General features: G+C 30.5%; 9 protein-coding genes across 10 annotated transcripts in view; 2 read left to right on the forward strand and 7 right to left on the reverse strand.

Annotated features, from left to right (window-relative positions):
• Positions 1-156, reverse strand: part of LOC114382637 (wound-induced protein 1-like) — a 963-nt gene extending 807 nt beyond the window's left edge. Inside the window, exon 1 of the mRNA XM_028342192.1 lies at positions 1-156. This exon is cut by the window's left edge and continues 807 nt beyond it. The gene's annotated coding sequence lies outside the window, so the exon portion shown is untranslated.
• Positions 157-6536: 6380 nt separating this feature from the next.
• LOC114381230 lies at positions 6537-9040 on the reverse strand. The gene is made up of 2 exons (XM_028340434.1): positions 8880-9040; positions 6537-8546 (listed from the first exon to the last, which is right to left on the reverse strand). The coding sequence occupies exon 2, from the start codon at positions 8467-8469 to the stop codon at positions 6772-6774; it is 1698 nt and encodes a 565-aa protein (XP_028196235.1). The 5' UTR covers positions 8470-8546; positions 8880-9040; the 3' UTR covers positions 6537-6771.
• Positions 9041-10406: 1366 nt separating this feature from the next.
• Positions 10407-15137, reverse strand: LOC114382576 (alpha-soluble NSF attachment protein 2-like). Its single transcript, XM_028342096.1, has 9 exons — positions 14778-15137; positions 14267-14316; positions 14085-14157; positions 13471-13550; positions 13153-13304; positions 12493-12652; positions 12361-12408; positions 12062-12142; positions 10407-10710 (listed from the first exon to the last, which is right to left on the reverse strand). Exons 1-9 carry the CDS (start codon positions 14920-14922, stop codon positions 10630-10632), a joined length of 870 nt encoding a protein of 289 aa, XP_028197897.1. The 5' UTR covers positions 14923-15137; the 3' UTR covers positions 10407-10629.
• A 7224-nt stretch (positions 15138-22361) lies between these two features.
• LOC114382785 (amino acid transporter AVT6C-like) lies at positions 22362-24848 on the forward strand. The gene is made up of 5 exons (XM_028342399.1): positions 22362-22845; positions 23177-23329; positions 23445-23648; positions 23727-24192; positions 24298-24848. Exons 1-5 carry the CDS (start codon positions 22485-22487, stop codon positions 24422-24424), a joined length of 1311 nt encoding a protein of 436 aa, XP_028198200.1. The 5' UTR covers positions 22362-22484; the 3' UTR covers positions 24425-24848.
• A 1875-nt stretch (positions 24849-26723) lies between these two features.
• Positions 26724-29718, reverse strand: LOC114381350. The gene is made up of 6 exons (XM_028340591.1): positions 29580-29718; positions 29318-29384; positions 28857-28964; positions 28659-28757; positions 27862-27987; positions 26724-27262 (listed from the first exon to the last, which is right to left on the reverse strand). The coding sequence occupies exons 1-6, from the start codon at positions 29607-29609 to the stop codon at positions 27114-27116; spliced, it is 579 nt and encodes a 192-aa protein (XP_028196392.1). The 5' UTR covers positions 29610-29718; the 3' UTR covers positions 26724-27113.
• Positions 29719-36159: 6441 nt separating this feature from the next.
• On the forward strand, positions 36160-37916 carry LOC114380747. Of its 2 annotated transcripts, none has more exons than XM_028339783.1 (4): positions 36160-36402; positions 36895-37020; positions 37158-37348; positions 37730-37821. In XM_028339783.1, exons 1-3 carry the CDS (start codon positions 36325-36327, stop codon positions 37344-37346), a joined length of 393 nt encoding a protein of 130 aa, XP_028195584.1. In that variant the 5' UTR covers positions 36160-36324; the 3' UTR covers positions 37347-37348; positions 37730-37821. The 2 variants fall into 2 exon arrangements, with proteins under 2 accessions (XP_028195584.1, XP_028195583.1); XM_028339782.1 differs by having other exon boundaries at positions 36162-36402; positions 37158-37328; positions 37730-37916.
• Positions 37917-41070: 3154 nt separating this feature from the next.
• On the reverse strand, positions 41071-43371 carry LOC114381388 (BTB/POZ domain-containing protein At3g56230-like). The gene is made up of 3 exons (XM_028340629.1): positions 43058-43371; positions 42365-42541; positions 41071-41626 (listed from the first exon to the last, which is right to left on the reverse strand). Exons 1-3 carry the CDS (start codon positions 43244-43246, stop codon positions 41183-41185), a joined length of 810 nt encoding a protein of 269 aa, XP_028196430.1. The 5' UTR covers positions 43247-43371; the 3' UTR covers positions 41071-41182.
• Positions 43372-46711: 3340 nt separating this feature from the next.
• On the reverse strand, positions 46712-47608 carry LOC114382015. Its single transcript, XM_028341246.1, has 3 exons — positions 47454-47608; positions 47277-47370; positions 46712-47122 (listed from the first exon to the last, which is right to left on the reverse strand). The coding sequence occupies exons 1-3, from the start codon at positions 47500-47502 to the stop codon at positions 46963-46965; spliced, it is 303 nt and encodes a 100-aa protein (XP_028197047.1). The 5' UTR covers positions 47503-47608; the 3' UTR covers positions 46712-46962.
• A 9236-nt stretch (positions 47609-56844) lies between these two features.
• Positions 56845-60494, reverse strand: LOC114381770 (NADH-ubiquinone oxidoreductase chain 3). Its single transcript, XM_028340987.1, is given in 3 exon segments — positions 56845-57185; positions 57187-57250; positions 60490-60494. Coding segments are annotated over 3 exon segments (330 nt in total). The 3' UTR covers positions 56845-56924.
• Positions 60495-64667: the final 4173 nt, after the last annotated feature.

Raw genomic sequence — 64667 nt, forward strand, 5'->3', positions numbered from 1 at the left:
CCACTTGCCTGAGAGTTAGCCAGTTCGAGAAAAGAGATTCCGCGTTGCGGTTTAACTAATCAAATACAAATTAAGCGATTCGAGGAAATTCGAGCAAGTAACCAAACCAAACAATGTCTTATTTTTGTTGTTTGAGTTGAGTCTTGAAATGGGAAGGAAGAGGGGTTTATATAGGAAGTCCGCATGGGGAAGCTTGTGATCGAGTGCGGACGGTACTAGTTGGAACATTTTTTTATTTGATGACGTGTTGGTTTTTCATTGGAAGTTGGAATACGAGTGGATTAAGATGGAAATAGTACGCGGGTTTTATTTAAATGCTGCAACGTCATTAGGGATGAAACTGAAGCGACGGTCAAGCCTACTTTATTGACTTAATTTGAGCATTTAGTTCAGTGATGTGTGTGAAGGGCTTTCACCAAAAACACACAAAAACTGTGGGACTCAGACTCCAAAACAAGAAACTTAATTGATTTCAATTAAATTATATATTATTCATCACTATTACTATTATGATATCATTGACCTATTTTTAGTTGTATCATTAATAAATATTCTTTAATAAAAGTATATTTTTATACCTTCAAACTTCAAACCTTGTTGCTATCTTTTCTTTTTAAAAAAAGTGATAAGTGAAAGCATGTATGTTATAAATGCGTTTGCTTGTCTTTGTTTTTTTGGTTACTTTGTTACGTTAACGGGTTTAGCTTACCTTTGTTTGGTGCCTTCTTAACACAGTAGGTACGTTACTTGTTTTGAAAATTTAGACTTTTCAGTTTTCACTCGCGAAAAAACCCAAAACAATATACTTTTGTCTTAATGCTAATTACATATTATCAAATTTAAGTGTATACGGAGTATTAAAAAATGGGTAAAGAATATTAGAAAATTGCGTCAACTAATATGTAATGAATAATAGGATTTAATGATTTAATAAATTTCACTTAAGTTTTGCTTGATATTGAAAAATGAGTTATAAAATTACGTCAATTATAGCCTATTTTGGTTAACATTAAAAAATTTATTATCAATTTTTTTGGCAAGTGTATACTGTAAAATAATAATGAAAAAATAGGTTATACTTTGATAATGTAAATAATTTTACAATGTTATTCAATTAAGAAAATGTTAAGATGCCGTTCATAAATTAGTAACTAATATTATATGTTTTTAAAGTGACATATAAATATAAAAAAAAAAAGTTAACTACAAATTTAGTTGTATCTTGTACGCAATTAGATGTATTGCAGGAAACAAGGATAAAGGAAATTTAAATTAAAAAAAAATTAATATGTTTCCATTCTTTCGTTAAAAACAAATCATTGCAGGAAACAAGGCAAAAAGAAATTTAAACTAAAAAGGGTAATCCGTTTCCATTCTTTAGTGAAAAAAGCAAAAATGATTTTCTGAACTTTTCTGCATCTCAACGAACAACGCCAACATGAAGCGCAAAGTTAGCAACTGTTTTGGTTTTCTTGGTCGGAAAGCACTTCTGTGTATTCTTTTTGGATTCAACTGACGGCACCGATTAAGATTCCAAACAAAAGCCATCATTATAATAATAATTATTATAAATTTAAGAAGAAGAAAAAACATGCTTAATTTTTTCAACTTATAATTCTTTTTTTTTTGTTGACTAACTTATATTTCAAATGGTACCATATAAGAGAGGAAATTTCGCTTATAAATTTTCAGCATACCATTTTGTCAAAAAGAAAAAAATGAATGGTAATGACTTCTGAGTGAATACACATAAGAGTGGACATAGATCTAGGTCTACTAGATGACTCATGAATCCAAACTAAATCGAAGAGAAAAATATGAGTTAATTTTAATCATCAATTTGGTTCAAATTTAAAAATTACAAATTCAATGAATAAAAATTTCTGAGGTTTATAAGGATCAAAGGCAGTTTTCAAAACTTAAAATTACTTATACTAATATTTATGCCATTTATATATTATTCATTTGACAAAATTCTCATATTAACAGTTTCATTTAATGAGTATGTATTGATATTATAAAATTATTTTATAGTGTGATATCATTTAATTATAAATTAACATTTATATGATTTTAAAGTAATTATTATAAAAATTAATGAATTTATCATATATGATAATGATGGTTGTGATTGAATAATAATATAAATTGTTTTAGCCTTGCTAATAAGTTAATAACCATTTTTCTCAAATTTAAATACGAATGGCATAGTAACAATAGCAACTGTTCCAATATGGGAGTGCAATCAATCCAAATCACATAAGACATAAGCATGGTCCATGATGTCCACTGTACTATTTTATCAGTGTATGTATTGTATTGGATTGTGTTGGATGGCAATTGCCATTTGCCAATGCCCCAAATAATCACTCCCCCAGAAGCAACTCTCCACTACTCTACTGTCCCATACCATAAACATGCTATTCATTTATGGAGAAGCTCCTCAATCAGTCATGGCATGCATTGCTAGACACAATGCATCAATGTATGTAGCTATCTAATATTTTGGTGTCGTTGTCAGCGTGTCACTATCTATTTCGTCTTATGTTTCACTTCAAAGGTGGCAAGTTTGCAAAGAAAAGAAGATCTCAAACTCTAATTTCACATAAATATCATTTTCTTTGATTTTTATATTATTTTTAGGTTTGGGGAGTAAGTGTATTATATTGCTTGCTGAGTCAGGGTATTAAAAACACTAAAGAGTGATCTGTGGGTAGGGCACCATTTATAGAGTGTCGATGATTTTAATGTTAAAACATTTTTTTTTAGTTTCTTACATTTATTTTTTCTAAAGGTAGTTCTATTTAAAATATGATCGGATATTAAATTTGGACAAATATCAAAGTAGAAATTAAAATTTTAGTTCATCAAGCTGTGAAGAATAAACTCTTTTATGTTAAACCCAACTTCATATGCTTTTCTTTTTGGTACTAAGGAGGGCATAGGCCCAACTTCATTGGTAATGCTAAGGCAAATTGTCCTAATAGGATTTCTTTTACAAATTAATTCTGCAAATAGGACTATTTTAAAACAAATTCTAACGTGGGGCTATTTTATTATGTAAAATCCATGCAAAATGCCTGCAACAATGGCGAAATCGCCTCGTGCAAACACGTGGCAGTGGACCCGCCACTATAGTTGGCGAGAAAGGCAAACTCGCCCGTGCTGATATGCTTTTTTGTACCGAAAATTGAAACGGGTATAACTTTTGATAGGAATGTCTGTTTGAGACTTATAATGTGTCAAAATACTCGAAATTGAATGAAGAATCCCCTGACAAATATAGCATATCGTCATACGTCACTGTTGCACTCTAAATTGCCACTAGGACGGGCGGTACCACTGCTGCATGGCTATCTCGCTATCAGCAGTGGCGGGTTTGCCTTTCTCGCCCGTTATAGTGGCGGGTCCACTGCCACGTGTTTGCACGAGGCGGTTTCGTCATTGTTGCTGCCGTTTTGCATGAATTTTACGTACTAAAACAACCTTATGTTAAAATTTGTTTTAAAACAGTCTCATTTGCAAAATTAATTTGTAAAAGAAACCTATTAATGCTAATCAACAATGAATCATATATTTTTTCTCTCCTTTGTTTGTGGTAGTGTTTAGCAAGGAAAGTTGGATTGTGTGCCGTGACGCGTCGACCATTTATGTTGTGTTGGGTATCTCTACTTTACAGCAATGTCTTGCAAGTGTTTTGTTTGTTTTTTTGTTATTTTTTAAAGTAACCTTCACTTTAGTATAATTATTAATGGCTTAATTATTTATTGATTGCATAAAATCTTCACTCTGTTTCTTGATGTGTAACTTATTATAAAATATTATTCATTTTAACTTTTTGTAACAATAAAAAATGTAATGAGAAAAACTAAAATAGATGATATTATATGACAATCTATCAAATTAATTAGAAATTAAAATAAAAGACATTATTTTTAAGAATCAAAGTTCGAGGTTTATTTGTCCTTTTTTACCTGTAATTTGTTCAATAAAGACAATGAATATCTCGAGAAGCTTTTGTAAGTCTAAGAAGAAGACAAAAAGCACTCCAGTTCATACTTCATAGTTCATACATCCTCCAGTGTTCAGTGTCAATGCCCATGAAATTCAGTGATACTAATGTTGATATATGCATAGAAATATATTGAGATTCATAAAAGATGATAAGACAGGGTTAAGTCTATAGTATTTTGATATTATGTTTGTAAACAGTTTTTATAATTTACTTTTTTTCTTTTATCTTGTTGACATATCACTTTTTTGTTTCACATCTAACTTCTTGTTTTCTCTTTTCTTCTTCAACAAATTTTTAAAATATCTTTTACAACTAATTGCATTTATTTCTTTTTACCACAACACTAATTAATTTTATATTTTTCTATTCTCTTCCATCTCTATTATTTATAAGAAAATTGCATAATTTTTTCCATCTCTATTATTTAAAAGAAAATTGTATAAAATTAATATATAGTATAATTTATCTTCTTACATCCCCTACTCTATCCAATGTTGCAATCTCTGAACTCTGAAGAAATGAGGGACAGCTAACAAACGGGACAATATTGGTTTGAAGTGACCTGAGAAGGCAATTGGAAATACTTTTTATAATCTATCGTTGGAAGATTCAAACAAGACCAAGGTGCAAGGTTTTCTTTGTTGCATTCCACGTACGTAGCTAAAAAGAGAACGTGCAATTGTATCATTGGTCCGTGATTATAGGTGTAACTTGAAGTATGACTAGCCATTCTTTTACCTTACTAGTTCCTTTAGTTATTAGTTAATTTATTTTCTAAAGAATTGAGAATTTTTAGTTAAAATTTGGGAATGTTTTTCCTTTATTTCCGCTTTTTATTTTATTTTCCCTAATTAAATTTAGTCATCTTTAATTATGAAATATGAATTTGTAAAATTATTTTTTGCAATAATCTACATATTTGTTATTTAATTTATGTCATGTTATATTTTATGTTAACATATCTATACCTTCAATTTTTAAAGATTATCTATCGTATTCCATACCCGAATCGTTGCAGCACAGGCTTCGACCTTTCTCATGCGAGTCCAATGGATAGATTTCATGAGAAAAGCAGCGGTTCAGTTAACTACATATGAATCAGTTTTTTGTGCATCATTATAGAGAAAGTAATGTAAAAGGAATTGCATATAACTTTTTGTATAATGGAGATATTTGACCAAGCAATTAGGCGTCCATGCCAAACCTCAAAAGCAAGCCTATTAAATAGTATATTAGATTAAAATTTTAAAAGATTATTTTAATATAAATTTTTTTTATCGAATTTTAAAAGATTTTGTAAGAATATAATGACTTCTAAAATTTTTGTTAAAAGACTTTTATGATTATGATCTTCTAATTTGAATTTTAATGAATTTATAGAATATGAATTCATAAGATTTGAAATGATATTATAGATTTTTAAAATTTTAATGGTTCCTTGAATTTTTAAAAAATATTTAAAATTATTGATAAGGATTTAATTTTTTTTTCACCTAACACTTAAAATCCATCTTGTACAAAGAATCCTAAACATGTTGCATAACAAATAAATTTTTCTTAACATATTTACAAGTATAATAGGCTCATTTTTCTTCAATCATCATATTAATTATATAAAAACTATATACAACAATGTGGTAGCATGGATTCTTATAATCATTCTCATAATAATGATCTCACCAAACAAAAAACATGTCCATAATTGTTTCAAATCCAATTTATATATTTATCCATTTTTACATAAGTCAACTTTGTACGTTTATTAAAATGATATATTTTTCATATTTATATATATTCATATTCATTCATTTGTATAAACATGTAATCAAGATACCCAAAATTCAAAGAATTGAAAAGATATCTCATATCATACATTTCAAGACATGTTGTCCTTTGGTCGAAAGTATAAAAAAATTATGAATGTCTACCGTGTAATGAAAAAAGAAATACATGTCACTTGACAGAAAAAGAAAAAAAAAAAATCATAAAATCTCATGAGTTTGAATAATATTGTTTAATGTGTATTTTCTAGTAAACAATCTTATAAAATCCATTAAAATTCATCCTAAAAAAGAATTCATAAAAAATTGTATACTTTTTAATACTAAAAAACTTTTTTTTAAGTTGTAAAAAATCTTAATTGAATACCACTAAATTTTCTTGAATTCCTTAAAAATCCTAATAATCTTGATTGAATACCACAAGACTTATTTCTATTATTTAAAAATTTTGATTGAATACCTCAATTTTTTTTTTAAAAGTCTTTTATAATCCTTTAAAATCTCAACTGAATACACCCCCAAACCTCAAAAGATGCAGATAAACTTGCAAAAAATGCATATAACTACACATTGGGTATAATTGTTTTCTTATACTTTTCTTATTAAACATAAAATCTTGATTTTTATTACTTTTATATAGAAAAGTTTATCTACACAATGCAAAAATTAGCTTCATTTCTGTATTACAGTTACTTAATTTTTGAAGTAACCTCAATGTAGAAACTAAAGTTCCCTGAAAGTGGAGCAAGTTGTATCTTTGGATTGAACAAGAAGGAAAATCCATATATTGTATAATCATTCACTGATGCCTATCTGCCAATGTCATAAGATCAGCATGGAAACTATATTAACCAACAAATTATTTGCTAAAGGCAAGATGGAGAACAAATTAACCTGGTTGCCAATTCACAACCATTAATACTCACTTAGTCTCAGTATAGATGGAACACACATTAAAATTGTAAAACTCAACAATCATTCTCTTTGTATCAATGAAGGAGCCGGCGGGTTCATTGTTCCATCTTTACCTCTTTCACAATTCTCTTGGTTCAAATTAGATAGCATCCTATCTGAAGTGTAATATCCCTTTAAGACATTGCTTGAATTTGGAGGACTAGATGTTTTCATCACATAAGGGGAAGAGTTGCTAGTACTACCAAGAGGAGAACTTGTGCCAGATTTGGTTGATACTACATCTTCACGAGCCAAAGGTGAAATTGATGGTTTTTCATCTCTAGTATCAGTTTCTTTCCTTGAGAATTTATCTTCTACAAGATCATAGTTATTCCCCGTCCTTGCTTCTTGAGCAAGAGTGCACCAGCAACAGCATAGCCAAAGTATGCAATCAGAAACTGAATGTTTGCCAAAACAGAAGTCATAGGCAGGTAAATTGAACCTCTTTCTCATTTGGATCCTCCAAAATCCACCATACAGTAAACCAAGAAAACAAAGAATGATTCCAACAGCTGCTAGAGCCTGCCTAACATTGTCATCATCTATGTTAACAGAAGCCAAAAAAAAAATCCAGAAGGGTGCCATACAAAACAGCATAAAAGTGGCAATATGAACATACATGTTTCCAAAGCCAAGTCTCTCCATATTCCACCCAAACACACAAAAAGTGCAGAAAAGTGAGAGATATGCCAAGGAAATATCGTTCCAAATGTCAAGTATTCCTCCACTCCACTTAGGTCTATTTTCAACAAACCTTTGTTGATCATCTTTGGATGCAAATGAATAATTCTTCTCAAATGGTTTCTCTCTCAGCTGCTCTTGCCCTTGAGAAGCCGTAACTTGAACCTGTGCTTCTTCATCCATCTCACAATCATAGTCCTTCCCAAGTGGGCTAAGAATGGTGTACAAACCAGCAATTGCAGGAGCAGCAATTGCAAAAGATATACATATTCCAACACCAATGGCAGGCCTCTCAGACCTTTTATACCCTAAGTTTAGACCACAAAGTGCATATTGAGCAAAACAGTTAACATGAAGGAGAATCACAACTACCATCATATGTGTCCACTCGTGAGGCTTGTAAGTGCCATTCTTGCAATATACCTTTCTAAGGCTAGAGATGTCAGTTGGTCTCCATCTGATCAGAAGAACAAGGTGGTAGAATCTCTTAGGGTGTTGGTACAAACACATGAGTGTAAACAATGCATTGAGTATTTGGTTGTTTATTTCAAACCATGTATTTCTCTGAGACTTTCTAGGTAGTAGACCATTCAACATACCTGTCATGACAAGGAACAGAATTGCTCCCGAAACCGCGACACAAACAATCCACACAAAAAGGGCCATGTTCATTGGACTTCTAATCCATTCAATGAACATTTTCTTGACTGAACCCCAGTCAAGTTTCTGAGCAAACATGCCACTGAAACGTGATCTTAAGCTCTTTGGACGAGGAGAAGGCACAGATAGTGAAACCTGGTCTCTCTCAGTAGCAAGCCTTCTGAATTTGGCAGATGCAGAATCAAATTTAAGAAAGTTTATCCTATTAGGAACAGAAGAACCTAACGTGCCCTGAAGCCTTCTCTGAGGATCTTCACTGTTCACAAATGTTTTATGAGTAGTTGAAATATCTATAGATGTAAACTCATTCACTTTATTCCCATTAGATTCCTCAATTTCATCTTTGGAATTCCCAATCCCATTATCAACCGAAACCATTCTGATAAAAAAAATCTGAGCTTTGTCGATCAAATCAGAACCGTAGTATCATCAATGGTATAGGTACAGAACAAATACTGCGAAAAAGACATAAAGAAACTATGCTAAGGTTACAAATCAGTGGCAAATTTTCTATGCATTCATATAAGCACCGGGGAAGGTATCAATGCAAATAAAAAATATAGACAGAGAATTGATTACTTTTGTTATGGTGATGATGATTGTGTTCATATACCTAATAAACAATTTTGAAATCAGAAATGAAAACAGAAAATCTATTTTCTAATAATTCAACAAAATTCAATTCTCAGAACAGTGAGAGAATGTAGCAAAAAGAAAAGAAATCTGAGAATAATAGCATTAAATTGTTGAAGGCATAATAATAAGGTGGTGGTGAAAATTAGACATACCAATTAATTAGCTGAGTCACGACGCGGAAGTGTGAATGCAAGTGATTTATTTCCTCACAGATAGTTATGTGTGTTTGATTGATAATATTCAGAAACAAGAAATCGTATGGAATCAAAAGTCTAAGCACTGATACAAAGGAAAAAGTTAAACAAAAAAAGCAGTTTCAGAAAGAAAAGAAAAAAAGTTAAACAAACAAGAGTGACATGCAAACATACAGTTGGCGAAACAAGAATGACTCCACGTACTCGCAGGTAACAACCCAGTCAAACAATGAGCGGTGAATTAGAATTAAGATTGTCTCTTTAACAGTTTACCGTCCAATATGACTGCTGGTTACAGGCCGCCACCGGCAAGAAAAAGTAAAGGCCAAGGAAGCACTCAATGTATGGAAAATTCATATTTGGGAAGAAAAAAAGGACAAAATTTTTGCCAACTATTTGTCTCATAATTGCAAATTTAATTCACCATTTTTTCAATCTTATTTTTTCAATCCAAATTCTAATTAAATATTGATTTGATAACATTCAATTACATTTTTATTGGACGTTCATCATTGGACGTTCATCATAAAAGATCAAATTTGTAATTTTGTTAAGAAAAAAAGAACTAACCTCGGTTTGGTTCAAATATTTTATATTTTTATTTTTAAAGAAATAAAAAATACAAAAATTAAGGTCAAAACTAAAAATAAAACATCAATCTTTTTAGCCTTTTCTAGAAAAGTAAAAAACTCAATGTAAATGTATCATTTTAGAATATATTTTTTTCGATACATGTTTTCTATATCTTAAAAAATAAAAAAAAAATATTTACAAAAATTAAAAATAAAAGTAAAAAATAAACACTCAAACCAACCAAGTGCCACTAAAAAAATCAAAAGTAAAAGTAAAAAATGTGGAGCATCTCTCTTTATTTCCATGCACGCGTATCGTGTCACGCGCTTCTTCGTATAATTAGCTTATTATGATTTACCAAATCATACTTTTATTAAGAAAAAAATCAATAAAGAAGCATACTAATTAGACTAATGATGATATTTTATTAATATTTATTTTAAGTTTAATTTGGTCCTAAAGTTAATTAGACTAATGATAATACTTTATTAAAAATAGAAATTTTCTCATCAGATGTTGACACCTGTCCCAGTCCAACCTTCTTTTTAGTAATAGATAATAATAAAATAGAAGCCGGAACAAAAAGTAGAACAGTCACAAATCACGATGCCATTTGTCGGGAAATGGAAAAAAAGAAAAGAAAGGAAGCTATAGACATAGACTTTAATTTTTACAAATAAAGTTGGGCTTTTCTTGTTCAAAGCTATAATTTGCGATTTAACCTTCCATAGTTTTACACACACTATCATTCATTTACAATTGGCTTTACCAGGCGAAACGAAAATCATACTGAAAAAATGCTACCACCTTATTTTCAACTCTAAAATATCAATTGGTAAATTATGCAATCGTATGTTTTCTAATGAATTATTCGTATAAGTAACAGGAATTAATATTGGTAACAGGTTCGCATAAACCAGGTGTAAAACAAGATATAATTCAATTCATAGTGTAGATAAGATCAGACTCCGGCAACCTCATTAAAAACTCATTTCTTGAATTCAGTCAGACCAATTCAATACCAAAGCAAGTACACTCTGTAAGTGGATGTGTAAGATGAACAACTAGACAGACACACATAACAGTGTAAATCATCAAACAATAGGTCCAACCGCCAGAATATTAAAGGTATAATTTAAGTAAGATCATCCTCCTCAAGTTCTTTGGCTTTCAGCTTTTCCTTCACCCTCAAAAGAAGTGTGGTCTTCCAAGAATCCTGCACAAGCACACATGCAATGTTGATGAGCTACAGACAGTGGTACCACTTATGTAATGCAAAAGAAAAGAAAACAAAAAAATCAGCAAGAGGGCCAGACATTTAAAAAGAGCTTGTTTTAATAAATTGGACTCTCAAACTAATTGAGATAAGTTAGAAAGTACTTATAGGTAAGCTATTGCCTCCCCCTAAATTAATGACGTTCCTAAACTCATCCATACCAGTTAAATACGTATGTATAGGGCATACAGGGAAACACAATATCTAGAATTCCATGTCTCAAAATAAGTGTCTGCATTTGAATTTTGAAGAAAAGTCCCAAATTAAGTGTCATGTTAGCTTTTCAATGCAATATTAATTGTTTTTTCTGCTAATACCCCTAGTAATGTCACTTTAGTTTTTCAATGTAATATTAATGCTAAGGTTAGTTTTGTAAAATTACTATTTTTTTCATCTATTTATTAGTTTTTCTTGGTCTTGTTAAACAATCTAGGACAACACTTATTTTGGGACAGAGAGAGTATTTTGGAAGCAACGATTGATTAGAAATTTAAAATTACATATTTAGATGAAAAAAAAAAAATACATATTTATCGTTGTAGGAAAAGAATCAGGTACAAGAGTGAAGAAAACACATGACCAACAAGAATAGATGCTCAAGAACACTAAAAAAACACTGGAAGGATAACAAGGCTGTGTATCATCAAGATTCAATGTGTATATGTGAAACAGAGACAAAAGAAACAAATTATAATTTTGCTTTGGTTTACTTTCACATATTCAACAGGCAATTGAAACCACCGGCTAAAATGTCTGTCCAACCCTCTAAGCAATTCATGATTTGTAGAATTTGATTAATCACAACTACTTCAGAAGAACTGCTGTAAACCATCTCTTTTAACCGTTAAGTTGAACAGTTTAGTATGGCCAAAAACAACAAATGTTAATCCTACCAAATTTGGTGACATGTGTACTTATTATTTTAGCATTCCAAACAGGACTGCTTAAATTCAAATGCATAATACAGTGATTTTGTGGGGGTGGTCCATCCCCGTTCTGTTAGGTTGTAGCTGCCTTTAAGGCACCTTTGTAAGCAAAAATAAAATAAAATACATTTTACAGTGATTGAGTGACAATACGGAAATTATACTCTAGGTAATAAAATAGAACTTAAATTTCAGGGGGAAACTTCAATCTGGCAAATATTTCCATTTAATTGCTGTACAAATTGAGAATTAAGTTATGAAAGGTTATGTTTATTCTTGTATAAAATGTGGATAAAAAATACAGTGGAAGTATTTTTGTTAAATACCACTAGAAGTTATCCTACTTAACAACTTTTGGAGCTTACCAGAGGGGTCATGCTATCAAATTCCTTGACAACATCAGTAAACTTCGCAACATCTTCTTCATCAATTGCAGCAGCAATGTCCTATCCACCAGGATTAAAAAAAATGTCAGTTTCATCTGGCAAATGTACTAGTGAATCAGCAAACAAAATAGTAATAGTGCTATCACAATGCTATGCTAATACCAAAATACAATAAAACATTATGACCCAGGAGACAGCTACAAAGAAGTTCAAATATTCTAATCCAATTTACTTGGAAATAAAAAAATAATAACGAAATACCAAAACTAGTGACCTACCGCCAAAAATCTATATTCACGTGTTCCTGAAAATGTTGGATCCAGTTCCTGCAAAATAAAAACATATCTAAATAATTGAGCAACAAATAAGCTGTCCAGTCACAAGAAGTTGACTATTGAAAAAACTTAGACCTGATATCGTTCTAATGCATTGGTTACAGCAATAACATCCCCTTTACAGAGTTGGCAGATGCCAGCATTAAGCAGGTGTCCTTTAACTCCATACTTCAGCAAATTATTGTTGAGGGATTGGCGAGCTATCTCTTCGTAAATCTCAATCGACTTCTGATATCTAAAGAAGAGTTATCATAACAAAGAAACAGTTAAAGTTCAATTTAACAAAAAAAAAAAAAACTCTGATAAAGTTCCCTCCATTTAAAAAATAAAGTTTGGATTTCTTTAGCAGTTCCTGCTCCAACTAGAACAAATTGTACACAATAACATATCCAACCCATACCAAATGCAGCAATGGACCGACTTTTGTTCGCACCATGTAAACAAGTTATCATATTATGGATTGTGGAAAGAAATATGCTAGATTTCTATTAAAATCATAGACCATACATCCATACCAATAAAAACTCAGTGTCAAACAACCTACACTGACCTAAGCTAATGTTAACCTGAGGAGAGTGGGTTGGAGAAAGGGTACTGAACAAAATAAAGGCCAGAAAGAAAGTTCCCAGAAGAAATGACTAACCAATTAAAGAATAAATCCAAGTTGAAGAAATATTAATCAATTTCATCAGCATAATAAAAGAGACGCAATATTCAGAAAGTACAAAATCTTACTGTTCTAGCTGAGCAGCAAACTGGGCAACTTTTTGTTTGCATTGGTTTGCAGAAGTTGTCACTTCTTCATTTTGAAAAAAATCAGCTGATTTTTCATAGTAAACAAGAGCCTGCTCAATATTCTGTTCACCCTCATACAATTCAGCAATTTCCTGTGTGTATAATAGTGAACCCGGTTAAAATTAGGGATTCAAATAACTTCATATACTTCAATGCACTTAATCACAGGATCAATATCTCGAAGCTGAATATGGGCAAGAGAATAAATTAAAAATCATACCCCGGAGTAGAGATACCAATGTCATAGATATAATGTACCTTTAAATATCTAGCAGCCATAGATAGTCTTCCAATGTCACAGAAAAGATTTACGGCTTGGTCTAAGCAAGATACAGACTCTGTATTCAAAGAAAGAAAAGGTAACTTCAATTGTCTTGTTAGTTCTTACTAATGCAAGCGGGACATACTAACACAAGCAAGACTGCAAAATAATTTGTTTCTGCTTACTGCTTAGGGATATGATCATGAATTCCAATCTAATAATAGTCAGCAAATAAAAAATCAAAATAAGGCTATGACATAGACATTCATAAAAAGAAAACAATCAGATGGAACTCAAATGTAAGCAACTTATGCATTCACAAATCAACTTCAATTTCTGACTTAAACCAACCTAGATAAAAGAATGAACCCCAACTCAGAGCTTATCTATGTGAAGCCCAGTATTTGATTTACACATATGTAAAGATTAAACAACGAGATTTGCTTTATATCATTTGTTCGTGCAAAAATGTTGCAATAGTTTCATAAGATTTGCATTAAAGTCGATATAGAGAAACATTAAGGAATTGACCTTGCTGAATGGAAGCCAGAGCAGAAATCGTAAATGAGAAAGAATTGTAGAGGTGGTAACAGCTGAGACACAAGCATACCGTTTATATTAGTTTTTTTATAGCTATGTGCAGCATCAACATGGGCCTGTGCAGCTTCATGCTTGCTTTCCAACTAGAAAAAGAACACAACAATGTCATTGCAGGCTCATTAGACAACTAAAGGATGCAAAAGAGATTCAGCAGGAAATAGCCCACTCCAAAACCCCAAGTCTGAATATTACCTTCAAATGACAACTTGCCAATTTCAGGTATGTCGCTCCAGCTTTGTCCCCTAAAATGCCACGCAGATCAAATCAAGAACAACATACAGAACTATTCCAACATAAATTTCAAAGTTCGTCACACTCAACAAAATAAAGTGATTAGTCGTCAAATTGAAAGTGAGAGCAGTCACAACACAGAGAGTAGTTCGGTTAATCCACCGCTTTTCCACAGTTCTAATTTCTATGCAACAAATTAATCAAAATAATAAAAAAAATCAGGCAAGAATACTTTTCCAGTAAAATCAGCCTAAAATTATTTTCTTCTAAAATCAGATTAACATTATAATTCAATTTAATCGGAAATCGGACACCTCAAATCAACACTCAACACACTCGTCGATTGAAGTAATAACAATAAAACAACAGCAATAACAATGATTATGACAGTGAATCAACATTTTGCGGAGACACGAAATGGAATTTAAAAAAGCAATAATAATAAGAAAAGTAGAGAGGAAAGAGGAAAAACATGATTTGGCGAGCTTGAAGCAATTGGCGGCTTTATCGAAGAGATCGGCGGCATCTTCGTACTTGGAGCCAAACAAGCCCCAACCGCTGAGCTTCTTCTCAGCTTTCTTCTCGAATTCCTCTCCTTTGGATAACTGATCGGCCATTTCCCTCCGATCGAAACCAAGCAAGTGAAGATGGATGGATTGATCGAATGCAGTGCGTTGCAGGAACAACAAGAAGAGGATTCGTAAACGAAGCGAAGGACCAAAAGCTGTGTTGACGACCAAAGTCCAAATCCAAATCAAAACCGCAAATGAAGAAAAAAGAAAGCAGCGTAAGCCGTAAGGGGTTTTCAGAAATGCGTGAGAAGAAGAATTGTTAATTTTCGATTTTTTTCGATAATTATTTCCTCATTCAGTCATGGGCCGGTTAACGCTTTCTGCCGTACCTCCATATCAGTTTGGGCCTCGCCACTTTGGGTTCCTTTGGGATATTTTCAAGTGATACTTGCAACATGTGCATTAATTTTCGACTAAAAATAATTTTATATTAAAATCTTGTTAAAAGTTTTCTAATAACTAGCATATTATTAATTTGATAGCATTTATATATTTGTATTAATAATTATATATCTAAAAATAATTTCATCAATGTTCTGTAAATAGTTTTCGTTATGTCAATATTACTTTTCACAAACATTTTTTTAATTTATAAACGTATTTACATACAGAAAATTGTACAAACTTTAAGAGTGTTAAAAGTGTGTTTGGATAGAGAATTTTAATTGAGGAAAGTAATTTATTAGAGAATTTGAATTTATGTAATTTAGAATTCATTGGATATTTTTTTATGAAGAATTTAAAATTTTAGAATTTTAAAACAGAATTTTAAACAACTAAAAATCTGGAATTTCAATTTCCTTGATGAGAAATTAAAATTCTTTTCTTACAGTCTTCTCCGAACTCCTAAAATATCAATCGAGTGTGAGAGGAACACGTATAACTAGCACATCAACCATATTTTTTTAATTCATTTTTCCATTGTCATAATTTTAATTTTTTTTATCCAAACACAAAATTTTGAAAATAAAAGAATTTCAATTGAAGTATTTAAAATTCTTAGAATTTAAAATTTCTTAAAATTTTAAATTTCTCCATCAAAACACATTCTAAGAGAATTTTCTTAAGGTATATTTTACATTCTCATAAAAGAAAAACTAAGATTTTTCTTCTTCTTCTTCCAGAAAACTTTATTACTCTATAAACTGATAGCCGATAAAAAAAAACTCTTATAAACTGATAAACCTGTTGTGTAGGAATTTAATGTTATTTTTTAGTAGAAGAAAGATTAGTTTAATCTAATATAAAACTAAACATTTTTATAATTCAAATGTTAAACTATTATTATTATTATTATGACAGCTATTTTTTTTACAGCTATAATAATTATTATTAACTTACAATTTGTGTCATAACATTTTAAAAATTCAAAACGATTAGAGAAGTCTTAGGGTTTTCTGGTGAGTGCATCCCTTAGGTTCTAGGTGAGATTTCTAGTGAGTTTTGAGCCTTTTGGTTTCAGAAGTAACCCCTTCTAACACCCTTACCTGTTTATTTGCACTTGGAATCCCATGGAACACCCTGATGTGTACGTGGACGGTTTGCGCATTCATGAAGAAGCTGATATGGAATTCAACATCCCTGAACCTACTGAAAATGAACACAAAACCTATCACTTTCTCTTGTGGGTCGTTTTCTAACAAACAACAATCACTAGTCCTCCAAGCATTTGGCAAAAGCGGGAAAAGAAATCCTCATAGGGAACTTCCTTGAATACGATGAAAAAACAACTCCAATTTCCTCAGGTCCTTTATACGTGTTCGAGTTGTAAGAAAGCCATTAAAGGAATCAAAGAGGATTAAGCGAGCTGGAGGACAAGCTACACATGTTCACTTCAAGTTTGAGGGCCTTGGACCTTTCTGTTACTTGTGTGGCCTTATGGATCACGTTGACAAGTTCTACGGAAAATTATTGTCACTTACAGCAGACGATGCATCAGAAATTGGGGTCTAGAACTCAAAGCAGAGCTGAGGAAACCAATTGGTAGAGGCGGCTCGCGGTGGCTTCGCGACGGAGCTGATAAGAAAGAATGGAGCGCACCTGGTGGGCCTAGCGTGACCAATGCTGTCATTAATTGCAATCAATCAAGTGGTGCAATTAATGACACTAATGGCGATGAAATACGTTCACTCTTCATATATGGTGGAATATTTAAAAACTCATCAACGTCCAGAAATAATCAATCACAGCCAACCAATGCACGTTAATGCAGATTCTCCTGAAGCAAAGAATGTGGAAAACTAACACACGCAATGAATGTGGATAATGGCAGCAATCATGGCCTCATTATAATAGAAAAAAAAAAGAAGAGACGTATGTGTTTGAGTCAGCAGTTTAGTATTTTTTTATTCTTCTTAACTTAATTAACATCTATATGATTCTTATTTTTTTACTTTAACTTAATTTTAGTGTTAGATAAATGATGGAGCTTAATTAATAATTGTAATTTATTTTTGAATTTTTATGCTTATTTGACATATAAGGTCTAAAACTTCAAATGGAGCGTGTGAGTAGTCCCTCAAAAACTAAGAAAAAGACATTTAATTTTGTTATAGATAAATTAAACTTGGGTTAATTCTTCCATTTCGAGGGTCAAATTAGATTTGAAAGTCAGAATATCTGCATTTGAATAATTGAGTTGCGAGTTTCAGTTTTGCTTTGTGTAATTAGTTTAATATAATTGAGTTGCGAGTTTGAGTTTTGCTTTGTGAAATTAGTTTAATTAGGTAGATTACATGAGCCTAATGAAGGCTCATCCTTTCCTTATGAGTAGTAACTATATATATTGATGGAAGTTAGGTAGTTAGTTACATTTTGTACAAAAATAGTTTTAGCAACTTGTTGTGCAAGTTTTGGAATCAGATTTTTTTTTCCTCTTTTTCTCTCAACTGTTTCCATTATTCTTTTTCTCTTTCCACTTCTGTTCTTCATTTTTCTTGTACAAATTTCATGATTTCTCTAGAATAATTTTTGTGAATGTTCATCTTTTTCTTTAATTCTATTTTTGATTTTCATAATTATGATTATGCTTAAGGTTGAAAACGGATTAGGTTATGGATTCATTTCCTTTCGAAATTTAATTACAGATTGTTTGGATGATTTTTCAACCTAATTTGCGATCTCAAATAATTTAGGTATTGATTCGATTGAACTACAGCATTTTGACTAGACTCACTCTGAACATCATTTGTAATAAATGTGATAATTCAATTTGTATTGGTTTGGTGAATTGGATTGATGTCATTAAACTTGATTCGTATTTTGCTTTTGTTTTTTTATGTTTCTTCATCTCTGTTTTTGTGTTTTCGCATTCCTTTACATTCGCCTATAAATTATTTGTTGAAATTTTTCCTGCTATTTATAAGTGAATTGAAATAGGAACCAAAATAAATTGTATCTGTGAGTCGACCTAGATTAATCCTTTACTGCAGAATTCCTTAGTTTTATTTGTTTTGGATCGATTCGACAATCGTTATCAATGCTCTTCAACCTCACCAATCATCATTGATAATACCCTTAACACAAGCATCCCCTAACCACAAATGCATATAATTGTAATGACATTATTACTAGTTATCAATAATATTTCCACTTGTGTTTTCCCTTAAGATAATGCCTCCCTTATTGAGCCTTTTTCTTTTTAGGAATTTAAAACTGTTTTGTTCCAAATGAATTTTGATAAATCTCCTCAACCAGATGGACTAAACCCAACATCTTTTTTAAAAATATTCTAGCACTTGTTTGTCCCAGAAGTTTACCACTATGGATTGTCCGGCTTGTGAATGGCACCTTCCCAGCCCAACTCAATAAAACCTCCATCGCCTTGATCCATAAAGTCAATAACCCAACATCCATGAGTGATTTCCGACCCATCTCACTTTGCAGTATTCCCTACAAAATTCTCTCAGAAGTCCTTTCCAACCGCTTGAAACCAATATTTCCAAAATCATAGCAACAGAGCAATTTGCTTTGTTGAAGATCGTTCCATTCTTGACAATTTTCTCCTAGCATCAAAGATCATTCACCATATGAGGAGCAAATCTAAAGGGAAAATTGCTTTGAAAGTGGACATCAACAAAGCTTTTGATAAAGTTAATTGGAACTATTTCATTTGTCTGATGAGGAAAATGGGTTTTCATGAAAAATAGCTTGCATGGACTCATCTATGTATTCAATCCGTTCAATACTTGGTGTTAGTAAATGGTGATTCTGTTGGACGAATATCATGAAGTCTATTTTGGATACTTATGGGAAAGCCTCTGGCCAAATCATCAACTTTCAAAAGTCATGAAATTTTTTTCAACTCCAATACTCCATGCCCTCATAGACAAAGCATCTCCACCCACCTTGGGGAAAGTATTGGCATAGGCAAATATTTGGGTCTCCCATCCATCATTGGAAAGAAGAAGAAGAAGATTTTTGGATTTATAAAGGATAAAATTTGGAAGCGCATCAGTCACTTGTCCTTGAAGTATTTGTCAAAAGCGGGAAAAGAAATCCTCATCAAATTGGTAGGTGAATTCATTTCAACCTATTGTATGAGTATCTTCCTTCTCCCTGTAACTCTTGAAGATGAGCTCCAAAAAATGATGAACAACTTTTGATGGGTTCAAAAACTCAATCAAGAAAAGACATCAATTGGTTAAGTTGGGACAAACTATGTATGAAAAAGGAGCATGGAAGTATGGACTTTAGACACCTTCACTGATTTAATCTTGCTAGGGAAGCAAGGTTGGAATCTACAAACCAACCAAGATATTATGATTTATAAAGTTTTCAAAGCTAAATAATTTCCTAAAGAGGAATTTTCGAATGCCAAATTGGGCAATAATTTAAGTCATGTATGGGTAGTATCTTTGCTTCATGGGTTATTGCAAGAGAAGGTTTAAAAGTGGATGAGACAGGATAATGGTCAATCCATCAATTTCTGGGAAGACCATTGGCTAAAATCTGTAGAAAATGCTCTTATTTCCACTACCGCCCCAGTTGGCCTTGAGAATCTTCAAGTCAGTGATATCATAGACCATGATACACAAACCAGGAGGATGGACATTATTGACAATATTCTAAGCTAAGATGATATCAAAGCTGCCAAGGCAACTCCACTGCTAAATCCTCATGCACGTGATAATCTTATTTGGAAATTCACCCCAATGGTAAGTACACTGTACGCTCAGCTTATCAATGTATTATGGATTCTATTCTTGATAGTGATCACCTCAAAGCCTATGGAGATTGGAGGGAAGTATGGAATCTTAATATTCCTCCCAAGATAAAACGTTTCCTCTGGAGAGGGTGTCTTCCCACTAGGCAAAGGCTGATTCGAAAAGGTGTAAATTGTCCACACCATTGTTGCTACTGTCCTAACAGTCTGGAGAATGAATGGCACGTTTTTATCACAATTCTGGAAAGTGCAGATTTATGGAACTTGGTTGAGGCGCAATCTCAATTGGCTAAGGGATTTAACGAGCTTATCTTCAACCTCCTGCGAGATCAACAACCACATCAGAAGAGCCTAATAGCAATTACTATATGGACCATATGGAAGTGCAGGAATGAACTCATCTGGGAGCATATATATACAGTCACAGCCCAAGGTATCCATCTCTTAAGCCATGCAGTTCCCATCACAGTGGCTCTCGGTCAGGACTTCCCAATCCACCACCACCCATTCTGCAGCATCTCCATCACACTCGTGCAATCTCCACGCCGCCATATTCTCAGATCAATTCTCATTCGGTGTCGGGCTATGCATGCGCGATTCAAACGGAAGCTTTCAAAAAGCTAAAACAACGTTCTTCAATGGTATATAAACTCCTGCTGAAGTTGAAGCATTTGCTTTGCAAAAGAGTATTGAATGGGTCCAATCACTAAACATAGACAACGTTATCTTTGAGACTGATTGCAAAATGATAACTGATCATTTTGGACTCTGCTGGAAATGGCCATTCATATTTCCATTTAATTTTGGATAATTGTAAACAACTTTTATCCAATTTAGACAACTCTAATGTGAGTTTTTGTAAGAGTTAAGTTAATCTTATGACTTATAAGCTAACTAGGGCGTCAAGATAACTTTATTTCATATATATATATAAACATTGTCCGAAATAAATGTTTTTTGTTTAGATTTGTATCAAACATAAATACTCACATTTCAAACTCAAAAAAATAAATAAAAATACTCACATTTCTTTATTTAATTTTCTCAAAAGTAACTTTACATTACAAACGTAAAACTCACGTGTTGATGACAGGGTGTTTACATTGTACAACGTGGGAAAGAAAACTCAGGCACGTGTTTATGCCTGTTTGCTCAAAGGAAAGTAGTAGTATCCTGACTGGGAATTTTGAAAAGCTTTTCCACTAGAGTTATTAGTATTTGAACATCACGATTTCTATTTCTTTTATTTTTTTGTTGATGGACCATAACTATCATCCATATGTAATTTCTGACTTAACATATCTTCTATTCTTGATTTAAATATTTTGCCTAAAAATTTATTTTCACTCTTTTACATCTATTATAATTTTTATTTAAAATATTTATAATTAATTTGACTAATGAAAATAAAAATATATATTTTAGAAAGAAGTCACATAAATTGTATTAGTAATTAGAGGGACAGTAAATACACCCATCTTGTAGTTGTAGATTGAAAAGGTGCATTTTTGTAATTCAATAGCATATTATTATTATTAGTGCAAAAAGATATATTATGCCACAACTTGAAAATCATATATATATATATATATATATATATATATATATATATAATTTGATGTAATTTATTTTAAAAAATATAATTATTTTTGAAAGTTAAAATAAATATCATAGTAATTTATAATAATTAAAATAAAAATAATCAAAAAATATCACACTAAATAAAATTATTCTCTTTATAATAGATATAGATCATTATTGGTATAGATTATTTAAAGAGCAAACTCACCTTTTCCGTTAAAAAAGAAGAAGCAAACTTACCTTTCTAATCTTGACTTGAATTAAACGCCTTATTTTTAACTGTTGACTGAAAAAGTGTACTTTAGCACTATTTCAATCATTCCATTCTAAATAATAATAATAAATTGCTAGTATTTAATATTTTTCAGTAGGAAATAACTTTGATATGGAAATACTAAATAAAAATAAAATCCAGACCATTCAATAAATTTCAGTCCTTGACAGAAAAATATTGTAAAAAATGTGTAAAAACACTTTAAAAAAACAAAACTATAAAATCTTACTTATTATTACTTAATGAGATTTAGTTAACTATTTTATTACATCATATACATATGAAGTATCGGTAGATTTTATCAGATTAATAATTTTTATTAAGAAATTTAACTAACTATTTTTAATAAAATTTTCTCATTCAACTAGATTTTTCTTTATTCTTCTACAAAACTTAAATATAAAATGTTACTTTTATAACTTCAATTTTTTGCTTTCTTAGTTACATCATTTATAAAGAAAAAGGGACGTGAAATTTTCATGAAAGACAACAAAACAAAACAAAACCAAACCATTCAAAGATAGTAGGCAGGCAGGTACCGCACACCGCCACCGCACTTTCTCCGATCCCCGCTGTTTCACCGCCGGCATGTCACCGGTCGCCGGAGTCAGTGCCCCCCTCCTGGGGGAATCCAAAGCAGCGACGCCGCCGGCTTCCGTCCCCGGCGCGGTGTTCAACGTGGCGACAAGCATAGTCGGCGCCGGAATCATGTCGATTCCGGCGATCATGAAGGTTCTCGGCGTGGTGCCAGCATTCGCGATGATTCTCGTGGTGGCCGTTCTCGCGGAACTGTCGGTGGACTTCCTGATGCGGTTCACGCACTCCGGCGAAACGATGACGTACGCCGGCGTTATGAGGGAAGCGTTCGGATCGGCCGGAGCGTTGGCCGCGCAAGTTTGCGTCATCATCACCAACGTCGGGGGCTTAATTCTCTACCTTATCATCATCGGTAACGTAACGGAACTTCTTTTCCCTTCTTTTTTTTCTTCTTAGTTTCCTTTCTACTGGAATCATAAAGAAAAAAGAGAGAGAGAGAGAGAGAAAGTGTAGATTTCTTTTAAAAGTTTTTGATTCGGTATGCTTGTTCTGAATTTTCCGGGGTTTTCAGTCAGATTCATTTTGATTGGTGAACATGTTTTTTTCTTCTCTTTTTTACAAGGTGAATTTGTTGCTAATAATAAGTTATTATTTTTTATTTTTTACTATAAATAGAAGATGAAAGAAAAAATAGATGTATTTTAATAATTAATTTATTAGTTATTACCTTTGCTGAACAACAGGGGATGTGCTATCTGGAAAGCAAAATGGAGGTGAAGTGCATTTGGGCATTTTGCAACAGTGGTTTGGAATTCACTGGTGGAATTCCCGGGAATTTGCTTTGCTTTTCACCTTGGTCTTCGTTATGCTTCCATTGGTATTGTACAAACGTGTAGGTCAGTGTTAACACTTAAATATTTTGTTGTATAACATACTTTCTTGTGTATTTGGAAGTGAAGAGGTTCAGTAAGTAACGTGTGTTCTTCCTTTGGGTGTTTTTGGAATTGGTAGAGTCCTTGAAGTACAGTTCTGCAGTGTCAACTCTTCTTGCAGTGGCATTTGTTGGCATATGTTGTGGTTTGGCTATCACAGCTCTGGTGCAAGGAAAAACACAAACTCCTAGATTGTTTCCTCGGTTAGACTACCAAACGTCATTCTTTGATCTGTTCACTGCAGTTCCTGTTGTTGTCACAGCCTTCACATTTCATTTTAATGGTAATGGCTTTTGCTCATTTTTTAAGGGTATATGCCCAGAAAATTTCTGTGCTGACGGTTGATTTTAATTACATGCAGTGCATCCCATTGGGTTTGAGCTTGCCAAGGCATCCCAAATGACAACAGCAGTTCGATTAGCATTATTGCTTTGTGCTGTGATCTACCTTGCAATAGGTCTATTTGGGTACATGCTATTTGGGGATTCAACCCAGTCAGACATTCTCATCAATTTTGACCAGAATGCTGGTTCTGCAATTGGTTCCTTTCTCAATAGTTTGGTCCGTGTAAGCTATGCACTCCACATCATGCTGGTGTTTCCTCTATTGAACTTCTCTTTGAGAGCCAACATAGATGAAGTTCTCTTCCCTAAGAAGCCTATGCTAGCCACAGACAACAAAAGATTTATGATCCTCACTCTGGTGCTGCTTGTATTCTCCTACCTTGCAGCTATAGCAATCCCAGATATTTGGTACTTCTTTCAGTTCCTGGGATCATCATCCGCAGTGTGCCTTGCCTTCATTTTCCCCGGCTCTATTGTTTTAAGGTAATCTAGCATAATCTTATTAACTTCTGATTAAGTAGAGCACAAATTAAAAATTGAATTGAATAAGTAAACCAGGTTTTTAATTTTCTTTGTTACTAATAACAGAGATGTCCATGGTATATCAACAAGAAGAGACAAAATTATTGCACTGGTAATGATTATACTAGCCGTGGTTACAAGTGTGCTTGCCATTTCCACCAATATATTTAATGCTTTTAGTAGCAAGTCATAAATACAAGCTGGTTCTCTCATTTCTCCCCTTCTCTCTCTCTCTCTCTCTCTCTCTCTCTCTCTCTCTCTATATATATATATATATATATATATATATATATATATATTATAGAAAAATTTATTTGGGGAGAGAGGGTGTGACTGGGGAGATTCTAGGGGCAATTTGGTTGCTGTGGCGATTGTGTTACTTTTGTAATTTGGATGCCTTGTTTATTGTAGAATTCATGTCTTGTGGCAGCATTTCTATGTAAAGTACCAAATACTATTATAGAAATGAAATCGACTTGATGGGTGACTAAGTTGGGGCCATATCAAGTTTGTGCCGTGCAAGGATACAAATATTGATCAATTGTGCGCCAACTCGTTCTCATTATCGTTTGAATGGTTTAGGAAATACTAGTATAATAATAATAGCATTTGGCACATAATTCAACATTTTAAATGGTGTTACTCACACCCCTTTCGTTATCGTCCGTCTAATTGCCGTGTCATGGTCATGGAAAAGCCAAGAATAAGTTGTGCAATATGCTTATCCAAAACAATATTTGGAGCATAATTATTGGGAGCAGGAAAGTGATAGAATTAATATTAAATATGGTAAATATAGAGGAAATAAAGTATATAATTAAATAAAAATGATATCAATACAAAAGTTAGGCATGTGCAGAATTATTTTATACACAACCGTGTATTATACTACGTATGTCGTAGGGTGCATGTGATAGGATAGTGTTTTGTGAACAGTGAGATGGAATTATAGAAGATTTTGTATTTAAATTTTGACATATATTTTTAAGATGACTGTATGTAAAAAATAAAAAAGAATAAAAACAATTGTGTAAAACGTACTGCTACGCAATATCCCTCAAAATCTCTTAAAAAAAACATCCCTAAAAAAACATACTACACAATATTAAATATTTCCGTTTGAATAATTAAATGCATGCTTTGTAACGAGAAAGTGGGAATCGCCGCATTAAAAACAACTATATAGAGACGAAATCACTTAAAGATGTGACATTGAAAATTTGTAATTAGTCCAAAGTCCAAAAATTGCCCATGCTTTTGTTTTGTGGCGTTTTTAATATGGATTTATTTGAACACGTGACACTGACAGATATGATATGTGGTGTTAAAATTATTTTTGCAATGAATATATGGCATTATACTAAGTGCCATGCACATATTGATGCCACGTAGCGTGATTGGAGTGGCAATTGTGTTATGAGTGGTGTGTCTAAATTATAGTACTTCCTTCAATATTGAATGAAGTACAAAAATATATTATAGCCGATTATCTTAGTACTATTTTGTTTTAAAATTTTATATTATTTTGGTGGAAGGAAAGGCCTGATTTTGCCTCGTTCCTCTTGATCTCGTAGGAAGAAAAAATGAAACAACTAATCCTTAACTGCTACAATAGTATGCTACAATAGTAATTTTGTACAGCGATAGATTGGCTATTTTCCCAAATGGGGTATTTTCAAACTAAAACATTGAATAGGGATAATTAAAGAAACTAATTATTAGTTTTAAGTGATTTTTATTACATGTTAAACAAGCTTTTATATTTCCAAATACCCATATTCACCTAACACTTTGAAATTTCACCAAAAAAAGAAAGATAGGACTCTAAAAGAGATACTTGCACAAGTCTTATTATTAAGGCTATATTTGACAAAATCAACTTAAAACCTAATTTAAAACTGAAAAATTAAGTGAAAGTTGATAACTAAAAGTTTTGAAACTAACTTATTAAATTATAAATATTCGATAAAACTAAGGATTAAAATAACTAAAAAATATAAAATGACATAAATGATATTTAATAAAGACAATAAGAAAATTAAATAAATATTTTAAGAATAAAAAAGAATAAAAACTAACAAACATGTCTTGTAAAACATTACGTAAATTAAATAAAAAATAATCTTTTTTAGTATATTATCACTCCATAGAACCACGTCTAATTAGGCTTGTTCACGTGCTTAATTGAAAATTGACGCCAAGGGTACGTGGAGAGGTGGGGTAGAGAAAAGTATGTGGATGTATCTTCTGTTGATTGATTTTCTTTCAACAAACATAATTTCCTCAGAAAACATCGAATGAACAAAGGAATCCGAATAAAATAAAATGTGTAAGGAGCCAACTGAACCTAAGCAATAAGCCTGATGACATACGGTAGAGTTGAGGCATATGTAAATAAACAATTTAAACAACAACCTATAATTACTACCTCTAAAGATGGAGCTCATGTTTTACTAGCACTTACACACATTCAGTAATGACATTGTATGATCAATCACATTAATGTCTTAAATTTAATCTAGTAGTTTTAACCAAATATACAGTTATAGTATCCAAACACTTACAACTTCAATACTAGTTTGTTGTAATCTATTTATCTTCTAAATGCATATACATTTTAAAAACTAAAATTGACACGCACATAAGTCTTTTCCATTGTATTTATGATTGACATAACAATGAGCGACAAATCGCATTTGACAAGTGAGAAAAACAAAATGACAATAGAACTATAGTCTTTCATTAGACCTAGTCAAAGGATACACTGCAATTTCCAATACTCTTCCCCAAAAATACTTTGGTTGCCAGCTTAATCTCTCATATCATGATATTTCATGCTCCAACCACCCAAAAAAAAAAAACAAATAGGCATGCACCTCAACTCATGATGACACATCATCGTATCTGAGATCTTGAAACCTTTTCATCAAGCTCAACTTGAATCTCTCAACTTCTGCATCCTCAAGTGAATTTGGTGCAGACCTAATTACTGAAATGGCCCCGGCATGATGCAAGGATGCAAGAGCTTCATCTATAACAATGAAGTAGTTTATCTCAATCAAAAGAGAACAGAAAAGGCTAGTACTACTACTATTTTGGTTGTATTGTTGCATAACTTTCAACCTCAAATATTACTTGAACTGGATTCTTAAAAATCAACATGCTGACAAGGAAAGTATCAGGTATAGCTATTGTATAAAATATACATAAGCTCGTGTATGTATAATGTCCCAAAATTAATGCACAAAACAATTTATGTTCCTTTTCATCTTTACAAACCCATATCATATCTACTGAATAAGGATAATAGAAACTGGAAACATAAAAAAATTTCCTATGCTTCTTATCACACTTTGCTCATAAAATTTTTTTTTTCGGCAAAGATAAGTATTATATATAACTTTGCTCATAAAATTGATTTCCAGCTCAATATTATACAAATAAATAAAAAATTCAGTAAGTGGTTGGGCATTTCTGGTTTACTATTTAGAACCACAAAGATACTACTCAATAATTTACCTCTCCACCAGCATGATAATAACTATTTTAAAAAAAGTCTACTTAGAAAAGAAAAGTGGCAATGTTTATAAAATAACACATAAATAAAAATACTTAAAATTATGATTTCACCTGATTGTGACAATGCATCAAGAGCGTGCAATGCTTCTTTCCGTGTACGGTCATCTTTAGCAGTGCTTAACATATTTAAGAGTTCCTTAGCTCCGCCCATCTCAACTATCTTCTTCCTTCTTTCATCTTGTGAGCAAAAGTAAGGTAAACAATGTTGAATATAAACAACTTGTGCAGGGCCAAAAGATTTTAGAAAGGAATAGATCACCATGTTTTATCCTTAATCAGTTTCGTGACATACCTATTCATTGGAACACTATTGATAAATAAGCAATTCTATCAATGTACAAACTAGCTAAACTGCATCAAGGCAATTTGCCCTTTACAGAATAAAACTCAGTCGTGGATCACTGCAATATCAGTGCTTACTGCTCAGTCATGAAAATAGTATAACTGACAACAAGGCAATTCTTTTAGCCGTCACCTCTTAACAAATGCAGCTCAATTAAAATCTCACTAACTATTTTATTATCAGTTTAAGAGAAAATTTCAATCTAAAACTCTTTTATCCAAGTTCAAAATCTCCCATCAACTCTCCCTTCAACCATAATTTTGTCATTTCAAGAATAAGCTGAGATTAATACTAAATGACTAAATGTCACTAGTGTAAAGCACAAGGATAATGAAATTATGCTTGTTACAAGAATAGGAATCCGTTCTAGAAAACAACTACTCTAATATGCAAATGACTAATGATTAATAAAAGTTCAATATATGTCATGCACCAAAGAAATAAGGGTCATAAAATAACAATAGCAAGCAATTAGTGACAGAAAGATATAGATAGCAAAACTTACCATCTACCGCAAAACGAGCCAATCTAGAAGCTCCCATCCTTTTGAACAAGGGATCCTTGACACGCAAAAGTGAAACAGACTGTTGCATCAAATTATCTCCTGAAATATGTATTTTAACAGCATTGTCAAGCTTGAACTACCAAGAGCAAATGAAGGCTTTGCAAGTTAAAAATTGTTGCAGGGAAATTGCTGATATACCCATATAAGGAAAGAAATGGTATCCTGCTACCCCGGCAGTCACAAAAAATATCGTCTTCAATAGCCATCCGACTTTCCTCTCAGCTTCTTCCTCAATGGTTAGCTCATCTGGAAATCAAAAGAGTTACAAATACAAGTGAAGTCGCGCAACAAAATTGCAGCTCAAACAATGAAACCAAAAATTGAATGGAAAAAGAAAACCACTTTCTTTGTATTTTACAGTGCAAAATTTTGGCTTGATGATCTAATCCCAAAAATCCCCAAAATCAACATTATGTACCTACCATTTACTACTAGAAGTCTAGAACATACAACACAAGTACACATTTCTTCTTTTTAATTATTTATTTCTGCACAATAGATTAGTCCTACAATTTGAGGGCTTTCTCGTTCTTAACAGAATGATTCCATAGCCTGACAAGTTGGTTTCAAAAGTACCGATAGAAAAAACAAGATGATACCTTTGCTATTATATGATGAAAAATTACGAGATCGCGGATTGACCCCAACTTTTCTTCTGCATAAATACTGCAAAAGGGGTTAAAAAAACGAAACGAGTTAAGAATAAAATGAATTAGCAAATGGGTACATACTTACGACCCAGAAAACAAACATCAACTTCAAATATGAATTGAATTTGAAAGTGATTGCTTTTTTCCTTCTTTAAATAATAAAGGGTTAAAACTGAACAAAGGCAAAGACAAGGATTACAGAGAACATTACATTAGAGAACTGAGCTGCTAGGGCGCGCATTTTGCTGAAGCTCACAACACTCCCTAACTCTTCATCAAAATCTGATCAGTGATGACACTGCAGGATCCGGATCCGAATGTGTTATACGGGTCGGGTACATCCGAACTTACTGGGCTTGAAATGAATGAGTGATTTTAGCCCATTATCTCATTGGGTATCAACCAAGCTGATTTATAACCACTTTTTTTTTTTACTTTTCTGTTTATTTTCATAAAAAATAATAAACAAATGCTAATTAGAGTTCTTGTATTGTTCATAATTTTTTTTTATTCTCCCCCATGATCTTCACTATAAATATTCTCATTTTAATTTCTTAATCAATATCCTAATTCCACGGGAGTACGAGTAAATAATACCTAAAATAATAACCTTCTTGAACATTAATCTCAAGAACGTTGTTATTGTATTTTTGTTCTATTACTTGTAATTACTCTTATTTAGCTACCATAACTTTCTAATTGTTAAAATTAAGTCCACATCTCAAAATTTATACACTGATTAATACAAATGCAATAGAGGTGAGACATTTTTTTTTATAATGATTAAAGTTTAAATCTAGGACCTCATGGTTCATACATACTACTTCAACCTTCATTACTAATCAACTCTAGTGGTTTATAGTGGTTTAATAGAGGTGAGACTGTCATTGTTTCATGATACAAAACACTAGTATATATGTATATGAGAAATTATTCATCGAACAGGAAGATACAAAAATCATCATCACGGAACATGTTAGTAACAAATAAGAATATCACCTACACCCCTCAAAAAAAAAAAAAAAAAAAAGAATATCACCTACATATATGCTAGCAAGATTCCAAATCTCCAACAATCATACTATAACATTACTTCGTACATATCATCATATTCATTAATAAAAAGCTAACATCTTTTGATTCAAGTTAAAGGAGTTCAAATCTTTTAAATTAAGTATGTGCTGTTTGATCTGACAATTAAAACAAAAACATTTTTTTTTTATAAAACAAGTTACTATTTAGAGGAGTCTTAACTTTAGTGTTTGACTCTAACAAAATAGTCATTAAATCAAACAGGAGGATAGAGACACACTCAAAAACCAAAAAAAATATTCGTCAATCTGGAACATGTGAGTAAGAATAATCAAATCTGAAACAGAATCTTATCAGTTTCTTCAACTTTATTGCAACTGCCAAGTCCATGAAGAAGGACACTCAGACTCCTTCTTGCTCAGGCTAAAATGTGCTATTATTAGGTTCAAAGCATATGGCGAAATAGGAAATAGCATAAGAGAGGGCCAGTAATATTTTATTTTCTTCCATCCATCTTTTTGGTGATCATTAATATCTGGTTTCGATCTGAAAATAAACTGGATTAATTTTTTTATAAAATAAATGGTATAAATTGGATTAATTAATGTGTAATTGCCTGTGAACCTCACCAAAGTAACAAGCCTACTCTTTTCGTTTTATGTATCCACAGATTTACTACTTACTCAATTTTTTAATTATTATTTATGCATACTCAATTATTAAGATTAAGAGATATAAAATTGATTTAATGATAAAAGAAAAATGAATGGAGAAGAGACGAAGAACATATAAAAAAGTTTAAATTTCTTTAATTGACATTTTTAATAAAAATAAAACTAACAAGTTAAAATTTTTTTAACTTTCTAATAAAATTAAAATTAATATTTATTGATAAAAAAGTTAATTATTAATTTCTGAGCTGGGAATATGATTTTCATTGAAATGATCGATCGCACCCAAAGTATATATTATACAGTACATAAGGTTGCTGGATAGACTTTAACAGACTCTCGACACGATGATTGCTTACCTGTGTGGTTTTGTATCTTTTCCACATTTTCCTGATACCTTCAAATATATCTATAATGTTGGAATATTTTATTTTAATAATTAATATGAATTAATATTATAAAATAATTATATTAACTATTTATTATTAATGAATTTTATTTTATATAATTAAGTGAATATTTTAGATTATTAAATAAGATGATATAAGTTTTTTAGCAAATATCATTGTTAATTCATTATAAAATAATGAAAAATCTTATTAGGTTAACATGTTAAAAGAAGATTATGATTCTCAATACATAAATGGTCATATATAATTTTTCTTCTCCTCATCTAAAAAATTATGAAAATCTTATTATAAAAAATAAAAAAAGACTCAATGAGAAATTATCATAAGCCTGTCGACTACACTATCAATTGTTTGTGATTCAATAAATTTTAAAAAATGTTTTAATCAACAATCAATTACAGATATGATATTTTATTCAATCCTTAATAATCAAACATATTATAGATCTTTTTATATATATATAGAATATGAAAGATAATCCCAACAGATAATGCGTCACTCGGCTCGGAGACACGTTCATCCAACTTAGAAAAACAAGGATTAAATATTATTTTTTTAAAATAGTATATACACATATTGATAGTTTAAATAGTTTTTGCACTCTCGAGTATCAATTAGAAATAATCGTTGTATGTATAATTTTGTCATCATCAACTTTTACATTTACTATATATACCATAAAAATAATTGGAAGTGACGGGACACCAACAGGATCACAGGAAAACCTTGATGAACAATATGGGATCTAAAAGAGTACTCTAGGAGAGTTCAGAGCAGCAAGAAATACTTTAAATTTTATAGAAGACAATAGACAAGGTAGGAGCAGGATAAATGTATGAAGGATATTGTTTTGTTGTGATGATTAATGGGCACACATGTGAATAGAGGTGGATACGTGATTTAATTTGTCGTTGTGGAATGGTGACAATACTGGAAGCAACACAAGGAAGTAACAGCTCCAAATACAAAATACGTCTGATATGATTTAGATCTGTGTCATTATATGTGTGTGCGTGCATGTAGACATCTGAATCTATATGTATATATATAATTCAATTCATACTAGATGATTCTCGATCAGTACGTGCTCATCCTCGTTAGGCATTTGTTCAGGAGTTTTACCTAACATCTTTTAGGAAATTGACTTTTCATTGCATTATAAATCATAAGTTTAAAACTTTATTATCATTAATTATTATGCCAAAAAAAACTTTTATAACCACTAAATAATATAAATATCACACGCAACATCACATAAAGTATCTTGAGAATATATTTTATGAGTCACAAAGCTATATATATCTCAATAATGTGTATAATAAACTATTTTTATATATAGTTAGTCAAATACCATGTATGATATCTATCCATGTTGTATATACCATGTAAACCTTACCATTTAATAAGATAACAGATACAAAATAACATTATTTAATTTAATAAATTTTGTTAAAGAATTTGAATCAACCAAATCTTCAATGAGTACTTGAATTGGTTCAAGTTATATAGCAAAAGAAAAACTTATTAATATGACCTAGTTTAGTGTAATTAAATTTATTTAAGATTTAAATATTTTTTTCATTTAAATAAATCATTTTTTAATTATTGTTCCTATAATTTTTTTTGTTGGATTTTTTTTCTTTTTCACACATCTTTAATTAGTTCATCTCATCATTCTACATTTAAAAAGACTATCACAATTGATAGTGATGACATCATATTGGCATCATGATGATGTCATCAAATACCACACCACTAAATACTAATGTCATCAAGTATTATATCAGCAAAACATTATATCATTGAATGATTGTACAATTGAGATGTCATATCATCAAATGATGATATCATCAACGACTAAAAATAAAAATGATATATTTACAAAACTAAAAGTAAAAAGTGACATTTACAAGATAAAAAAGGTATTTAAGTATATTAAATTAAATATTAAAATAAAATAAAAGTTTAAATATCAAAATATTCCTCAACACTATATATATGCACCTCTATTTTCTTCTCCTCCCCCTCCTTCTCAAAGCTCCATCCTTCATGTTTGGTTCAAAGTGTGACAAGTGATGCTATAGATTTTAGATGCCTAAATTCTATAATGTTGAATTCCATAAGTAAGAGTGGGATATCCACAAAGACAATTTGAAGCTTAAGTTAATAAAGAACCTCACTTAAGCTATATATATTGTAATAAATGTGTGCACTTGTACAAGCAAATAACACAAAACAAGGGTTGGATTGTGTTTTTAGAAATTTTAATTTTTTGCTTAGATTGAAAACACATTTATCATCTAATGTAGATTTAACTAAAAACATATAAGAGATTTTTAAGAAAGGTTTTACCAGATGATTGGAAAATAATTTTCTAAACAGATCCAAAACAAATATAAGATCTAAAAAAAAATTTGAACCCTTTGTCAGTTAACATAGAAAAACAGTAAAAAATAACACAAGGACGTTATATTGGTTTGTCTCTACATCGAGACTACGTTCAGCTTTTGACAATCTATCAAGTTTCCACTAATTTCTCAAAAGTTATAAGTATTTTTTACTATAACTTTTGACTCTTACAAAGATAAGTTCTATCCTTAGCTTCACTTAACTCGACATTCTTTGTCCTACTAAGTCATTGTCGACTCTAAACAAATCAACAAGATTTGTTGGAAGTTTGCATGCTGACTAATATGAGATCATCTTACAGACAAATATATCTCTCAGCACTTTAATCTTTTCTCTTAAGGTATATAAGGTGTTTTGATAGCTTAGTATCTATACAGAGATTTACAAAGAGTTTTTTTACAAGAAAGAATGAAAGAATAATTCGCAAGTAGATTTGTGTCTTTATCTTAAAAGTTTCTTCTATTTATAACATTCATCTTCAAGTATCTGTTGTCTCTTAACTGGCGGATTCTTCATTCTGTTCTTCGTCTAAAGTCTTGAGGTCGTTGGAGCATTGAATGATTGCATTAAATGCACGTCCCTTCTTCATGCAGAGTCCATGCTAATAGGTTGGCATGTCTTACACTTCAGTATAGAAAAGTCACTTCTTTCATCATAGTAGGTCTGCAATAATAGAACATACCTTTTGATGAAGATCAACACTTTCAGACTGTGAATTTCATTTATTCTTTATAGGGTTCCACAGATCATAAGAGAATGTTTTCTGTAACAAAGAATCTGAGACATAGAGTATCATCTAAAAATTCAAACGTAGAAATACAAACCATGATTTGATAACATATTGGACACAACTTTTACTATTTGTATTTATTTGCATCTAATCAAAATATTTGAAAATCTTTTAATATATAAATATCTTTTGACTTCACAATACTTATAATAATGATACCTGAACTATAGGATATGAATGATGACCTTTGTTACTAAAGTGTGGCTCAATGAAGGGCAATTTGATCTTTAGATTACCATTTTTTGTTGCTATAGTCATAATTAAATGATGCAATGGTGGTTGGGTGGCACACCATAGATACATCTTTATAACTAGGACTTGTAAAAATTTGTTGAGAAAGAAATTTGCAACATCTTGGTTCAATATTCACCACTAAATTTTTAATATGAGAAAGTTTTGTGGTGATATTGCGATAGTTAGAATTTACATAAACTTGAGGGTGACAAGTGTGTTATAGAGAAGTATATATATAGAAGTAAATATTTAGTTTAATGTTTAATTATCTCTTTTGTTCCTTCAAATGTTTTTTTTCTTACTTTTTGTCCTAATAAATATATGTAATTTTTATTTTTAATCCTTGATGACATCATTTGATGGTTTATTAATGTTTTTGATGACATCACATTTTATTGACATGACACTTGACACTTGTTGACTTGTTGACTGAAATAATACTTAATGATGTTAGTGTAACATCATGGATAGAAAAGATAGGAAAAAATATATCAAAATAAAAAAAAAATTAAAACCAAAATCATAAAATTGTATATTTATTGGGATTATTATATGCCTTTATTTATTTATTTGCACAATAGGAATTCAATAGTATCATCTAAATTTCACTTTCATGAGGGAAAGGAAAATGAAAGAGGGTAGGAGAATGCTCGTGTGGAGAGAGAAGGAAAAAGAGGACAAAGTTTCATTGCTGGTGATAGAAGAGAGATCGTGCGGGAGGAGAGCCTAAAAAATTCCCCGTGAGGAGTGTTTGGATGCATTCCAAAATCAGAAGTAAACATCTTTTGATCTGTTGTTTCTCCTTCACTTCTTTCGATGGCCAATTTTCACTGATCACGAGCTCATGATTCCCTCTTCCCCCATGCTCTCCAACTCACAACTTAATCATGCTACACGTATATTCCAAATTTAATTTCTCGTCAAAATCTCCGTAATGTATGTAATTAAATTAAATTAAAAATATGTAATCAATTATACTCGTGTAAAATGAAAGCTAGTGACCGAAGTTGAATATGATCAGTAAATGTTCTTATAGTTGACTCATAACACACCGTGGTGGCTTTAACAACTTGCACTCACGTCAATAAATCAATTCTTAACGAGAGCAAATAAAAATAATTATTCAAAAATAGGCAAAATAATTCTAAAATATATTATATAGAAAAAGGGTATTTGTGGAAGTTCGGTGAGAATCTATGCAGTATTTGTTTGTGAAGAAACTGAGACAAATAGACAATCATGTGGGATTCCTTGCAGAACGTCATATAGATTTGAGAGCCCATCCCATCTATTAAAAGACCATATAGAGATCAACAAAGTTCATAACAAAAGAAAATTAAGCATCACATAAAAGAGAAAGCTATAGCTAGGCCACCAGAACGATCACTTAGAGCTAAAGCACAAAAAAGAATGGTTTCTAGAGAGCAAAAAAGAGCAGCACTGCATGAGAAGCTGCAACTTCTTCGTTCTATAACCAACTCTCATGCTGTAATATTTCCCTGCATTTTTTTCTTATATATATTTTTTTGTTTCATTTGATTATTATCCTCCCTTCAGTTCCACTTCTTACTTTTATTCTTTATTTTTTGTTAGTTAAAATATTCATATCATGGATTCTTCCTTGTTATATACCTTAGTTACTTAAAATCTTAAATCCACTGCCTACTTCATGCTAATGCTATATATCTATATCTCGATTATATATTGTTTTCTGTGTGTTGTATATTTTCATTCCCATATATATCTGGATAGAAAATTGAAACACAAACTAATTAAAAATGATGATTGTTAAATATATTGTTGAAATATTATATTATATTGTTCTCAATTAATTTAATACATTAACATATGCATATATATATATATATATATATATATATATATATATATATATATATATCAATTACATATGTGGTGCTTAATTTATTTGGGATAGTAAATTATCTAATATTTATTGTTCTTTTGCTGGGTTGGTGGCAGCTAAACAAAACCTCGATCATAATAGATGCATCAAAGTATATCGAAGAGTTAAAGCAAAAAGTAGAAAGACTGAATCAACACGTAGCCAATGCACAAACTTCAAGTGACCAAAATACTTTGCCTATGGTACTACACTAAAATTTAACAGCTTCCTCTCAATGTGTGTGTGTGTGTTAATTTGCAAGGTCTTAAATTAACAATTAACTTCCAAGGTCTGTAAAAGAAATTGATTGGAGTTGCATTTACTGGATGGACATAAACAGGTTACAGTAGAAACCTTAGAGAAGGGGTTTCTTATAAATGTTTATTCAGCAAAGACCTGCCCTGGTTTACTTGTTTCCATATTGGAGTCATTTGAAGAGATTGGTCTTAATGTGCTTGAAGCTAGGGTTACTTGTACGGACACCTTTCGATTTCATGCTGTTGGAGGAAAAGTAAGATACAGTAATTAATTGTAAGCATATTTTAATTTATATTATAAATGCTTTCTAGCTAGCTAATTCAATATATCAATATCATGTCAGTGTCTCTCTTTTCCCTCTCATTACTCCATATTTTTGTAGGTCACATGCGTTGTCCTTGTATATATAAAACATTCCTCTTCTATCTGTTTCTCTCTCTCTCTCTCTCTTCCTTTTGAAGAAAAGGCAAGAGGGACCAAGTTGCTGTGCATTGAAATGTTTGTATATATAGTGTATTTTAAACTATAATGAATCCTATAGAATTTTTGATTTCGTCAATTAATTGGCTGATATTTTTATGTTATATTGTCTTGTTCTCTCCTTATATATTTTCATGCATTATTAAGAATGACAACGTAACTTTTAATTTGTAGAATGAAGAACAAGGTGATGAGGGTATTGATGCACAAACTGTGAAACAGGAATTGGGACAAGCAATAAAGAACTGGAGCCAAAATGCTGACCAAAAGTAACAAAATGTCAGCTTTTATATTTATGTTATTTACGTCTTTTGTTGTCCATTTATTAAATTAGTCTATGCATTATTTTATATATATATATATATATATATATATATATAAAGTATATGTATGCATATATATATGCACGTTTTATTTTATTAGAATAATGACGACTTCCAAAAAATATTTAGTTATTCACATTTTGATGTATGACAGTATGGTTATGTTAGAGTTTCACTAAGAAATTTCTTATTTCAAACCGTGCACGTGTGCTTTTCTCTGAAACAAAATTTTCAGCAAAGAGTACGATTTAATATACATGATTCAGTGATACAAATGAGACATGAAACGACACCGTAAGGAAAAAGTGATGTCTCCAGTTTTGAGGGATAAAATGAATGAAATACTACAAAACTAACAAAATAAGTGACCTGGTGAAGCATGCAGCAAGGGCACATCGATCCAAAGTTGACACTTGTATATATCACGAATAGAGCAAAGTAATGGCTTCAAACAATATCTTAATCACAAATAATTAATTATGAAGTGAATCAAGTGATGCATCTTCCTTCAATAAAAAAAGTTCTTTACACATCGCATAAAGAAGAAGAAAAATGGTTTGTACAGTCATGATAATTAAACAAACTAGACGTGTAAATTTAGACACAGAAGTGTATCTTTTTAGTTGTGCACAAAACTGTTTTGGGTTCTAAGTACTTACAAAGAGTAAATAATTGTGCGCGTGGGACTTTTAAGCCATTAGCATAATTGCTATCTTTCATAAAAGGATGCACTAGGTCCTATTGAATTCTTACCACCCATGCCAAAGCAGAAAGATATTGTGCTTGTTTTTTATTCGTTTAATTAATTTTCTTTTAAAAAATGAAGAATACTTAAACTAGATTAATTGGGTGCAATCGATTTTTGTACGTGTAAATAATGCATACCACCCATAATTACTAGTGTTCACTGTGAATATTGCTGGTTAAAATAATATATATATTAGAATGTAGAAGCTTAAAAACAAACGATTGCTGAAAGTGTGAAAAGCTTGTCATTCACGGAAAATAGAATTTTTTTTATATAATAATTTTCTCATAAATATAAAATGAATCCTCAAAATTATATTAAAAGGGTAGGGCCTGATCACATGCAATGTTATAGAGTAGAGCGATCATGTCAATGCAGCAATTTTGTGCAGGAATGGGAGGCCCATAGTTGGCAGTACGGACTGTTATGTCAGTGGGAATTTGTTCACTAAATGGTAAATCCAGCAACAAAGTTCCTGACAAAATCCATGTCCTCCGCTTGTAGATTGATTTTGTCTTTCAATTCTGACATCCAAAATGTAAGGGTTTATCAACAAACTATTTCATTACAAACAATATTATATATAGGTTATAGATATCATTTGATCAAAAATAAAAATAAAAAGTTATAGATATCATAAGATTTGTCTATATTATTTCATTTGCATTCGCGCTTCATTGAATTTTCCTGACAGCTGGTCTATTGCCCACTTAGATTAGAGTTGTGAGGAATGCTGGATGGTGATGAATGTTCACAGTTGCTCATATGGTGATGATGGTAGAGGTGTTTCCATTATAGTCCAAAGATATTCAATTCCAACAATATAAGAATGAATTTGAATCTCTCTTATTATTGAGTATGTAACATGGTTATATTAAAAAAATCAAATATAAAGACTAAGAATGATTGATTATAGGATTTGAATTTAATAAGAAAATATTATTTGTATTTTCCAATATCATCATAAGAATATGTTTTCAAAAATATATGAGTCATATCGAACGCCCTATTATAATTATTAGAATCAAAATGATAAAAATGATCATTTATATAAAATTATTAATCATGTAAGAATTAATGTAAATTATTATAGCAATATAAAATCATCATTCCTCGTTAAATTTTGGGATGATTTCAGCTAGTACCATGGGTTAAATAATCAATTGAATTGAATTAATTTTTGAAATTATTTTTATAAATGCATGTAACATAAAAAGGGAAGGAATATCATATGTAATAAAGAATATGTGATTTTTTTCCTTTATTTATGTAAAGAATAATCTAAAATTTTATCAGTAAAAAAAATCTAAAAGTTTAAAATATTATTTACCAGCTTTGTGTGTACTCTTGTTCAAAAATCTCAGAGTGAGTTTGTCTATTTTTTTAGTGTATAATAAGTAATAACAATAATAACAATCGAATCTAAATTCTCATACATCTATTCTAAATCTCCAATATCTTTTGCATCAGGTCAACCTTAATGATTTAGAGTAAGTTTTCTTGCTTTAGTTTAAGCTATTAGAATTTTAAAATTCTGATTTTCTTACGTACAAGAGAGTGAATAGACTTTAAGTTGAGTGATTTATTTGTACAAAAATATTTATGTACTCTCATGATCCTCTTCTTTTTATATATTTTAACTTATTTTTAAGCTACCAATATGAGACTTAATTTTTTTATGCATTATTATATTATAGATACGAAATATTACGGATAAACTTATTCTCTAATACTATTGATATTTTAAATGTTAATTAATTCCACTGAAATCCAAACTAAATAGACCATGACACACTATTCAAGAATCAAGACTGGATAGGTTGGTTACTTACTTGTCTTTGATGGGCTTCCTACTGGTTAGATCAGGCCATGTTCAATGACCATGAATTAGGCCTTTGGTGTGGGCCGTAGCATCATTTTGTTGGTAATTGATATAATAAAATTTGAATAACTAATATAAAGTTTATGATTTTATATAATTAACAATAGACAAAGAATTTTGTGGGTATAAAATTGACATATATCATTAACATATTAAATATTAATATAATGTTTTATATTATTAATATAAATATATAATAATTATAATAATAGAGATAATACTAATGCTTCATATTTTTTGTATGCAAAGTTTATAAAAAAGTGTTTTAATAGGTCTAAGAACAAAAAATAATAGGATTTCTAACTTACAAACATGGAGTAGATAGAGTCTTGAGTCATGCCTTGAAATGTATTATTAGCGAGAGGAATTTAAGTAAGCTGCCTAATTTTATTTATTAGTTTTTAAAAAAACGTGTCAATATTTTGTATCCTTTAAACAATATTTTTTATGTTTAATTGCAAATTTATATTGACGTCTCATTTGTTTTTAAATTAAAGTAACAAGAAAGGCAAAAGAAAAAAAAAACAAAACAGAGAGGTGTTTTAATTTTGAATCAGATAACTCGGGAGAACCTTGAAGAGAACAAGGCATGAATTATATTATTCTGTTTATAGGCTTGGATAAATACATTATTAAATTGAAAAAGGAAAAAACATTGGTGGAGACAATTTTGATTATTTGGCACCATTCACAAACGCCCTTGTAACTAGTTGCACAGTAAGATGTGGGCTCCTATGGACAAAAGCTTCAAATTTAGGTGAGGACACCATGTGCTCAATGTTTTTAACTAAGAAGTTCAAGGTTGTCTCCTTCAAGTTGTGGTTGGAACAAGTATCCGCAATTTCTAGTGTCTCAAGAGCATTGGAAGTGCTTAGTGAACTCAGCAGATATCGTTCGCAGTGTTTCAGCAAATGTGGAATCACATACTTATCAGCTGCTTGTGACAAAGCGTAGACATGTTTCTCCAATTTTTCCACATTCAATGTCCCACTGTACAGAAACTCAAGGAGAGACTCTAGTTCTTCATGGTTCAAATCGGGTATAGTTATGGCGTTACTTGGTGCTGCCTTGCATTCATCGCACTCTAGCATGTTCTTAAATATTTCTGATCTTGCTGCCTATAACATAATAACATTTTCGTTCATTACATCATTAATTAGAATTATACAACTAATTGGTGTCTCAAACGACTGTTCATTTCAATCCACCCAAAGAGTGTGTTTGTATTAAAGTTGTGTTCCGTTCAATGGAGAAGTAACACTTTTGTTACTCTCACATTTGCTATATGGGAATGTAAGAAATTGCTTTGGAAAACACACAATGGAGTTTAAACGGGTTTTCAAACATACACTTGGAAATTTCATTGTGCACTTTCCAATGCAATTTCACACATTCTAAAGCAGCAATCATGGGAGCAAAAAAATGTTTCTCCATTCATCAGAACTCAACTTTTATAGCTAAAGTAGCTTTTCCATTTGAGTGCATTGAAATATGTACGAACGGTTATTCAAACCCATAATTAAAAGTTTGAAAGTTTAAATATATTTTTCATGACTATAATATATTTATTTTTAGGTAATAAACTGAAAAAAAATATTTATTACATACATAAAAAAATATATATTTAAACCAAATTTAAATAATTACAACTTTCAAGAATATCAAGAAAACACTTCTTTTTCTTTTAAGGGAAATATTTTATGCATGTTAGGATAACCGTTCCGAACATATTTTCAAGTGTTCAACTTATTTTTGAACAAAGATGCTCTTTGTATTTTTAATTCTGATAGTACTTTTGAAAGAGGTGAATGATGATCCAAACGTAGCTTTAGTTGCCAAAACAAAAAACAACTCACCAAAACGGACTTATGTGCAGGTATAGGTGGACCGTTCCTGCCTGGACTGACCAATATATCCGTGTGAATCTGTGCTTTGAAGGCTGCAACAAAGCCTCTGAGGAAAACCATGTCTTCTTTTTGTTGATTAAACTGCTCCGTCTGTTCTGAACACCATCTAATACAATCATCAAGTATCTGCAGAGGATAAATAATCTCAATGTTATTACCCCTTTTGCCCTTTGTAATTACTCAATTAATCATTTTTTCCCTAACAGCCATTAATTAAGAAGAGGGTGGAACAGGAAAATAATTTTAAAGCAGAGGCCAAACCCCTTTGGTTTGTCCATGTCAAGATTGTTAATGTTACTTGATAAATTAGTAACTAACAGCTTGGTGTCATGCATGGGAAACATTAATGGTAAATCGATTAAGTTTTCAACTTAGATGAGGCCATCTCTATTATTTAGCAGCTACTATAGCAGAGTCAATTCCCAACTTAATCATCTAAGTGAAAATGCTAGTAGGACATCAAAACCACAATCATCAACGAATTTTATTGTAGGCTTGTAACACTCAATTACCAATTAGGGATATCATATAGTCAAAAGTTAATAACTACAGGAGACACACAGGTAACAGGTTGATATAAACTATATGAAGTTTTACCTTTTATAATCAATAATTTAAATTATGAAATGGATTAGAGCTTGCCTTACTCGAATTTCGCCGCGAAACTGGAGAACTATTTTGATTTGGATTAGCCATTGCCTTTACTTTCTCACTTTCAATGTTGCTCATCATGTTGATTATGCTCCTAACTCCTTCGTAACAAGCCCCACATATTGTATTCCTCGGAGGCCTTAATATCAATGGCATAGTTGTACACACACAACAATCCATGCTTGCTAGATTCTCTTAGTTCCCCCCTTCTCCTCTGCTTTCTTAAATCACAGAAAGGATAAGTTATTGCTTCTTCGGAAGAACTTGCTAATTTAAAGAGTTACCATCTACCGTCATTCTTTATATAATACATTACTTTGTACCCCATCATTATAAATGATTGATGCCTCATGTCCATTAATTTAGCAGATATACATCATTATCCTTTATGCATAGCACACATGTTTATAATTAAAAAGAACATATAGTAGGCTGGATGTAACCTCATAACTATATGTAGATGTCCCATCATTTTCTTTTTCTAGATTATTTTATAATAAAGGAGTAGAGGAAAGTATATTGCAAATTAGATGGGTGAGGGCTTACCAAAAAGTTGTTAGCACAATTGATTCAGAGTTCTTTAATTAAGATTTAGAGTTCAATTTTTTATTTGGACATGAAGTTAGAATAAGAAATATCATTTTTTTTAAAATGAATTGATCCGGTGGAAGAAAATTAATTGAATGTCAAATATAAAACACAAATATTTTTGGTTAGACAAAAAAAAAAAAAAAGATGAGTGAGGGCGTAGATGGTGGTTACTGTAAAATTAGGAAGTTGCTGGTTTGGTAGGCTATATCTTTAGAGTAGTGTTTAGTTTAGTAAAGTACTTAACAAAAAGAATCAAGCAGTTAGGAAAAGAAGACTTTCCAACCATACAACAGCACAAATGAGCAAAGCAAAGCCCATTTCCTCTAACCACCTTTGTATTTTTCATTTCCTTCTTGTAGTTCCTGGAAGGGTGTGACCATTATTAATTATTAATATTAAGATTAGTTTAGAAATAATGTATTTTAAGGCCAGCCTGGATATATAGTTGATACTCCAAGCTAGAAGGAACATTTGATAAGATGATTATATGGGCAATCATGGTCATTAGTTATATACTAGCCAGTATTTGGTACAACAACAGCATAAAGGATTAATGAACTGAGCATCAACTATAAATTATACGAGTAACTCCCCACTAACTCATTCTTATATTTTTGTTGTTTATGCTTTCTATGTGACTATACGGAGTTACTGTGAGGCTGTAAGGTGAGAATCCAACATATCTTGTGCCCTTCGTTTTTATTACATACTGTTGATTTTTGTACAAAACTTATAAATAAGTTTTTGGCTTAAATATTTTTCTTTCAAATTTGAGTCAAATTTACTTTAGTTTTAGTTTCTCAAATTTAAAAATAGTTTTTTAACCTTTAAATTTGGAAATAGCCTACTTTTGATTCTTATGAGACTTCAGAAATTATGAGAAAAATGTTAAGTTATTTCTAAATAACGAAACTAAAATCATTACTTTTTAATTTGAGTGATAAAAAACAAACTTGACTTACATTTAAAAGACCAAAAATTAATTTAAGCCATAAATTTTTTTTGTAACATTGTCATCAGGTTTCCAAATTTTTTTTGCTGAAGGTCCAAATCAAATAATGATAAGTAAATATTTTTTTTAAAATATATTAAGATATATTTATTAAATTATAAAAATATATTCTATTGTCATTATTCGATTTAATTTGTGAATTCGATGACAATGATAGAAGAAATTAATTTGTCTCTCATTGATCTATGATATCCTGATCGAAGAACGATGTAGCAATGCGTGAGGGGATCACAAAAAATATGTAAAATATGCGTTCTTTTTTAAGAAAAAAATATGCGTTATTTTTTTTACAGCAAAAACAAAAATGCGTTCTTAAATAATCAATATTGGAACATGTTATCTACATTGAAGTTAGAAATAGAGTTAACATTTTTATAGAAGAATATAGCATTACTTAAGCACAGAAGTGACAATAAAATGGGCTGGACCCACCGATTTTATTTTTCTTTAGAACTTATACAAATTTAGACTAAGAAAAACAAGATGGTCCAATTTTGGCTGGCCTGATGGGACACACAAATGAAGCCCATATATAATTTGGACTGAAGGACTAGGTTGTCCATTTTGCCATCTTTATGGAAGTATTGAATTGTGTGAATCATAATGGGTCGTTGAGACGAACAATGTTGATACATGAAAAAAAAAAAAAAGACACAAACAATGTTCTCCAATATAAATAATGATGAACTCATAAATTTTATGTTGTGGGACAATATTTATATTATAATTTTGATTTTTTAAACTATATTTCAAATTATAGGGGAACTTTGTAAGTATATATATATATATATATATATATATATATATATATATATATATATATATATATCAAAAAGAAATTAAAAACTAATAGGGGGCAATTGCACGTTAAATGAATATAGCATTTCAAATTGTGAGCCTCAAGCAACTAAAAATAAAAATAATTATTATTCGATTTATTTAATTGAAAAAAATAAAATAACCTAAATACACCGACTAAAAAATTTATTCCGCCCTCCAACTATAACTGTTATGTATGAAAAGTTACTCAACTATTTTTAAAGGTTATATTTAGAGTGATTTTTAATTGGTTGATAATTATATTAACAATATACACAAATTTAATTTTTAAAATAATGAAAACTTTAGCAAAAAAGAAGCTAATCTACAAATCAAAATGAAATTTTCATTGTGATTTTGGATCATTAGGACATGTGTGTGAAGTATGCATTAATTTTCCTGACAATTAAGTTTTAAAGGAACAATATTAGAAGATTTTAGATGATAAAAACTAAATAAATTAAAAAGGATAATTATAGAAATTAAAATGAGATGTTTTAAATTATAGGGAGCACAAAATGAGATATTCTAAGTTATAGAAACTAAAAGAAAATGTTGTTACGCTCTAAAGGATAATTAAACCTTTATTTAAAAAGCTTTCACTCAAATAATTAAAAACTTATTTAAAAAAAGAGTGTTAAATTATGTATTGCTAAATATTCTTCATGTTCCCAAACTCGATGGAATGCACGTGTTCTCATAATGGGACTAATATTTGAGATTTACCGCTGTTGTTGAATCAGATCAAGTTGTAGATGGGATTTCTTTTTTGAATATATGTTTTTCTTAAAGAAAGCAAAAACCTCTAAAAAAATTATTTTACTGCTCTCATCTCTGAAGCTAAAAATAGTATCTTGGGAAAAAATTTTAAGGAAAAAAGACACATAATCACAAAATGATAAAATCATTTTTTCACTTAAACAAACGGATATATCTCCACCTCCCAGTCTTTTCAATGAGCCTATTGTTTTTTTTATGGACAATTTCGAATGCCCTGCAACCCCAAAACGTGCATCTCTTCAATGGTCGGTTGTAATTGTTATTTAATAATTCTAGACTTATTTTACTCGCATAACCAAAAACTTGTTAAAAAATGTATTAGAAAAATTCACAAAAAGGTGTGTCACGTTGAAGGTTTTTATATAGAAATATAGATAAGGTCAAACATTTTGGCACCCGCTTCACTTTTTCCTTTTCCAATAAACTTTATAAGAAAAGTGCTATTCAAGCTGAATTGAAACTTCTCTTAAAACTTGTATATATACATTAGAAAATTAAGATAGTGCACCCTCAGAACATACATAGAGATGCATTGCAACATTGCATAGCAATAGCTATTCCCCCTAGTTCTGGAGTCGGATCATTGATAAAATACACAAACAATTAATATTCTTTCTAGGCAAAAGCAAAAACTCGATGATAGGAATATCTCCTAATCTTAATAACATGACCCCTACAGTTTTATTTTTAATTTTTAGAAAGGACATTGAAGTTCATATTCAACCATCTGGGTGACATTGGGAGCAGGAATAATATAATCTGCCTCTGGTTTTGGCTGAACATCACGTTTCTCATAATAATGATAAGCAGCTGCACCGGATAGCACTGCTAAAGTTAGAGCCTGAGCATGCATCCTACGAACCAAAGAACCAAGCAAGTCATTAATTAATTACATTTACAATGCAAGCACATACAAGTATTTTTATTACTTCACGCGGGGCTTAAATTTTTTTTTTTAAAATGGTTATTGTTAAGTTAAAAGGTTTTATGAGAAATTAAGGTAAGTACCTAGCATGGATAAGCCTGAGACTTGGCTTCATTGGAGACTTTTTGCATGAATAAGCCACAAGTGTTGCTCCAATTCCAGAGGCCCAGAGTGCCCCTGTAATAATAAAATTAATTCAAGATCCTTTTTTCTTTAAAATAATTTTATCATCTATCATATAATATACTAGTACAACTAACCAATGCTGGCGAGCTTGTGCTTTGAAACCCATGATTGAAGTGCCTCCATGTTGTATCTTTGATCTGATGTTGATGCTCTTTTCTTTGATATGGCAAGTGTGGTTGAGGAATTGCTAGTGAAGGTGTTGAATGCTGTTTTAGGGGGAGGGAGAATATTTATAGATGGGTGGGTGAAGAGTTGATGTTGAAATTAGAGGCTTACTTTTTTGGGTACTTGGGATGGCCCATGGGTTTAGTGGGGTTTTTGGCTGTTTTGTTGGAGGTTGGAACATTGGAAGAGTTAAACTAGAGGCTTACTTATGCTGGTTTTGTTCTGTGAATGTACTTTATGGTCAAACTTTGCTTTGCTTTAATATCATGTGGCAAGCACAGTGAGCCAATGGATTTTATTTTTGCCGGATCTGTGGTGAATGGTGATGATACAGAGGGTCCTTGATTATGAAACCGCTTGTGCCTTCAGTGCACCTCAACAATTAATCCATGCCAAGTAATCTTTTGGTAATTTACATGAGATAATAATGTTGAATAAGTGACAAAATATCTCTTTTTGTATTTAAGAATTACATATTTAACACTCAAATTTTAAATTATGTCAGAATAATGTTGTATAGTCAATCTAGTTATCGGTGATCCATGAAAAATAATCTAAAAGAATAAAAAAGTAAATAATATTAATATAGTTAAAAACATGTAATTCGTAACTCCCTAGTTAATAAACTATTCCATATATGTGACCATTTGTAAGTACGTAGAATCTAACTATCATTTTTTTTTTTGACGGGAAGTGATGTGAATCTTTTTGTTGTGCATTAAATATTTTTTTTAACATGAAAGGAGTTTTAAAGTTTTTTAAATATCTAATTAAGAAACGTGAGCTTTAACTCATTAATATTATTTGTACTAATAGTAATTGTACTCTACTGATAAGGGTTGAATTTTGGAACGACCTAAATAGTAATGACTCTTTTTCCTAAACTATAAATTTATTGTAAAGCCTACAGAACAATTATTTGACCGTTCAGTTTAAAATACATTTATACTTTAAAAACTATAACGAGACATCAAAACCTTTAAGTAATTGGTAGAAAGATAAGAGAGTCGTGTTTATTTTTTTCGCATTCTTTATTTTTTTTAGTAAAACGTTGATTGATAGTGTGTACCCCAAATATTCAAAACAACTCTAACATATTAAACAGTTTTGTAATAATGTAAAGAATATATTATTCATTTGTTGAGAGAGAAGTGTAGTATAGTAACTTATATTAGTGGAGAAATTTTTAGGTGATGAGACCATTATGGTTCCCATTACAAGACATAATTAAATGTTATTATAAATTAAAAATTTAAATATATTTTTTGTAAAGATGGACTGGAATCATAAATATAAGATAATTTTAGATTACTTAATATTTTCTCCATTCAATGAGAGTAGTGAAAATGTACGTTGAATAGTTGATGCAATTTAAGTGAAGAGAAAAAAAAAAGGTCTTAATAAAATTATATACCAAACAAGTATAATAGTGTGTTTGAAAAGTCATTTTAATAGTTTATAAATTAATTTAATTAGCTTATAAATTAGTTTGATCAAAATAAATTACAAAATCAACTATTAAAATATTTAACCCTTACTAATATCAATTTAGAATTATTTTTTTAGTTTAGACTATAAGTATCATTCTATTAAGAAACAATCATGTATAAGCCGAATAAAATTATTATAACCTATAAAATTATTCCTTTAACTATTTACTTAATCTACTTGCATATTAGGACTGAAATCAACTATAAAATTATTCCTTTAACTATTTACTTAATCAACTAAAATTATTAAAACGCCTCAGGGATATCTAAAAATCATTTTCCTTTTTTTAAATTACTTTGAACATAGTTCTTCTTAGTAAATAAGTTAAAAGAGAGGTTAAAATGAAAATGAATATAGAATATAGATGGTGTGTTTGAAAATTTTGTCTATATGACTATATCCACATTTAAATAAATAAAAAAAGTACACCTAGATGCATATATACACAGTAACTTTTATGTTCAAGCTCGTAATGGGTATTTCATTCTTTATATATTTATATTAAAATATATTAAAAAAAAGACTATTAGGAAACTATTCTAGTGCAAAACATGATTTTTTATGTATTTTAGACAATTTTTTTACATTTTTAAACTGAGTCAAGATGTGAAACAACTACTATTAAATTGGTTTACATGAGAGTTATTGAGCTTAACTATTTTTTAACCATAAAACATCATAAATATTAAAAAAATACAAAAGTTACCCACGGATAATTATTCTTAATATTAGTTAATTAGTTACATTATATATTAAAAATTATATTAATTATATTATTTAAATAAAATAATTAAACATATTACTAATTACTTTAAAAATCACAAAATAAAAAAAAATCCGTTTAGAATTCAGGTTTGGGGTCTCAAATTCTAAACTTCTAAACGGGGATATGTAAAAAGTAAAAAAAAAAAGAAAAAAGGTGTGAATTTGGGATTGAGGGACAATGCACACTATAAATAGTAAAGAGAATAATTTTGTTGATAATTTGGGGAGAGGGATAGTTGGGTCGATTAAAAAAAAAAGGATATTGGTAAAAAAAATCGTTATTGATTTTGTGAGAAGAAGAAGGATCCCAAAAATAAGAAAGGGATCCAGTATTAGTAGATCAGCCCAGAATCCACATTCGCTTATGGGATGCATGTATCTTCAATCCACTGCAGTCACTAATATGATGTTAAATAAATAAATGTTTGCCAAATTAACAGTTAAGATACTAGTCACTGGTCACTCTTATCCGGTCTGGTGCATGGGTAAAATCTAATTTATGAATCAGTTTTCTAAATATACAAAACAATTTCAAAAACTAATTTATGAAATATACAAAAAAAAAAAAACCTAAAGGGTGTGTTAAAAAAAAGTACAACACGTAAACATTTACCTTATACCCGCCCGCCTGTGGATATTACCATATAATTTGACGGATATATAGTAGAGATTTAAAAAATTATATGAAAAAACCTAAAATATACTACTATAAATATAGTTAGTCTAATTGTAAAATTAGTATGATTGACTTTTGACACACACAAAATTAGCATAATAGATCCATATACGCGTGTGAAATGGCTATGAACGAGGATTAAAAATAAGAATGAAATACACAAAATTGAAATAAATATATTTATATATTACGAAGGATTATTTTTTTTTATTTTAACAATTTTTTCATTTTTAGTTGTTGTAATTTTATTTTTTAAAATTTTAGTCCCAATAAATTGACATTTTTTCAACTTTGGTTCCTATAATTTTTTTTATTTTTAGTTTTTGTAAGTTTATATTTTTTCAATTTTAGTCCCTTTAAAATTATGATTTTTTTTCATTTATAATTTTCATAAGTTTACACTTATATGGATCAAAATTAAAAAAATAAAAACTTATAAGAACTAAAAATAAACAAAATATCTTACCAAGACTAAAATTGAAAACAAACAAACTTACAAAATTAAAATTAGAGAAAGAAACTTACATAAATCAAAAATAAAAAAATATATATTAACTTACATTATATTAAAAATATATTTAAGCCTGTTATCAATAATTAAATATATTATAAAAAAGGAATAATTAAATATAAGGACTTCCACATATGAGTTTTCTACTCTAATAGACTAAGGTCTAGTTTGAATAAGTTTATCTAAAATCACTTAAAATGAAATAAGTTTTTTCATAAACTAAAAATAACTTATACATAAGTTAAAAACCTATCTTTTAAAAAAATTATATAGGAGAATTAGTTTCTACAAATTAACTTATATATAAACTAATTTTAATATTTGTAAAAACTCATTTCATTTTTTCCTGGAATTTAAAAAAAATTACCCAAACATACCCTAATACCGATCCCTTTGTGTTTGTAAATAGACGGAGAAAAAATCCGTTAAAATCGATCACCCGCACCTATGATATCTATTTAAAAACTTGAACATTATCTGCAACTGATTGCTACAAAAATGACCATTAGCATAACTATGAAAAAAATTACGAAGCATAATATACTCCAATTTAAGAAGCGGCTACATAATGCAAAACCTGTGGAGAGTTTTGACCTTTGGCCCATCATTTATTTGGGAGACAGTACATATATGACCTGAGTTAGTTTGAACCTATCAAGCATGGATACTCCATTTCTTTGTTGTGTTCGGGTGTCCGTGTCCAACACGACATCATCTGACAAGTAAATTAGCATTTAATTAATTTTTTCAAGAGATGAGATGTTCACGTGTTCGTATTCGTGTTCATGTCATGATGTTTATGTTTCATAGGTTTGAACTAAGGCAAATTAAAAAAGTATGAGTTAATTTAAAGTAAAGCAAATTAAGAAAGTATGCAATTCTTAATTTGACTGAATGGCTATAACAAAGTTACGTGAAAATTAATTGTTGCAGATTGTTTTGAACCAGAAATCATTAAGAAAGAGAGTATGCAATTAATACTTTTGAATAACTTCTAATAGGGCTCACGTTAAAGTGTGTATGGTATTCATGTTTGTATAAAGGAGAGATGAGTCTTTTTTATTATTTAATTAACTCGTCTGTTTATGCTCTTTCTTACTGAAATTGCAAAATACTAAATTGTCCAGTACACATTCAATTTAATCACGACGAAAAATGTCTCTACATTGATAATGTTATTGAGACTCTCAAATGGATAATGAATAAGAAAACCCTGAATGAATCATGAATAATATATACTATTATTAATTTGTCCAGTGTAAGGATCCTCTTCATTACTGCATGCATGTTATTCTGTCTGGAGTTGGCGTGTTATTCTGGCACCACCAACTTCATTTTCATTAGGTTATATATACTTATACATATGCAATGCCAAAATTCACGACTATATGTCTTTTTAAGGATTGTACAGCTGCCGAGTAGATGTGTACTATCATTGAAAATAACATAACAAAAATATTGATTTTACTTTATATTCTTCTCATATTTTTAATAATATATTTTATTATCTTTGTTACACTACACATTTTTTTATATTTCATATATACCTTTCTTTTCCCCTTCTTATTTTATTATAGAATTTTTTATGAGTTTATGAAGTAAAAATAACTCAAACATAATTAGTATTAACATGTTTGAACTTCTATTTAAAAGGCTATAAATTATTATGATTTTGAAAAAAGTTTGCCTCTCAAAATTTGTCTAATTTATAACATTAAAATCTTAATGAAAAACCAAATACAATATAAATTCTCACCATAATTATTTCTGAGTTACTGAATTCTAATTAATTATAAAGTTGATTTTGTGCATTGTGATCATATTCATCAATGTATGCTAGTTTGATCATATCAACTATGGGTTGATATGGTTGAATGAAGACATTTAAAAAATTTAACAAGTATATGCATGTTTGTGACTCATTTTAATTAAAACATTTTTTTTAGATTGCAACTAGTATTTTTTTCAAAAAAAAATATTTTCTTTTTAGCTTTTATAATATAAAAAGAGTTCATTCCTCTGTCGTTCTTTTGAATTTGGAGAAGAAATTTTTATTATGTGGGACTCAAATAACTTTTTCCTTCCCTCTCTTTTAATGTGAAATCAAACAAAGAAAAAGAAGAAAAACTACTACTTTTCCATCTTTACATTTTCTTTTCTTCATGATTCTACTCAACTAAACATAGGGGAAATTAAATCAAAGCAATAAGTTAAAAAAAAAATGAGAAACTAAAGTTTGTTGTAACCTTGTCTAGTTACCTTTAGGGAAAAAAAGTGTCTAGTTTTTGAAAATAGTTAACTTTTTTTTGTTTGACAAACGAAAATAGTTAATTAACTGTTAACAATACTAGCTAGCAGAAATTTAAAAAGAATAATGCTATTAATTGAATGAAGTAATATTATTTTGACAATACATTCTCACAAATAAACTTACAATAAGGAGACGAAAATTAAAAAAAAAAAGGAAAAAGAAACACAAGGTAAGTTAAATAATGTAATAAAAACATGAAAATAAATTATAAAAAATATAAAATTATAAATAAAAATGGTATTATCCAATTTGAAAATGACTTAGTTCAGCATTAAAATTCGAACTGTATTGTAGACCACTCCAATCAAACAAAGGCTACATCCTACTAATTTTGTTGCAATTAAATGTATGTCATTATGCTCTCTTGCTTTCCAAGATTACTGACTTGATTCAGGGATGGAGCAAAAAGTCTTTATCTTATACAGGTAAGTTAGAGTTGATCAGAGCGGTTATTCAAGGAATTGTGAATTTCTGGATGGGGATTTTTCCTTTGCCGCAATCTGTTCTGGACCGGATCAACGCTTCGTGCCGTAATTTTCTGTGGGGCAAAGCGGATATTGGCAAAAACAAGCCCTTGGTTGCTTGGTCAGTAGTTTGTTCTCCGAAAAAAGAAGGGGGTTTAGGCCTTTTTAATCTCAAGGACTGGAACCTTGCGCTTCTTTCCCGTATCCTGTGGAACTTTCATTGTAAGAAAGATTCTCTATGGGTTCGGTGGGTTCACCATTACTATTTCAGAGGGAGCGATGTGTGGAATTACAATACTTCTTCATCAGATTCAGTTTTGATAAAGAAAATCATTCAAATAAGGGACTTTATTATCTCTAAAGAGTTAAGTACGGAAGAGGCCAAAAAGAGGGTTTAATCTTGGAGCACCAATGAACAATTGCTTGTTGGCAAAGTCTATGAATATATTAGAGGTGTCACGCCTACTGTTAGTTGGTGTTCTGTTATATGGAACCCAGCAATCCCCCCTAAGATGTCTTTCATTTTGTGGCTTGCTAAAAGGAATCGGCTGCTTACTCTTGACAAAGTTGCTTTTTTGAACAAGGGTTCCCTCTGCCCTTTATGTTCAAATGAGCCTGAGTCAAATGCTCATTTGTTCTTTTCTTGCAGGAAATCTCTTCAAGTTTGGGCTCACATTCGTGATTTGGCTTCTTTCCGCAGGCGTTTCACTTTTTTACAGCGCATTACTGACTCTTTAATTAGGGGCAGATCCACATCAGGTGTTCAAGAAAAATTACGTTGTCTGGCTATAGCAATTACAGTCTACTGCATTTGGTTGTCTAGGAACAAGCTAATTTTTGAAGATTATCAATTTTCTGTAATAGAGGTTATTAGCAAGATTAAGTTTCTTATGTATAGACAAGTGCACCTGTTGCATTTGTTTTAACATCTTGATATAGGTCTTCTTGTATTAGGGAGATTTTTGATTTTCTTTAACTGCGGGGTATGCCCCGTTTATTATTGTATCATTTTGGGTTTAATATAATTTACATTTTTTCCCAAAAAAGAAAATATCCCAAACGACATTTTTTAAAAGCATAACAGTACCAGATGCAACCTATAACAGTACCAGATGCCCAAATACTTCTTGGCCCATGCTTTTATTCAAAATAATAGCTGAATGGTAGCAGCCTTTCATTTATTTCAGAAAATTATAAACGTCGACCCCCATTTTGGGTGGATTGGATAGGAGGGAAGAGAAAGATAGGGAGAAAAAATAAGTAAAAATGACTTATAAGTTGTAAGAGAATAAAATGTATGAATATCATTATTCTTTCGTCCATGCCCCCTCCCTATGAGAGTGTTACACCTATTAGAAGCTGAATGTAAGGGCTCCAGTCCCTATGAGAGTGTTTTGACTTTTCTACAAAAATAGGTAAAGATCCATAAAATGTATAATTTGAAAAGAATGCACCTAATATGTATGGTTATTCTTCAACAATACATAGGTTGGAGATATAATTGATGTAAAAAAATATTTTTTTATATTGATTATAATTATAACTAAAGTAAAACGTTATTTTTTATATCAATTATAATTGTAATCGATGTAAAAAAATCATTCATATTTCAGAAGTAGTTTTTAAACTACACTTTTTTTACTTAAATACTGTTTTATTTTTACCTATTTTCTTAAAAAAAAACCCTCTTATTTTAGTCTTCTCAACCCTCCACCTAAAGGAGGAAAAAAAATACCCAACACAATATGGGCCTCAATTACAACCCCAAATATGTAAACTAGCCTAAAATCCCTAATTAACTAATAAAGTAGCCTAATCTATAACTAACCCAAAATCAATAATATATAAAAAAAACAGTTTTGATTTTTTCAAGTCCAAAATCCATTATAAATTAATGAAAATGATTCTAATCTATTACAACCCGAAAAACTTGATTTGGTTTTCCACAATCTTAATAAAAATAATTAAATAGCTACTTTCTCTGTTTAGGCATGACAAATAATTTCAAACTCATCCTAACTTAAAAATACCAGTTTTGACTAGGAACAACCTGCACATGTACGGGCATTACTCGACCTTCTAAATGGATATAGGTACGAAAATGAGTATATAACTATATGTTCAATTATATTTTTTTAATTTTTTTAATATATATATATATTAAAAAATTATTGTTATACTTTTACTTTTTATAACTTCTAAAATGTAAATTAATTAGTTTAATAGTTAAATAATTTAAATTTTAATAATAATATATTATTTGAATTAAAATAATAAAAGCCGGTTGCATTTAATTAAACAAAACTGACCGTATAAAAATAAAGTGGCACAGTTGTTCAACCTTTCAAAAAGAGAAGGTAATACAAAATGTTGAATCAACTAAATTAGACTCTTCTAGTCTTTTGGATAGGTTTCACTACTTAATTTCTTCTCATTTCTATCCTATCAAATAATTCGTTTTCCCTTTTCAAAAGAAAAAAAAATAAACGTCATTAATCATTTTTATCTTTGAATGTGTAGGTGCATCGTTGCAACTTGCAAGCATAATATTCAGGGATAAAAATAATTATTTATTCAAAATATAATTTAATCTTCATCATTTTTTTCTTTTTTAATCGTTGCAAGTATAATATTACAATAAACACTTTAAAAAATAAGAAAGAAAGCATAAGCTAGAACAAACATAATAATAAGCATGATATTGATTAATAAGTATAATCTGTCTCTCTTGTTCTAAAATTTCTATTGTGATAACATTAGATAGTAACAAAATCAAGTTGACTCTCATTTTTTATAAGGATTAATTTAATGGTTATGCATTTTTGTTTGAGTTTCATATTTTGGATAAAGGACAGTCACATTAGAAATTTCAAAGCAATAAACATATTATGCTTATTAAATAATATTATTCTTATTATTATGTTTATTTTAACTTACTTGCTTTCCTATCTTTTTAAGTATTTATTATAATGTTATGCTTGCAACGATTAAAAAATGGGAAAAAGATGAAGATTAAATTATATTTTGGACAAATAATCATTTTCGTCCCAGAAGCTGAGTACGGTCCGTGCGCCATTTTTTCTTCTCTACCATGACGAATCAATTGATTTAATGTAGGAATGTGTCTTTCCTTTGTCCTTCCTCCCTATTTTTGCCCTATCACTAGTGGCTACTCCCGATCCAAGCACCCCTTTTCCATTCATAGAGAGATCCAATCGTCAAAATCAATAAAAAGGCCATCATAGACCAAGATCCAAATGGATCAATCTTGTTGGGAGGTACTGCCCAAGGAAAGGAAAATGTTACTTCCGGATCATGAATAATAAATAAAATGGAAACAAGATAAAATTGTATATCAAAACAACTTCTAGCATCACCCAAAGGATCGAAACCACATTCGTAGGCCGACAATTTTTTTGGATATATAGGTCCAATTATTGGAAGCAAAGGGAAAAGGAAGAGCGAGTAAAATCAAAGAAATTAGCACGCTGACAAATTCGTTTATGAATGTATTACGTAACTCCTTTCATTAATGATAACGGACGAAAATTAATATATGAATGAATTTTTCATATTTTTTTTTCACTTTTGAGAACTAAAATTTAAATTTTTATTTTTCGAAAACGAGTTTATTAGAACTCTACACATTTAAAACAAAAATGATTATTTATCAAAAAATAATAATTCATTTCTATTTCATCTTCCTTCCTCTCCTCCTCTATTTTTAATATATTAAGCACGCCATAAAAATAAAAATCTACTCATTTTCAATTTAATTACTCCTTTTATTTTCCTTCTTTTCACTCTATTTCTCTCATGTCACTTTCTCTCTTTATACAAACAAAGTGTAATAAGTGATTGGAATTAATCTGAATGTCGAAGGTTATATATTACTGACACTGGTTCCTTCCGTGCCAAAGAAACATGTTATGGTGCTGTCTACTTCACCTTTGTTATCTTCATTATTTTTTTTGACTTGACATCCAACGATTCATGTTAAAGATGCTGCTCAATTTGATATCGCCCATGATTGGTAGCCAGTTGTATAAATCTTATACTGTTACTCGTTGATTTCTTAAACCAATTGACAAGGAGTAAACATATCACACGCATAAAAAATGATTGGCAGCAAATAAAAAATGCCCAAAATATACTTACGTATAGCCTTTGTGATTTAACTTTTGGATTACAATCACTATGAACATAGACACATCATCGCTGGCTAATAACATCTACAATGAAAATTATTTAATGAATTGTTTAATAAAAAAAATATTATTTTAACATATTACATGTGATTTTCAATTGTTTAAAGTTAAAAATAGTTGCTTATTTAAATAATTATTGATTATGAACTACTTAATTTTATATTAAATATAAAAGAAAAAAATATAATATTTATGAATTAAACAACTTGTTCATAAAAATATCTATTGAAAAAAAAATTGAGTCGTGAAAGATTGAGTGACAAAAACTGACTTATTTATATCAATGTTATTGGAGATGCTATAGGGGAACAACAATATTTTTTTATGATTTTAACTAATTTTTATTTAACATATAATGACATAAATATGTATGCAGTAGTCCCTAACTACTTATTAAAACAACAATGCAATAATTTTTTAAAGACAACAGTAATGGAGTACTAAATTTGTTAAACTATGTAGCCTTTATGGGTCTTTATAGACTTTTATGTATTCTTTATTTTCGTTCAAAAGTAGTTTATTGTAATTGATTTAACTTATATAACACAAATCCTTTATAGTTGCCCTTGCTTTCATCTCTCTTGTCTCTTTTCAACTCTCCTAACAAACAAGATCGATCCGTATTAAATGGTTATCAAAGTTTAAAAAGTTGTAAGATTAATGACATGCAACTTATAACAATAATCCAACAAGTGAAGGAGACTCTTGCATGTCAGCCCTAAGTGTAACCTCATTGTCAAGGTATACTAAGTGCAAACCATTGATGGGTAAGCTTTGTTGAGGAATCAATTTCAAGAGGAAGCTAGAATACTGTAGATGATTGATGGTCTTTATGTCAATTTAGAAGGCGGGGGTGAGTCCAAAGCATTGTCTTGTACTCTTGTTATATCAGCCGTAGAACTAGTCTCTATCGGTCTCTTTCTTCGTGGGCATTGCCAGCAGGGCACACATTCTTAGATTTAGAACCAGAGGTTAATTTGGCGGTTTGGACTTGGGTAGGGTTTATATCATTGAGGTATTTGCCCTCAATGCTATGCAACACCTTATTTATAGCAGTTTTAGTCTGAGATTTTTAGCCCTTCAATTTAATATATGATCCACCTTGAGATCAGTGGGGATCATAATAATATCTTGGTTAAACATATAATAATTTAGTCTTTACACATGCCACAAGATTCTTATTTCAAATATTATATGTAAAAATTTATTAAATCGATTTTTATATGTGCAAACGTTCATTTTGATCCATGTCATCGTAATGATGTCTCTAACGACTATTAATCCCTTTGTGTGCTGTCAATTTGACTTTTATATATGTAATGTATTCTAATTCTTAATTTAATTTCTATAGGTATAACACATTTTTAAGTCCCTATAACAATTGAGAATGTACTACATATGTATAAGGAACAAATTGATAATGCACTACATGCATGAGAACTGAATTAAGAATGTTATATATATATATATATCAAACTAAAAATGTGTAAACGGGTTAACGATCAACATAAGACTGTTATAAATGGCGTCATGATGGTAAGGACCAAACTGATAATATTTGCATGTATAGAGATTAATTTAATAGTAATTTTTTCCGTATAAGGATCAACTTGAGAATTCATGACACGTATAGAGATTAAATTATGTGTTTAATCTGACATTTATTCCAACTTAACTGGAAGTTGAAGAATATATGCGGGCCTCGTGCGGAAAAATCCTATTCATAGATTCTTGCAGTGTTTGTTTCTTCGCAATACCACACGTACAAGATATACCCCTCAATTATTGATCAAATTGTCGAATGAACTTGTCTAATGGCCTAGCTAGCTAGATACTATGGTGGCTGGACCATTAAATGGCTCTGAACTCTTGGTCAGACTCAGAAAGTACATATATGATGTAATTAGAATAGGATAGCTATAAATTATGTCTGTCCTTTCTGTAACATGTTGCAATTTAGATAAGTAAATATTAAACTGAGTGACCCATTTGAGAGAAAATGAGAGAGATTAGTTGCTAATAGTAGTTTAACGTACACGTAACAAATTAAGAGGGGATTAATTAAGGAGTTGCTGTAGAATCAATGTGGCAGTACATTAGTCAGCATTGACCTTAATTACCTATGACTATGAAATTCCTAGCATTGATATTTGAGAAAATATCAGCCACCCCTCATCAAAGCTTTTATCACATTTGGGCCTTCATTTATGGAGCCAACATTATGTGGCCTCTGCATTTGAAAGACCTTATTAAGAAAGTCAAAGTACTACTATATGTTTATGTTGCAAGTAAAAACTACTATAGGTCGTCGTGATTTCTGAGTTGAAACGATGGGAAAACTCACTCAATGGTAGCTTGGAGCTACAAATGAGAAAAAACGTCATTCAATAGAATATGTTCTTGATATTATAATTATTATGTAAAATTGTAAATTTGATTTCTCTAGTTGTCATTGATTTCGATTTTAGTCCTTTTTTAAATTTATTCACGAATTTAGTCTTTCTTTTATATCTAATTACGCCATTTTGGTCTGTCAGTCTAAATTTAAACATTGATCGTTACAAATAAACGTTGATTGTCACATGTCATGTCCTGAATCATCCTTTAATGGGTGCGCCATTTTAATCATGTGATATTTTTTTTTTTTACCCTTACCCTAAAACCTTATCAAAAAATCACAATACATAATTAGGCGGATTTAGATGAAACTCTCAATCTTACTAACTTGGCACTATTTTTTGGTAAACAAAAACAAGAATCGTTAAAGCAATATTTTTGCGCTAACTCTGTCTCATGAATTTCCATCACCAATACAACACTGCTAATGCAACTCGTCGTCATTTAACGCTCACGTTTTCTGTTCCCTGAGAAGGTAAAAAGTGTTAAAACGTAGCATCTCAAACACTACGAGATCTCAAATACGCGATTCTGAAGCTTTTTTGTGATCAATGAAGTTCGACCCTATCCCAATCGATTCATGCTCCAAAGAACACCAAACGATCTATAAGGAATGGTTCAATTGTGTTGATTTAGTTATAGCACAACACACTTCATCTTTCAATGATTTTGTTTTGTTCCAATTTACAGCACAATCGGTTCATGCTCCAAAGAACACCAAACGATCTATAAGGAGTGGTTCAATTGCATTGATTTAGTTACAACACAACACACTTCATCTTTCAGTGATTTTTTTGTTCCAATTTTATATTGTTTGTTCATGTTCATATCCTAAAATTTCACCATGCACTTCATTTTTCAGATAGCGATGGTCGGATTACAGGGAGTGATGCCCCCAAGTTTTTTGCCACGTCCAATTTGTGCTACTGGAGAAGCATGCGAGGTGATTGTGGTGTCTATAGAACACATTGAGTGGGGTTTTCAGAAGAGATGTTGCCATTGAAGACGTTGAGTGAGGGAGCTCAATTTGGGGGTTTAGGGTTTCAGTGTTTTGCTACACTCTGTGAACCGTTTCAGGATAGGTTTTATGGAGTTTTTCTTTCGTTCGTCTGTCATTGTTAATGGAAGTGAATGATGAGTAAGGTTTTGGGCCTGACTTAGCCCAATTCATGAAACCATCCTCGAAGGTTTTAGTGATTTCATGATATTATAGGATTAGGGTTTGTGATTTTGTGATTTTCTGATAAGGTCTTAGGGTTAGGCTAATTTTTTTACCACAGTTGGTTTAAATGACACATCCATTAATGGATAAATCAGAACGTGATATGTGACAATTAATGTTCGTTTGTAACAGTTAATGTCTAAATCTAGGTTGGGAGACCAAAATTGTGTGATTGGATATAAAAGGAGGATTAAATTCGTGAATAAATTTAAAGGAAAACTAAAATCGAAATTGGAGACAGCAAGGGAAACCAAATTTATAATTTTGCCTAATTATTATAAGCAACTTTTGTCTTGGAAACAAATAGGCCCTATATTGATGAAGCAAACAGGGTAGTTGGTACCAACTTAGTGCTTTTGGACCATATCCATGTGGCTATCACCAGACTCCTGTACAATATTCGCGATAATAATAAAAAAATATCTTTTTTTATTACATTGTAAGCAAAAAAAATCCCACCAATTTAATTACTCGATCCTTAAACTATTATCTTTTTTTTCTCTTTGAAGTAAGCTAACTATTTAAGTGATTTTTGAAGTATCAAATACCTATAAGACTATAAACTTAGTCTTTAAATTAAATTTAATAAAGTTTAGAGACTAACCTAACAAGTTTATTCAAGAATATCAATTATAAGATTAGTAAAGATTAGTTCATACTGATAAAAAAATTAGTATGTATATATAAAGCCATTTGCATCAAGCTCAAACTTCCTTCTTGCATATGCGCTCCTCCAAACACATACCAAAATAAGAGGATTGAGATTAAAATATTTAAAACTTTAAAATAAAATTTAATATATCATCAAATCATTAAAAGATTAACCAAACAACAAATAAATCTATAAAGATCTCAATCATCACTCTCTAAAATATCTCAATTAACATCATCATAATTATCGTTATCACTACCATGATCACACTGAAGTCACCATCATAATGTTCGACGTCAACACCACCATCATCAATCGCCATAACCATAGTCATCAACTACCACTATTTCTATCATCATGACTTTTATTGCTTTGTTGCCACTATCATGACTACAATTGTTGTCACTACCATTATTCTCATTGTCGCCATCACCATGATTGTCGTCGTCGTTGTTGCCATCATCATTATCGACAGCAACAGTAATGATAGTTAATGTCATTTATATTATATGAAAAGTTAAATTACATATCATACGCTTCTTTCTTTCTCAACTAACCTTTATCCTTTTTGTCGGTTAATGCCCCTAATTTTTACTTTAAATTAAAAACTTTAACTTATTATTTTTAATCTTTTTGGTATCTCATCTTCTTTTTAAATAGTAAAATATGAATTTTATTTTGTTCCAAAACCTTCCAATCTATAGCATTTATAACATGGTACAATAATTTTTTTTCACCTTTTAGTTATATTTATTTTATCTCGTTTCATTTCTTATTAAATATTCAAAGATATAAATTGATCGAGAAAAATTTGACTTGACTTTAAAGTATAGCTTTCCAAGTTAACAGAGCTCAGAGGTTAAATGAAAAAAAAATACTATTAGAAAAAATAAACTACTTTATTTTAGGAAAATATTTTATGATCACAACTGAGACAACAAGAAAAGTTATCTTCTTAAATTTAAAACATGTTTTTGAGATGCATGTATATAGAAAAATATAAATAAATTTCAAATAATTATATATATATATATATATATATATATAATGTTGAAATAATTAAACTAGTTTTTTTGGTACAATAATAACTACACAATTTGAACCTAAAACACCCTGTACAAATTATCTAACCCCTGATACTAAATGGATTTTAATAAATTTTTTACCCGTAGAAATCAAAAACATACGCGTGAGATTTGTAAAATTTATTTATTATATTCAGTAAACTGATCTAAATTTCTCGGTATGGATCCTAATAAATTTGAAACTAATTATAATACATAAACATTACTTTATTACAAACACCCATTTGATACCTTTCATTTCCCCTTATCGCATACTATGTCACCTCCTTGTCTTATGTTACTTTCTTTCCTCTCTCAAGACCTTGATGGGCACATAGCTTAGGTATATATCCCCCAAACATTACCCAACTGTTAATGTATAATTTAATCATACTTAAATTTGTGTAGGACAAAAACTGAAAAGTTCAGTCAAAGATCTTTCACGAGATATATAGTATGGTGATATAATTATACCGATAATGTGATATGGCAAGTGGGTCGGTGCAAATTTGTACCCTATACTATAGTATTCCCGAGGAACCGAAATGCTGCAGCTGATGTGGCCACCAAACTTGTGTTGTGCACTTGTGCTGTTTGGTTTTGCTGTTTGTCTTACGTCTGTGATGGAGAGGGAAAGGGCACATCTACTACTCAATTTGTGGTTGCAGATTTTCGAATTCTAGTCAATGCTTAATTGAGTCAATGAAGTACAACAAGGATTTTTTCTTTTAGTTTGATTTATATTATTTGAGATCGAGTTAAATATGATTGTTAGAATTAGGAGAAAATTTTTTAGTTTCATATATTGAAAATCTTCTGTCGTTTGATATCTGTTTTAAACAATTACATTTTTGAAGAAAAAAAAGTTTTCTCTGTTAGTTTTAATACTATAATTATATTTTTAATTTTCTTTTTTTTATTCCTGTGTAGATGACAGTTGAGGAAAAGAGAAAGGGAATCATTTCCTACAAGAAAAACAAAATGCTGTAAGAAGAATTGGCACAAAGAAACTTAGAATATTTTTGAAAGCAGATAATAAGAATCGGGAAAGATGATGAGTACATCTGAACATGCATGATTCAAATTTAAGGGAAATATTTTAGCCTGTGTCTCGATACCTTGACCGGTTGACATTAATTGTGGCATACGATACTGCTGCTAAATTAATATCCAATATTATTATTTTCTTTCTTTAAAATATATATGATGGCAATCAATTCATTTCTTACACTTAACACTAATGAATTCTTGCGGGAACTGAAACTAGATGTGAAGAGATTGAATTCCTTTTTGTCTACGTCAATATAATTTCTCAATAACTATACAAATTTGGTCCCTAAAGTTTTAATTGTTATTATTAAG

The sequence above is a fragment of the Glycine soja genome, chromosome 13 (genome assembly GCF_004193775.1).
Source record: "Glycine soja cultivar W05 chromosome 13, ASM419377v2, whole genome shotgun sequence".
NCBI classification, from domain to species: domain Eukaryota; kingdom Viridiplantae; phylum Streptophyta; class Magnoliopsida; order Fabales; family Fabaceae; genus Glycine; species Glycine soja.

Excerpts from the sequence above, each read along its gene's own strand:
- LOC114381230 (XM_028340434.1), bottom strand. The coding sequence starts at position 8,469 with ATGGTTTCGGTTGATAATGGGATTGGGAATTCCAAAGATGAAATTGAG.
- LOC114382576 (XM_028342096.1), bottom strand. The coding sequence starts at position 14,922 with ATGGCCGATCAGTTATCCAAAGGAGAGGAATTCGAGAAGAAAGCTGAG. Across the intron at positions 14,158-14,266 it reads TGGCAAGTTGTCATTTGAAG|TTGGAAAGCAAGCATGAAGC; the intron begins GTAATATTCAGA and ends TTCTTTTTCTAG. Across the intron at positions 12,653-13,152 it reads TTTGCTGCTCAGCTAGAACA|ATATCAGAAGTCGATTGAGA; the intron begins GTAAGATTTTGT and ends ACTCTTCTTTAG.
- LOC114382785 (XM_028342399.1), top strand. The coding sequence starts at position 22,485 with ATGTCACCGGTCGCCGGAGTCAGTGCCCCCCTCCTGGGGGAATCCAAA. Across the intron at positions 23,330-23,444 it reads GGTATTGTACAAACGTGTAG|AGTCCTTGAAGTACAGTTCT; the intron begins GTCAGTGTTAAC and ends TGGAATTGGTAG. Across the intron at positions 23,649-23,726 it reads CTTCACATTTCATTTTAATG|TGCATCCCATTGGGTTTGAG; the intron begins GTAATGGCTTTT and ends AATTACATGCAG.
- LOC114381350 (XM_028340591.1), bottom strand. The coding sequence starts at position 29,609 with ATGCGCGCCCTAGCAGCTCAGTTCTCTAAT. Across the intron at positions 29,385-29,579 it reads TAGCAGCTCAGTTCTCTAAT|TATTTATGCAGAAGAAAAGT; the intron begins GTAATGTTCTCT and ends CCCCTTTTGCAG. Across the intron at positions 27,263-27,861 it reads TGATGCATTGTCACAATCAG|ATGAAGCTCTTGCATCCTTG; the intron begins GTGAAATCATAA and ends TCATTGTTATAG.
- LOC114380747 (XM_028339782.1), top strand. The coding sequence starts at position 36,325 with ATGGTTTCTAGAGAGCAAAAAAGAGCAGCACTGCATGAGAAGCTGCAA. Across the intron at positions 36,403-36,894 it reads CTATAACCAACTCTCATGCT|CTAAACAAAACCTCGATCAT; the intron begins GTAATATTTCCC and ends GGTTGGTGGCAG. Across the intron at positions 37,329-37,729 it reads TTCATGCTGTTGGAGGAAAA|AATGAAGAACAAGGTGATGA; the intron begins GTAAGATACAGT and ends TTTAATTTGTAG.
- LOC114381388 (XM_028340629.1), bottom strand. The coding sequence starts at position 43,246 with ATGGATTGTTGTGTGTGTACAACTATGCCATTGATATTAAGGCCTCCG. Across the intron at positions 42,542-43,057 it reads CGCGGCGAAATTCGAGTAAG|ATACTTGATGATTGTATTAG; the intron begins GCAAGCTCTAAT and ends TATCCTCTGCAG. Across the intron at positions 41,627-42,364 it reads CTGCACATAAGTCCGTTTTG|GCAGCAAGATCAGAAATATT; the intron begins GTGAGTTGTTTT and ends ATTATGTTATAG.
- LOC114382015 (XM_028341246.1), bottom strand. The coding sequence starts at position 47,502 with ATGGAGGCACTTCAATCATGGGTTTCAAAGCACAAGCTCGCCAGCATT. Across the intron at positions 47,371-47,453 it reads GCACAAGCTCGCCAGCATTG|GGGCACTCTGGGCCTCTGGA; the intron begins GTTAGTTGTACT and ends TTATTATTACAG. Across the intron at positions 47,123-47,276 it reads CTCAGGCTTATCCATGCTAG|GATGCATGCTCAGGCTCTAA; the intron begins GTACTTACCTTA and ends TTTGGTTCGTAG.